At 40.4% G+C, this 55,771-nt stretch overlaps 1 protein-coding gene across 2 annotated transcripts; it reads right to left on the bottom strand.

Annotated features, from left to right (window-relative positions):
- Nucleotides 1-18,291: 18,291 nt before the first annotated feature.
- Nucleotides 18,292-55,496, bottom strand: klhl4 (kelch-like family member 4). Of its 2 annotated transcripts, none has more exons than XM_037261421.1 (11): nucleotides 54,723-55,496; nucleotides 35,183-35,350; nucleotides 34,390-34,526; nucleotides 33,757-33,953; nucleotides 27,147-27,359; nucleotides 26,400-26,586; nucleotides 26,098-26,322; nucleotides 24,272-24,434; nucleotides 21,580-21,792; nucleotides 19,718-19,889; nucleotides 18,292-19,463 (listed from the first exon to the last, which is right to left on the bottom strand). In XM_037261421.1, the coding sequence occupies exons 2-11, from the start codon at nucleotides 35,323-35,325 to the stop codon at nucleotides 19,404-19,406; spliced, it is 1,710 nt and encodes a 569-aa protein (XP_037117316.1). In that variant the 5' UTR covers nucleotides 35,326-35,350; nucleotides 54,723-55,496; the 3' UTR covers nucleotides 18,292-19,403. The 2 variants fall into 2 exon arrangements, with proteins under 2 accessions (XP_037117316.1, XP_037117315.1); XM_037261420.1 differs by lacking the exon at nucleotides 54,723-55,496 and adding an exon at nucleotides 43,285-44,127.
- Between the last annotated feature and the right edge of the window lie 275 nt (nucleotides 55,497-55,771).

The raw sequence follows: 55,771 nt of genomic DNA, 5'->3' as shown, positions 1-55,771 counted from the left end.
AGCATGTAAAATAAATTGAAATACATAAACTGCAATGTTAAGCACATCAATTTAAGTGTGTGTGTGTGTGTGTGTGTGTGTGCGTGTGTGCGTGCGTGCGTGCGTGCGTGCGCGTACGTGCAGGCCTATGTGTGTGTGCAAGGAGGGTTATTGAGGGTGTCTTAACAACAGTTGAGCAACTTTATGGCTTCTAATAGGCACCCTGTCAGATTGAATTGTAAATGTATGGTACCATTGTGCATTCAAAGGGTCCTATGTCTCTGCTTCATTTACCAGATGCGATTACATGACCAAAGCATTTATTACACAGTGCAATCCACTCTGAATATGAGAGGAGTGTCTCATGAGGAGAAGGGCTGCCATACCTTAGACCAGGGGTCCCCAAACTTTTTCCTGTGAGGGCCACATAACTTTTCCCTTCTCTGATGGGGGGGCCGGTGTCAGTTTGTAACAGAAAAAGTGTGACGATCGTAGGGGAGCTTAAAAAATTTATTGTTTTCCAGAAAGCCGCATATAACCAAATAACGGTTATTTAATAACCCTTTCCAGGTTCTTTACAGAAAAAAAGTCAGGAAACAAATAATAACACTATTAATGAAATAAATAATAACTAAATAACCCTCTCTGAGTTCTTCACAGAAAAAACAGGAAATAAATAATAACTAAATAACTCTCTCTGGGTTCCTCATAGAAAAAAAAGCCATGGAACATGAACTTTCTGTTGTGCCATGCACAATCTTAACAGATAAAAGTTCAGCTCAGTTGTCAGAGCAGAATCTCTCTGACACATATGAGCAGTCTCTTAAAGTTCTTGTGTTCCTTCCTTATAATCCTTTTGTAGGTTCCAGTAGGCTTGTAGACACCGCTGTCTTTTTTGTTAAAGTTTGCTAGTGCGTCATAGTCTGGAGTAAAATTTGTTGTGGCAATTCTTAGGTGAGATCCGAGGTGTTGGTCCGTTTACCTCGATCTGTGACGGTTTGATGTTGACGTTCATGTGGCTGAACGTCACGTCGCGTACGTCGAGCCAAATTGGCCACTCTCTTTTAAACGCTCGGCACTGTGTCCACCTTGCTTTTCCTTGGGCGACTCATTTTAATGGAAGGATTCCAGGGGAAGGTTTGTGGGTGGCTTTAGCGCAAAACTGCATCTGAAAGCTCAGCGCGCGAATTACAAGAATGCTGTCGTCACAGCCCACGCTCTAAATTCGGGACTGATACAAATAGAGCGCGAGTGCGCCATGTCCGTACTACTGAGTACGTACACGCACTTGTGAGTGTGCACCGAGCTTTCTGACACGGCTTCCGGTAGTAAATGCGCAGGCGAGCGCTTCCCCATCTACTGGGGAAACGCAGTCATTGCAGGCAAAATGACCAAAAAAAAAAGTTTAATAATACAATTTGTTCAGGGTTGGCGGGCCGGATTAAACGGTCCCGTGGGCCGTATCCGGCCCGCGGGCCGTAGTTTGGTGACCCCTGCCTTAGACCATGCTGCACACAAATCTCACAGTGACTTGAAAACTTTCCATGCATACAGCACATTACCATTTGATTTTCATCCAAATTTCTCAATTAAAATTATATGGGGCTTGCATTTCACTACCTGAGCCTGGGGCAATTTGCAGGTCATTAAGCCCCCTACCTGTATCTGGAGATGTTTTGGAGGTGAACATCTGGGGTTGAGGAGGCAGAGCATGAAATGAAATGCCCCTGGCTCACCGTTATGCCTTTTGTCCACAAGGGCTGAGAGTATTAGAGTGCCATGCATAGCAAAAGAGGGTTTGTGTGGGCCGCAACCAATTGCCTTGTGATCAGAATTGAAATAGAAAATCAACCATGTCCGTTGGATAGCAGGCACTGCTTGTATGGTACTTCACAGCAACACGACACTGGGGTTGTTTTCTTCCAAATGAATATTCTTTTCAGTCTAATGTGGAACTTATTGAAGAAAGCGACATATGTTCCGTTTCAAAACACCACGAAGGGCAAACAATTCATCGACATCTAAATCCTGGAAGACTTATGACTCATTCTCTATAAAACTCTGATTCCTACGCAATGCAATAATAAAGATACCGCAAAGGAATTACTCCCGTGAGAGCTTTAAGTAATTTGATCTCATTTCAAGATTGATTCATTTTTAAATAATTACAATTTTACCAAATAAACATCATGCGCGTTGGTGGGAAACTAAAGACTGCTGAGTCTCCGAATTGTAAACCATTTCACATGTGAGCAATTGCTTTTAAAGTCTGCCCATGGATCAATTCATAAAATTTGTATCATGTTTCAGGCACTGTAATGGTATTTAAATTACTTCATGGATATCAAAATAATATGTGTGATTATCAATATTGATCAGCCTGAAATGTAATTCATTATTTAAGTCATGTCTTCTTCAATTTTAATGGTATACTCTCACAACGCTACCATTTACATGAAAATCCCTGACAGAAGCGACGCTTTGTGTGAATAAATGCGCATCTAAATATTCAGAATAATTAGTGCATGCCAAAGGGTGCCAATCCCATTTACGGAAGGGTTCATACAAATGGATTAGTGCAAAAGGGTAAAAATCTCATTAATGGTTTCTCTAGATCTAATTTGTCATTACATTTGGAAGATTGCTGTCTCATGTAAAAACGGGCCCTTGTAATAAGTAATATCAATGCAAAGAAGTGTTTTATAAAAGGTTACCTCACTTCCTACTGCAAACGATCCTTCAGCCCGTATGCGGGAAAAGTGAACACACAAAAAAGCAACCTGATGAAAAATGCAGAGGAGAAATATGGCAAATCCTCACATTTAGAGAAGCAAAACTTTGGCGGGTCTCTTCTTTGCAAATAATAACATTTGGTAGTTGGGGATTATGCTTTGCCACGGGGTCCTCCCATAATGGCTTTCTGCTTGTCAACTAACTGCAGTGAATGTTTCGAAGATCACTTTCCATTGCAAGCTCTGACAGAGAAAGCTTTTCCTCTCTGTTATCATGCTGGCGCAGTGTTGGGATCTCACTGGAGATTTGCACGGTACAAGTTTTATTCGAGATGATATGCGGTAATCAGGCCCGTTGAGTCCTTCTGTCTGACTCTCCCCTGCTTTCTTTTCTCTGCCCTGACAAAAGCGGCTTGTGCTGGTGCACTCAAGTTATCCAGTGTTTAAGCGTTGCATCAGTCCGCGCAGCACACTGTTAAGCTTTGGGGGAACTGGGAAGACAGCACAGTCCTTCAGATTTGTCATTATAGCCAGCTCGATGTTTGCTATGCACTGATCAATCCCTTGTTGACCAGATGAGGACTCAGGCACATTTTCCCACCCTCTCTAAAACAAAATGTGAACAAGTAGCGAGTGGTCATCAAATATTCTCCTTTTTGTGTGTGTGTTTTTTTTTGTGTGTGTCGGCATCAGTAATGCGTATTTGTTCTGCAGAGGGCAGCCCCCCTCCGCCTCAGTTCACTTATATCTTATTCCATACAGGTACAATACGATGTCATGGCGACGCTTGGTTATGCGGCGGAATTTATTCTCTGCACTGCAGCAGATTACCATTGCTTAACATGCCACACATGAGAGTGTAAGAGGCAGTACCTTTCACAGCGTTGCATCTTCCTGGCAAATCTGTGGAAAATCTCGAGGCGTGCTGTAAAGCGCAGTCAAGGGTTCGTGCTCTGCGACACACTGTAGCCATGCCGCACCTCGGTTGGACGATACAATGAAGACAATAAACAGGGTGACATTCATGGCTTGGTTTTGTATGCCCTGGCTGTTTTACGCTACTCCATCCCCACAAATGCTTCAGCCAAATAGGATACACTGCAGAAACAGGTCAACTCGATCAATATTGGGGCTTCAGTCACTCATAATCATAGATGTATTCTTCCTCCAAACTCCATCCCTTGGTAAAACGCAGATTCCACCTAAATAATTCAATGCTGCAGCAAGTCCAACTGGGGTATCAGGCAGGCATGAGCCTCAGGATGAATTTGAAGGCAAGGCTTTTTTTTTTCCCAAGCTAAAGGCTGTGTAACAAAAGACATGGGTTTTCTTGCAGACACTTTGTAGTAAGACAAGAATTAATCTTTTGAAGTTGTTATCTGCATACACGGGTCCTCAGATTCTGGCACCAGGCTATAGGAGGAAGAGAAAGGTACGGATTTTGTCTACCATGGGCAATCCTTGTGGCAAAACGCAGTGTGGGTTTTCGCCCGTGTGATTCCGATTGCCCGGGGTTAAGCAAGAAGAAAAATGTTCAAAAAATTTATTAAATCAACCCTAGTGTGTCTCTGCTCTGATCTCATCTGTAGATAATTATAGGCTTGCCTACAGCAGAAATGCTGTGGCAGTAGGATTTCTGCAATAACACTTCACTGCACTTACGTATTGTAATACTTTGGAACTTAGACTTTCTTGTCACGTAGCTGTCAATTCATTGCACTTGTGTCATATCTGCACTGTCAAGGGAGAGGTTACTCCAAAGTAGCTCAACAAACCTTTCTTTTTCTTTCATTTTCTCTCTCTTGAAGGATTTGAAGCAATTTTAAAATATATGAAAAATGATAACTCCTGACATAATGGAAAGGAATCTCCTTATTTCTGCTGAGGTCCCACTGGTCTGTTGAGACTTTCCTTCAATTCTGACGTTGTTTCAATATGTTTGTTGTAAAAGTAGTTTTTTAGGGTGGATTCACACCAGAAAAGTCCACTGTTCCACGAGTTTGATCCGGCTTATCTTTAGATGGACAAAGCAACAAACCAAATCAAATTTATTTACTATATAGCCCTTAATCATAGAAATGTCTCAAAGAGCTTCATATTTCCACAGCTGACACATATAAACAACATTCCCTGATCTTTACCCGCCGGAGGGTAAGGAAAAAGTCAAAGAAATCCAAACTGGGGTAAAACTGAACAAACTTGAGAAGGGACCGCAGATGGTAGGAGGATCCCCCTCCCAGGATGACTATCCTCCAATGGCTGCAGAGTGGGCAATATTTAACACATAATGTAATACAAAACAACATGAGATAAAGTCACGTAAAATTCCATTCAATCAAATGAAGCGTCGCAAAACACCTTCGTTCATCATGGCAGCACCTGCGAGGAGGTGGTCCACCTCAGATCTTGTCCCATTCAGTTGAAGAATCCAGATGCCAACTTTCAGTTCGGTCGTCTCCTAGCCCCCTCTCCAGGCCACATCACTGAATCACCAACTGAAGTGCAGAAATGTGAAATCCCGGTCCAGAAAGTAAAAACCCTGCCCCAGTTTGTCTTTAGCCCCAGGTCCTTCTATTCAACAGAGTCACAAGTAACGGCACCCCCAAGCCTCCACCTATCATATTGTCATATAGCACTGTTGCAAACATTACTCGATTATTTGAATGCAGGACTGGTGTAAACCTATTTTGAATTTTATTGAATTTAACGACAATATGTAATATTAATTTCTAAATAAAATTTCATTTGTATTTGCCTCTGTAGCATAAAATTTGTTACTTGCAGATGTGTTAGTCACAATTTGTTGGTTTTGGATACTTTATAACCCCCCGCCCCGGAATTCCCCCCTCGGCTATTCTAACACATCTCAAAAAGGACTTTCCACTGATCACAAAGACAAATTAATTAATCCCTCTATTAAACCTCTGAGACTAAGTGGTCTCATACAGTTGTGAATGAACATTCACTTACTTTTTGCTGTCACCTCACAGGCTTCCACTGTGAAGCGTTGGTGTGTAATTTCACAAAAAGTCATTTTACTGACACAACACAACACAAACAGTTCAAGTGGTCTGACAAAACTGTCAAAACTATTCATGATGGAGGTCTTAAGTATTAGCGGATTGCTGCTATACTAAGTTGAACGCCTGAGATTCAATGCCCATTCCCTCTGTATTGAAAGCCATCGTTACCTCTGTAGAGTTTTTCAAAAGACTGCCTTTAAAATTAATTTACAGTCATGTATTTACAGCCGTCTGCTCCCAGCTTCACACAATGAACGCCACTTGAGTAGCACCGAACCGATCAGAGGACAGAAATGATGACAATCAACCCAGACGTGTTCTCGTAGGATCTGTACAGTCAAATCGGATTGGCTCACATTCTTAAATTTTTTTTTATTGTTTTGTTTCAATTATACAGCACCAGCAACCCTGTGTCTGAAGGCCTTGTGATGTTTACAGCGATTAGCAACACAGAAGCTGAAATCTGATTGGACACAAAACAATAATTAGAATATAGGGGTGTAACGATTCATCGATACACATCGATTAATCGATATAATGCTCTACGATTTATTGGCATCGATGCTAAACGGAAACATCGATTTATATCGCCGTGTTTGACCTCGGACATTAGACGCGACTTTATTTTGAAATCCAGTTCATTGTTGCTTGCTTCCTCTTTCCGGGAGCAGACGCGGCGTGTTGCGAGCAGAGCAGAGCAGAGCAGGCACGTGAAAGGGGAGCCGACAACTACGCGGCTCCTGGGCTGGTGCTATGGCTAGTGTCCAAGAAGACGAGGAAATTCGCTCCCCTTTGGGCTTCAAGTCATTCGTTTGGAAGCACTTTGGATTCCAAAGAAAAGATGGCTCAACGGAATTAAAATTATTGTAAATAAATAGTTCAGTAATGCACTTTAAAGTTAATGGTATTACAAAAAAAGAAAGAATATTCATTTTTCTTGAGAAAAAATATAGGAATTTGATAAAGTTCAGTGTTAAAATAAGCACTTTGTATACTACAATACTCTTGTAATTTCCTAAATAAAGAGTTTGCAGTACCTTGTTGATTTTGCGTATGAATTGTTATAAATCAGGATATTGTTCTATATTTTTTATTTAAAAAATATATATATATATATATCGATCGTGGAGCACTATATCGTGATGTATCGTGACTGAATCACAGCAGGCTTTAAGATATCGGCAAATATCGTATCGTGAGTCTTTGTATCGATATGATATCGAATTGTGACAAAACCCGCGATTTACACCCCTATTAGAATACATAATAACCCACAAACGACGAAGCTGCGCACCCAAGACAAATGCTATTAAATGAAGACAAAAGACTGTTGGAAATAAATGTATACAAAATTTTACACACTTTTTACACGTTTTGAATACAGGTCAGTGCTTTTAATAATTTTTAGGCCAGCACAGAAGGATTTTAAGGCCATGATGGCACACCATTGCCTTTTACCTCAACAATTCTCACCCTGAAAAGTAACACACATTTTCTATCGATCTTTCTTTGTTTGTGTGTCTTCCACGCGGTTAACTAGGAATCAAAATTAAACAAATGAATTCTACATTCTAAAATCTGAACGATTCTGGGAGAACTGGAATAAGGGTTCTGGTTCCACTCGATTCCGAGTTTTCAATGCCCGACCCAATCACCTCTAACCTTTTCTTTTCCCTTCAGATATCCGTTCCACCCTGCCTTCCAAGATTAAGCTATTCCATATGAATGCAAGTCTGTTCCAAGTCTGTTAAATAAGTCATTTCCTTAAATCTGTTTTTATTTTTCAAACACAATTATACAGTAATGCGTGAAATAGCTGGCTTTTTTTTAAACGAAGGCTTGAAAATGTTTCGTGTGGCCTAAAGAAAACATGAAAGCTGAGACCTTGTAAAACATTTTTCCTTGAAATACAAAAGCTGCGTACTTGTAAAAGAGGATGTTTCTTGGTATCCCTGTTAACATGAACATCAATGGTAAACATTAAGATGATACAAATGGAACCTTTCATCCTCATCATCCATCCTTTTCCTCCCTCCTCGCTCCACTATACTCCTCCCTTTCATCTATGTATCCCTGGATACGAATTACATGTATACGTCTTGTCCATAGATCTATTTGCACCCCTGCCGAACAGGTGACGTACAGTATTGTGACAATGCACAACGATGCCGTCTATGTTGGAGTTTGTCGATAACGTTGCTGTACAGCCTAAATATACATATAATTTTGGGTGCAATAAAAAGTATGTATAACCACTTCCCCCATGTGGCTCATACCTTCACAGATTCAATGAAATCGAGTGGTCCCCATAAACCTTTGGTCACATGCAATTTCTTTAATGGATTCTTAGCAACAAAGGGTGGGTCAACTTGCCCCTGTGCCCAATTGACCCTAGTAACCCCTATTTTCTTGAAATTGCTTTGAAAATCTAAGAAATCCTTTCAATACCTGAAATTCAAAGACTGAAAAAATACAGGACTATCCAGTGGAGCTTTAACAATTGAGTGTACCTTCGGATGACTTTTCTAAGCATCAAGCTGTTGCCAAGTCAATCTTTTGCTTTGTGTTGCATTTTAAAATTTGAGGTACGTGCTTTATCCTGCACGCAGCTCACCATTCAAGAAACAAGTAAACTGAGTAACGAGCAGAGTCACAGAAAATATTAAATTTGTAAGTCAAGGTCGAACTTATCGTTTGTTAGTACATAACATTTCCGTATTTTTTGGACTAAAGGTCGCTCCGGAATATAGGTCGCATTAGCCATAAAATGCACAATAACGTGAAAAAAAACATATATAAGTCGCTCCGGAGTGTAAGTCGCATTTTGGGGGAAATGTATTCGACAAAATCCAACACCAAGAACAGACATGAACGAGCAACAACAGGCTAAACGATAGGTTTGCTAACATGACATAAACACAAACGAAGAGCTGAGAACGGGCCTGACGTAACATTCAGAGTTATTCAAATAACTATTACATAAATAACACGTTTATAAAACCATCTGTGTCACTCCAATTCATTAAATCCATCGATCGTCCTTTATGTCAACAATGCCGGCCGGGTGCGCGCAGCTGACGGCGGTTGCACTTCAAAATATTCCACAGGCCCATATAACGATATGTAAATTATATATCAAATAACTATTATATAAGCAATAATATTATCAAACCATCTGTGTCACTCCAAATCATTAAATCCATCGATCAAATTCCTCGTCCTTTATCAACAACGCCGCGCGTGCGCCCTGACGTCAGCCTCGTCGTTATTCCACAGATCTAGTATGTAACTATATTGTAGCGTTAACAAAGCACAAGGAAAGACGTGGGTTTGGTAAACGGCTCTTTATTTAACAAAACAAACTTCCAGGCGTGTGGCGGCGTGGACTTCCAGCCACGGAGGTGGCACTTCCAGCCCCACGGAGGTGGAAGAGAGCTCCATAGAATAGGACCGGGCGTGCGTAAAAGCCATGTCCGAGCCCCATCCACCGTCCCCGGACAGCCACCGGGCCGAGCGCCGGCCCCCGACTTCCATCCACGGAGGTGAAAGAGAGCTCCGTAGAGTAGGACCGGGCGTGCGTAAAAGCCATAATAGTTTTTCAAACCTTCTGTGTCACTCCAAATCCTTAAATCCTTCAAACTCTTCGTCCTCCGTGTCACTTACAAACAAAGGCGCTAATGATGCCGGTAGTACGTGGGGCCCTTCGTCATCTTCGTCATCCCGTGATCGAATCTTTGTCCTTTATGTAAACAACCGCCGCGCCGCGCTGCTGACGTCACTTGAAATTCAAATTACAGTAATCCCTTGCTACATCGCGGTTCGTTTGTCGTGGTTTCACTTTTTTTTTTTTTTTTTAAATTTGTGAGAAAATTCACATATAAGTCGCTCCTCAGTATAAGTCGCCCCCCCACCCAAACTATGAAAAGAAAACGCGACTTATAGTCCGAAAAATACAGTATATCAGTAATGCCCAGATACGGTATACTTAAGGTCAATTCCATGATCACTGGATTTTTATTGCCTTTACAGTCGCTTTTAGTTGTCAAAAAGTTGTTTTGTCTTCTATTTGCAATTGATTGGGCTTGGAATAATACAAATATTGTTGTTCTTTATTTATATTTAGTTGATGACTACTTTTATTTAACGCAACAGCATGAGTGTAAATGTCCAAGAGGTTCAAGTAGATTGATTGGACAAATTTTCTGTACTGTACATGTGTTACAAATTGTTTTAATTTTGAGTGAGCAATAATGTAACCCTCCATCTATCAGACCACTCACAATGGAGCTAGCCTAATGCACATGCCGCAGTTAACATATACTTTAGCAGCATTTCTTCAATTCTGCCTGAAATGCAGACAGCGCAGTGTTCTCCTTTGTGCTGAAAAGCATGGCACCTAACTTTCCTTACAGCTGAAGGTAATGGTCCACACCTTTGATTATCGACGGCCGTTCATCTTCAACAATAGCAGGGTAGGGTGAGGGGAAAAAAAAAAAGCAGTCGTGCTTGACAAAAGAAACAGTTAAGTCCTGCAGGCAATCTATACACGTGTATTGCAGGGACAGCAGTAATGTGCTGAGAAGGATGACACAGGATGATAAGCATACAGCCAGTACAATTGTAACACAAAAGTATTTTTCACCTTTTCATTGCAAAGGTAAATCTGAAAAATACAGCCATTGAATGTTTATTGAGTGCCTTTCAAGGGTAAGGCTTTTATTAAACATACACTACCATTCAAAGGTTTGGGGTCACTTAAAAATGTCCTTATAAATCAAATAAAATTGATATTTTTCATTGAGGATAACATTAAACTAATCAGGAATGCACTCTATACATTGTTAATGTGGTAAATGATTATTCTAGCTGCAAACGTCTGTTTTTTAATGCAATATCTACATAAGTGTATAAAGGCCCATTTCCAGCAACCATCCCTCTAGTGTTCTAATGGTCCGTTGTGTTTGCTAATTGTGTTAGAAGGCTGATGGATTATTAAAAAACCCTTGTGCAATTATGTTACATTTCGTGGAAAACACTTAATTGTCTGGGTGACCCTAAACTTTTGAACGTTAGTGTAAGTGGACATGATGTTATCGTAATACTGGATAATAGAAAGTCATTTTGAGAAGAGAAATGAGGAAAATACAGAAAATGTAAACCTTTAGTGCAGTTGGACATTTTCTGCGTGCAGGTTTCTATTTTCTTATTGGTCCATATATATATATATGTCCAAACTGCCTTGAAAAGTGCACTTTTCTTAGAATTGCCAAGTCTTTCAAGGAAGCAGAACTGCTACATAAAATGATTGCCATTAATGGAGAAAAGAAAAAAAAGAAAGAAGTGATAGACAAGTCATGAAAGTACGTTCAGGCCCATTAAAATAAAAAAATTTGGATGCATGCAAAGGGATCTGTTACAGCCACAAAAGCATCCTAATTGCATTCGTTCCTCTGAGAGCTCCACAAATGTTGAACCTGGATTCTCAAGCATGTTGGCAGCAAGCTGTGAGAAAGCAGATGACTGGCTTCAAACAAGTAGCCGTGGAGATAGGATGTAAAATCTTGACAAACACCGAGAGAGCTACAATCCACATCCTTGTCGTCTCACCACTGACAGGCTTCCTCATGCATGAATTCAAAGCTGGTAAAACCATGACTGGATTCATTTTGATCTGACGTGTGTCATGTAGATGAGTGGAGTGGTTTCACTGTACTGTGTCCACCACAAGATGTTTAGGCAATTGGCCCGTGACATCCTGGGACCAAGCTGGCTTTTTTCTTGAAACACTTGCTTCTGAGTTTGGGTGCTAATTGTGTGAATTGAAATAGCAACACAAGTACCAACATTAAAATACTTCACTTAGTTTTGTCTTAATGTTGCGGAGAATGCAAATTAAAAACGATAAAAGGAAAGCAGCGGATGTGTTTATAGTGTGAGTGAGTCATGTTGAGGTTCTGCGTTTGCGGTGAAATTGCATCAGATTCTGTAATGTTCGCTGTCTGTGCAGTTTCTTTACCCTCAGGGAGAATTTGCAAATTGGAAAATTGGAAAAAATGCAGGAAGGGATTTTTTTTTCTTGTCTTCACTTGTAAGGAGGAAAGAGAAGCCTCTAAGCCTGTTGAGCAAGGTCCGTCGCACATAGGTTTGCAGTTGAAAACCACACCAAGACCTCCAACCTTTCATTGTCATGAATACACGTTAACATTCATTTCACCATAATTAACATCAGCATTCAATGTATTGAAAGACTAAAGCAATGGACAGTAGTGGTTAGGATGGTCATCTTATAGCAAGACGGTTGGAATCGCAGTCTCAAATGCATGTTCTTGCATGCTCGTGTGTCTTCTATCCAAGTATTCCAGCTTCCTCTCACAGTCCAATATTTATATAAACCTTTCAACAACCAACCATTTGCGGACTGAGAACACTAACAGTTTGACCACTAAATATATCCTCTGTGTAGTCAATTTCATTGAATATAAGTTGAAAAGGATTTTCAAATCATTCTATTTAGTTTTTATTTACATTTTACATAACGGCTCGACTTCAGTCAAAAGTACATACTATTTGTATTTTGAAAAGCCTGTTTACAATATAGTCCAAACACTGATCGGTTGAGATGATGTGAGGCATGTGCCCCCCCAAAATGGCATGTCTCTCATCGCTCCTTGGAATCAAACTGCATTTATACGGTACATTTCATACTGCGTTTTGACACAACAGTGAGATGGCGGAAAATAGTGTCAGTCCATAATTGAATGACAAGTCAAGATCAATTTTTATTGCTATTTGTCAAAAGATGTCTTAAAATGCTGTTCTGTCTGTACTGTGATATTGTGAAATGGTGACATCGGAGGAAAATGGTACTTTTGGTTAGAGAAATCTGAGGTAATAACAAATAAAGACAAATTATTATTATCCAGCTGCAAGTGCGAGACTTATTGACAGTAAAACATGCGTTACTTTGAATACGAGCTCTTTATTTACCCCATTTAGCAATGAGCAAAGCAAGCGAACAACGACACATGGCGAGTGCCTTGCTCGAGAGGATCTCTGTGATGGGGGATGCAGGCGTACCCGTATTCCTACGTCCAATGGTGCAATCAAGAACCAACCACTCTCCACCTTTGCCTCATGTGTTGCAACACTATTGATGCATGTCAAGAGCTCTTTAGACCACCCGCTGTTCAAAGGTTTTCTTTCACTGAGAGTGAGATAAACAAAAATGCAGTGATTTAGCGTCCCAGCCTGCTCATGGTACCAGCCTCTCCTTGTTACAGATGGGCTGTGTGCAGCATCTCCGTGTCGGCCCGTGTGACTCAAGCATGACGGCATGTGCGTGAAAGCGTTGGGCAGATGGGACGTGTCTGATATCGCTCACTCAATTTAATAAGATGAGAACGCGCTTCAGCAATCCCACGGCCCGTCTGATGGCAAGAGACATGGTGCCCACTCGTACGGGAGGGATCGCTCCCCTCTTCAAAGATAATGAGATGACAATGAATTCAACTATCATTAGATAGAGGCAGGCTTCCAAGGGGGAAGGATGGCGGGAGGAAAGTTCGACAGAACTCGTTTGCCGCCTTTGATCAGCCAAGAGTAGCAACTGTCATTCTTTGTATGTGGACTCATGAAAGCTCTGCTATCTACTTTATCGCCGCTAGTGTGGCTTAAAGGCTGGAGTTGCTTTTGTAGCTCTTGAACCCATTTCAGTGTAGATAGCAAAACAGGAGCATGCATTTCGAATGTCAGTGTAGTAGAAATCTATGAATGCAGTCACATTGCCCCCCCAAACACGCACAAATCGGGGGAATAGTATAAAATCAATTTGCCAACAGCCAAAAAGAAAGAGGCAAGCATACTGTATCTTTTTTGACATGGCTCCAGTGCTGCACGTCAAAAGTGCTGTGTTATTGGGCTTACTTTGGCTTGCATGACACTGATTTCTTTTAGCTTGACAATTTCTTGAAGAACTTGTACAAGGATCTACCTTGTCTTTTGTCCCTGCGGTGAAGATGATCCCCTGCATGCAGTTTATTTTCTGTGACATATAAACCCTTCTTCCCCACAGTCGTGTTTTTGTAGCTTTTAGATTTGGTAGAGGAAGCTGAACGAATGAACGGTCATCGTAAAGTGTTTCAAGACCCCCCTAAGTGACACAATTCAAATTAATAACAACATTTGACCCACTCCAAAAGTTAAATTCATAAATACATTTTATATACACACTGAAATGTGCGAAATTCACAATTAGTCAATTAAAAGCCAAAAAGAGGTAATTGTATCTGACAAGCAAATGTGTTGCAATTTGTACATGGCATTTGAATACTCCCAGCAGCCTGAGCTCCCTTTGCTCTGCTTCTGTTTGCTAGTTATATGCCTGTAGTTGGCAAACGAGTGATGGCTATTCCACCATAGTTTCCGTAAAACTTCTGCAGCCCTACATAACAGCTCAGCGTGAGGGTGGCAGTCAATGAATGACAGAGACTATGTGAAGCACAATTCAAATCAGACCCGCGGCCCTTGTTTGTATGTGGATCTGTATTGGGTATGTATGAGATGCATCTGCAGTATGAACACTCATAGCTATACATCATCAAAGCCCAAATGCGGGTAGGGCAGATTGCTTAGGAGACATACTACTTAAAATTTATCGTGAATCTGCAAGGTTGTTTTGAGTAACAGCGTTGACTTCGTATTTGACTTTAATTTAATATTACTTTTGACAATTGTGGTGACAGTCGTAATTCAGCATTTATTATACGCGACAATGAAGTCAATTTTTAGTAGACATCTCCATGAAAAACGAGAATATCAAAATGTGTCACCTCATTTCCCCCAAATATTTCCAATATTTTCACTTCCTTGTGCCTCCGTCGATCAGAGATGAGCCCCTACCTGCAGGAACATTTATACTTATGTCATTTTTTGTGTGTATCACTCTATCTTGTCTTTTGTACGCATGCATGTCACATCACAAACGTGTTCCGTTCACATTAAAAGTTGTTTTGGGATGTGGATGAGAACATAAAAAGATTGGATTTAACAGGAACAAAAAAAATCCTAATTTGGCATCACGCCCTGAAGTATGAATGCAGCAATAGTCAGGCATGCCTTCCTTCTGTCTCTGACTGGTAGTTTTCACAGGTGGGCAATATACAAAATTTTGAGATGTACCATCATTCGTCAACGGCCTGGGCACCCATCCATCATTGTCAGTCCGTCATTTCTTCAAACCGAACCAAACTGTAATCGTCAATCCGTCAGTCTTACATTTTATTTTCAATGCATTTTCATTTTTTTTAACCTTGCATGGAATAGCTTTATGTTCTGCATTCTTATTCCCTAATGGACCTGTTCTCAAATATATTCGAAGATGGGATGTCTGTTTATATGAATTTTCTAACCCCAAAGAAAAAACTTTATGTAAATATAACCCTTGTTCTTTACTGGAAAAAAAATAAGACACCACATAAGCGACTCCAGGGCGGAAAAGTATACGGGCACTCTGATGCATTGGTTTCTTGCGAATCAAATGGAAGGGGAAACATGAAGCCAGGCAGTTGATTTTTTTCCCACATAGCGTTTTACTAATGTACTAGTGTCAGGGACAAACCAACTGAAAGTTTTAACAAGTAGGACCAAAAAAAGTGTTGTTTGGAGGAACAAAATGAACGACTCCCCATTTAACTTCTTTTTACATTTGTTAAACAGTTAAAATCGTACCTAAAGCGAACAACGGTTCCAAGATGACCCTGGAAGAAATGATTTATATTTTCCATTCCAGTTTGTTTCCTATTCAACCACCGCCCCGAAATGGACTGTTTGACTGTGCTTTTCACAGTAGGTCATTAAAGGAAACCCATACTCAGTTTATTTTCCTCATTAATTATTCAAATAGACAAAACACAAGGTCCACTTTAGCAAATCTCCCACTATTAGCCGGCTGGCTAATTCTGCACTACAGGAATATTTAGTTTTTAATTTCTTCCAAGCTCAAAAATATGTTGTATAAATAAATAATCTTGCAAGACTCGCTATTGATATAAAACAGCTTCCGACTCGTGGTGTCTTGTTGCTTATTTCTCACACCTCGTTTCATCCCTGCAGCTCACTGTCACACAAAATAAATAAACTGAGAGGTAGACAAAAGAGTTATATATAAGAAGAAAAGTCTGGGAACAGAGCTCCAAAATAGCACGATCTGTCTGCTTTTGTCAAGCAATTACACACGACTGTTTCAAAGTCTGTGATATCACCATCCCTTTAAAAATTGACAAATCATCTCTAGAGTCGTTTTGCTTGTAGGCTTCTCCTTAAAACTGAGCAAGATGTTCATTTGAAAGAAGAGAGAGAAGACACCTCTGCTTCCAATTTCCTGTCATTTCATCATTTTAATATTTTTGCGGGGTGATTAACTCAAGTATTCGTCCTTGGCTTTCTTAATGTCACTTGACGGTAATAATCGCGGTGCTCTGGTGTGCGTCGTGGGCAAGCGTGACGCTGTCTGCGGTACAACAGCACCCTCTCTTGATCGTTTACAATATGGCAATGTCACCGTGCAGAAGCGTGCTCAATTAATGAGTGATCGTAGTCTAATGCTCCTTCATTGTAAATGTTGCAAGGCAGAACCCTCATGGGACGTTTGAGTTTAATGCATGCACTTTTTAATCATCACACTTCATAATGCATTACAGCTGGGGTGGTACAGTGCCTTGGGGGATGTTGTGCGACTGTGTGCCCGTGCGTGCGCACGCCCATATGTGCGTGTGACTGTGATTCTCCCCCCTCATAGTAATGATAAAACCAAATATCACATTGTGTGCGTGAGCGAGCGCGCGCGTGTACGCGTGCGTGTGTGGTGGGCTTTAAAGAAATTAAATAAAAATGAAATAAAAGTATAAAAAAACAAGAAAAGAAAAATGTTATTAATAAATTTCCCTTGTTTTGATAATCTCCCTTTAAAAAGTAGATTTTCTGCCACAGGTATTTTGCATGCGTTCTCATCTTCTTGAAGCTGAAATGCAAATTTCTCTCTAGATAGGCTGGTTTCCGTCCACAAAAGCGGCATGAACACACTGTACCAAAACACAATGTAGGCTGTGTTAGAGATTTTGAGCTTTATTTTTGGTTTGGTCATTGCAAGTTTCAGTAAAAATGTCAGCCCTCCTCAGCTTCACGCCAGTCTGTATGCTCAGAACACCATGTTATAGTAGTGTGTCAGGAATTTCAAGCATGCAAACTATCAATCTGTCTGGATATGTCCACTGACACTCTTTCAGTCAATATGTACTGTTTATCAGCTTGATGAAATTTCATGTGGTTCATCACACATTATTCTTTGAATTCTGCTAACTGTGTGTAGCAGTGCTTTCATGGGGTTCCTGTAGATCTAAGAACGTGTTATTCAGAATCTCATCGATATTGATAAATAATGAGCAAAGCTATTTTAAATGTTTTTATACCTAATGCAAACCGCAGTCTAACTGTGCGCATGGGTGGACTAATGTTTCTTTTGATATTTTCATAAACAAGTATAAAGGGTCGTTTGCGCCATTGTGGGAGTGAACACAGCCGGCTTACCGGCCATTGGAAGCGTCTCCTCTCATTCCCTTAAAACTTTTGTGCAAAAGAGATGCGCACAGTACGCAGTACTTTTATAAATAACAGCAAGGTGATATATAGTTGATAAGAATGTTCACATACTACCACTGTGAAGTGGGTATATGAAGCACTTTCTACAACAATAATTCAGGGGGTTCAATGCATGCTGTTATATTTGTGAATAGAATACGATGACATCCACCACACTTGTCTGCGGAACTCTGCGGAGCATCTGCCCGTGCCTCAATCAAATCCTCCAAATTTGTGTTAACACTATCGGCGCCATAACTTAGACCTGCTTTTAGATGGCTTAAGGTCTAGTCTATGCTCAGCAACCAAATTGTTAAGAAAATGCCCTCGGTGCATCGGAACGCCCACCGAGGTGCACAAATTTCCCAAAGACACTGAACTACAAAATTTCAAAGGCAAAACTGTCTTACCACTTTCAGTAGTGTCCAATTAGATTGACCTGATAGAATTTTCCTGATAGATGCCCTTAGAGACCATATTGAGAAGCTCGTGGATTGTACCATTATGCTCTGAGGTAATAATCAACTTTACAGTTCTTAATTTATGAAATAACCAAAAAGAAAATAGACAAACCAGTTTGACTATTAGTTTGTCATGGCTTGTAAGTTGTGACAATAATTTTTTTTGTCACGTTGATACTTTGTGTATTTAATAAGAACCACAAGTTCACAATTACATTTTCTTTCTTGACACTTAAAGTAGTATTTTGTATGCAAAGTCCATTTCCCCCAATCTTGAGGAGGTTGTTTGTAGCGGAGCTTTGAAAACTTTGGAACATAAAGGTAAAATTTGGAAGGTAAATAATGATTGAGGGAGAAGAGATAACCAGGAGGAGTTGGTTCTCAGTGTCTTGATGAGACACTCATACTTGGTTTATAAATTGCTGCACCAGGAACAGAACTGACATAATAGCTTCTGAGGCCGTTTGGGTAAGTATGTTTAATTTGTTCCCACAATAATCTTTCCACATCCACCTTGAAACATGGATTTGAACATGTAGTAAACTTAAACGATTGTATTCAGATGCTAACTTGCTGTACAAAATTATTAAAAACATAGTAACATTTGCTCTAGGAAGCATACTATAATAATAGAAATTCTTACTTTTATTTATTCTCGTGAGTGGGATATATAAAATACAGTAATAAAAACATCCCAGTTTTGGCAGTCAGGCCTTGGATATTGTATCATAAACTTGGACTTGGACAATAAGCGCTAACAATATGTGATCCTAAATGTCTCATACAGAACACAATAAACTTGATATTGATATTAATACTTTCGCCTTGTGCACACAAAAGAAATAAGAAATAACTGCAGTAATCTGAGCACACAGCTTTAAACAGGACTCATCAACACAACTGTAGCAATGTGAAATATCAATATGATATATTTTGTGTAATTCACAATTGTGTAAACTTTTATTCAATCCGCCAGACTTTGAAGGAGAAGCAGATGACTTTGATGTTCTGTAATGCTACAGGCTTGACAGGAAGCAACATATTTTAAAACATTAGCCACCAAAAAAACTAATACCATCCTTGTTTTTATTATTCACAGTGACGTGTTTGCTTGAATTGCTGTAAAGGGAAAAAGGTAGCCCAAAAATATATAGTCGAGACAAGAAACATAAGAAAATGTTCACGTATAAATCTGTAGTTCAGATGATGTGACCAAAATGTCGTCTTACACAGAGCTTTCTTTGCTTTTTTGTAAAACCAGAATAACAAAGCAATACATCAACTTCTTGGCAAGCTTTTACAGCTTGGCCAAGAATATGAAAAGTGTTGATCGGTTGAGAATGTCAAGAATGCACATTCCAGTTTGGGAGCGGGTCCTCCCGAGTGGGCCCACACATGCACCAATGATGGATGGGGGGGGTGTAGACTTGGTCATGTTTTTTATTTTCTCAAAAATCTGGAAAGCAGTAAGGATAAAAACAAGTGTCTCTCAGAGGACGTGTCTTTGTTGTTTTGGTGAGCCGCTCTTCTTCATTTGTTTATAGTATATCAAGCGGGCGTGGGACAAATAGCGCTCAAGGCAGTTTCACCACCACCACACAAGCACCTGCCCTGCCAATGTTTAGAGGGACCTCCTGCAGAACAAAAAAATAGGTTAACATGCAGTTTCTCATTTCAGGAATTCAAATAGTTCACTATGCCTCTAGCGTGATGAAAACAAGATTGGAAAAACACAGTTGATAATTAAAACAAGCCTACAACAAATAGTCATTCAATTTGCTTGGTATAAAGAAGTATGTGCATTTTTTACTTTTCTTTATGATTTCAGAATTATTGGTACCGAGCTTGTTATGGCTACAATGTAAATTCGTATAGTTCAGCATAGTACCTCGGTCCAGTCATTGTTCTGCGCATCGTATGACTCAACAGTGTTAAGGTACGCTTGCCCATCATATCCGCCCACAGCGTACAGCCTGTCACCCAGCAGGCAGACGCCCACTGCATCTCGAGGAACACTGAGAGAGGACACAGTTGTCCACGTGTCTGTCTTGGGGTCATACCTGTAATTAGACAAATGTTGTTGTTTTTTTAATTACGTTCTAAGCGTTGTGAAATATACTGAACACAGTTCCCAAAATTCTGGGAATTAAGTATACAAAATTGTAATGTTTTCAAATGTATCCTCTCTTTAATAGCTCAAGTTTCTTTGCAGTGATTTTCAAAGTGTGGAACGAGTATCATGTGGGTTCCCTCTTTTGGAGTACAAAAGAATAACTGAATGAATATTCAACTTGTGCATAATACTGTCATTCAGAGGATTTAACTTTTTTTAGTTCAGTATTTACATTTGTTTCTTACAGATCGGTTGTATAAGTACAATACATTTTGTTTAATAATAAACTATTTCTTTTCAGGATTATCAGCAAGATACTTTGTGTATCTACTGCTACAACGGAATACTTTTTATCATGTCAAGGGTTTCAGTGAGCTGAGCACCCTGGACTGGTCACCAGTCACTTGGTAGGTACACATCGAGACAATCAACCACTCACACTCATAGTGCAAATTGAATCTGCTCTGTCTGCACCCAAATCAGGGGACTATATTGCTTCACCATCATTGACTGGAAAGCATTATCTAAATTTTAATTAATCCCTTTGCCTTAATCGGCAAACAGCAAAACAAATGCGTAATTTGTTTTTTGCTTTTCTCTTAATCACAGAGGCCTTAGGATTCACTAATGGGTCTTTTCGCTCTCAAAAAAGTGAAACTCTTGGAACTAGCAGCTGGCAGACGATAGATCCAAAAAGAGTCAAATTAAATATGGGAGCATCATATTGACGGTTGTTTTTTTCCGGTCTAAAGTCCTCCCATGTGATGTGTCATTGATTTATGACTTGAACTACATTTAATGATTTTAACTTGTGAATTGGAGCAATGCAGTTTGCTTTGTTGTATATCTAGTGCTGCGTGTTCGCACTGTAAAATCTCATTTCACATATACATACATTATGGTACTTATTTTATTAATTAGTTAAAGTGACTCACGATGTTCGATCCATGAAACAGTTACTAGAAAAACCTCAGCTTTCAATTACTTTCCCAATCTGTGGAGATCACTCAAGCATTCCATTATAATTAATAATCAAGATGATAAATGGATTTTCAAAGTGCAAAGTCATAACATTTAAAAAGTGACAAAGAATAAATGCATACATGCCTAAAATATTTGTGTTTGGGCAAGCCAAATGGATAATTATAACAAAAATAACAATTTATAGCTGCCATTTGCCACTCAAACAAAACTGAAAATTTACTTTGAGTCTGTCAACACTTCATTTCATATAAACCATACAAGTCCTACTTGGAGAGACCCCAAAAGCAGGTAATATAATTCATATTTATTCACTACTTTAATGCATTATTACCATTATTTTAATAATATTGGATATATGAATATTATCATATATCATAAATAAGATTTTCATAAGAGGGGCTGAGCAAGGAACTACTACTACTGGTATAAGCTCACTTATATATCTATAGGGACCAACAGGTGGTGCTAGACACCAGGAAATATACGAACTGATGGAAACCATGACCTCAGCTGGGGAAACAAATCATCTTTTGTTCCAGTGAGAGAAAGTCATCAGTGTCCACACCCATGAGTGAATTCCTCGCGCAAAACCAAATTTTGTTCGTGTAACATTTCTCTGTGCATGTTCTCCGGAGGAAAATAATTTCTCCCACCTCTCAACACAGTCCGAGAGTCGGGAACAGTGGTTGGAGGCCGGGGCGTCGTGTCCGCCCACGGCATAGAGAAAATTATTGTAGGTGGCCACACCCACTCCCCCTCGCCTCTTGGTCATCGGGGCGCACATGCTCCACTTGTTGGTGTGAGGGTCGAAGCATTCCATAGATCTCAGACATGAGCTGCCATCCCGGCCACCCACTGCAAACAATCTGGGAATGTAAAAGCACAAATGTGTAATGATCTCAGTTACTGAAAGAGATAAAAAAATAAATAAAAATCAACAGCGCCTTATGTTTACAAAACTAACTATAATCAGAATGAAATTGTACTTTGGTTGTGTCTTTGTCATTTTGAATGTATTTTTATTTTTTTGGTACTGCTGTAGTACATCCGCATAGAAAGAGGATCAAACAGGTATTTGAAAATTCTAGTTTGATTGATTTTCTTTTTATCTTGCACTCAACAAATATTCCATGTATATTCCATGTATATAACATATTAAAACTAATTCTAAAACTAATAAAAACTCAAACAAATGAAGCATTTTTACAAAAATAAAAACTAACAAACTTTCTCTAAAATGGGTATCACCACCAGGTAGCCCTCAAGGTTCGCATGAGTAGCCCACGGGCTGTTACAAAAATAGCCTACCAATGATGGGGCATTGTGATTTTTTTAGGATTGTTGTAGAAGTGTTCATTTGAAAATGTAAACAATGGAAGAGGTTTATGGAAATAAACCTTTTCATACTGGTATTTATCTGGTTACTAATTACTTTAAGAGTATTTGGCGAGTGCAAGATAAAAAGAAAACTCACTATGAATTGTGTAATAATGTAAACCGCAATTCAGAAACGACTGGTTGACCTTCCTTCTGTATAAACATACATCAATACAAAAAATACATTATTGGATAAATCTTGATTTTGAACTGGTCCAAATAATCCATGAGACACATTTGTGTCCAATTATGTGGTATTTTTGGATCGTACTGATGGCTTCTATTATGGAAACATTAGTAGGAATACAGTATTGAGACACGGACTAAGTTGGTAAGACCCCACTGAGGGCCCCGGTACCAAATGCAAGTCCCACCACTGATATTAAGAAAAGTAGCGGAATGATTCAAGTCTACCGTCCCACTGCCAAGAAGCAGAGTTTGTCGGCTATGTTTCCAGCCAGAATCATCACGAGTGCTTTAAGAGCCGGGAGCCCACAGGCCCAACAGCAATAGAGACTTGGAAAACAGTTTCCTTGTTGTCTTTTTTGACCTACATTTCAAAATAACTCTGCATTTGCTCCAACAGAACATCTTAGCATAGAAGCCTCGTTTCTTTCTGTCTTTGTTTTTTTGGTTTTCAGCACCAATATATTTAAAGTCACATGAGAGCTTTATTGTTACAGTCCTTTTCACAGACTGGGGCTGAATTGTCAGACAAAGTACTGATTTGGATTAAATGTGTCATTAAAGTCACGCATCTAATATGTATACTGCTGCATCATTTCCAGTATTTCACATAAAATTGTGCAAATACTGCATACTCGCATTCCTGAAAGTAGACTACAATCTAAACCAGCGCAGTCAACCGATGTGGTACAGTCCTTGTTTACTTTTGTAACGGTTTAATATCTGATAATGATTGTTATTGACTGACTAGATTTTGGTAATCTGGCTAGAGCAGGGGTGTCAAACTCATTTTTTTCACGGGCCCCATTGGAGGGCCCTTTCGGAGGGCCATTATGACTGTCAACCCAAACAAATGTATGAGCATCTCATATTATATACAGTAAAAGCTACAAAACAAACTGACAAATAACTCATTTTCAAATCAGACGAGTAAAAACTGGTCAAATATTTAAAAAAAAAGCTATTATTAAAAGTGAAGACAATTAGCAATTCTAGTAATGACACACGAATTTGATGCACAATTTGTCTTCGCGGGCCACATAAAATGATGTGGCAGGCCGTATCTGGGCCCCGGGCCTTGAGTTTGACACCTGTGGGCTAGAGCATCACAAATTAGGCTTTCTGCTCACACAACACATGCAGAACATACAACAGTCACTTTACGTGAAGCACTTTCAGGGGCCTCTGAGTGCTACATAGAAAAACATTACTCGGACCTACATACAGACATACAGTGGATATAAAAAGCCACCTGAAGAAAATCAGCCTTGCTCCCTCACTCACTCACTCACTCACTCACTCACTCACTCACTCACTCACTCACTCACTCACTCACTCACTCACTCACTCAGTTAATTGATCATTTACTCCTAATAATGCATCATTTTATTTGACACTATCAGAGAGCTTTTTATTTTTCACAATATGTCAATGAATGTAATGTAGGAATTAGATTAAAATCCTTGTCTTTGTAAGGACACGATATTTATTACAGCTCTTGAAACTAAGTAGTAGCTTCTTAAGCCGCACTACGTATTAATAATTTACAAGTGCTGTTCGAGTCCTCTGAATGTGGTATGTTTTGGGGGGTTTTAGCCCCCCACCCCACACACACACACACCTCCCAGTTGTTTTTTCCCACCTCACATTTCCATCAATTTTGTCCCAAGGCTCGAAACAAAGCAGCAGATGGTCAGGAAGTTTTTCCTTACATATTGCATAAATCAGCATTTTGCCCTGCACAGGCTGTCGGCAAGGGTCAGAAAAGGCCAAACAACGTACTTCCCATTGAGTGCGGTGACTCCCATGGTGCTCCGTGGTGTCGACATACTGGCAACATAGTTCCATTGTCGGGCCTGCGGGTCCCAACGCTCCACTGTGTTGAGATAGCTCCAACCATCATGACCGCCTACAGCATACATGGGGCCCTCCAGCACAGCAATACCTGCACATATTGAGCCAAGACAGATGCTGTGCCTAATAAACTGAGAGCTGTGCATGATAACATGCATGTACCTCATACTTGCAAAACTTCCACTGCAATGGCAAGCTACTTCTTCAATTACTACTACTATTACAAATATAATCATAACATTTTATTTAGTAGTGGCACCTATCTGCAGTGACGCTTGCTTGGCATCCTAAGTCAACCATAAATCACAGAGGAAATCTAAACAATTGTGAGCTGCAACTGGGCAAACCTTTTCAAACAGGAAGATAATGAAACCGCCTTGTTTTTCTTTGGTCTCAAATCACAGCGGAAGACTGTTTTACAATAGCGCACAACATATTTCTAAGTGGTGAAAGTTTAATTATTTTGTGGGAGGAACCGAAGGACAATGTTGCACTAAGAGAGGTCTGAATTAAATCAACACTGTCATCAAGAAGCAATTCTGAAGGGTGAAGCTCTCTTTTAGTGTGGTTTGAGAAATTAAGATGAATTGTTTTTTCTTGTCTTCCCCTGTAAGCTGTGGGGACACTGGGAAACGTACAGCGCAAATATATTTCCACTGAAAATAAGCATGGCACAATCAGAGCAGGCAGATATTTGGGCTGAACGAAACATCAAAGAAACACCTAGGTGATGTGTAAAGTGTGCTCGGGTTTACTGAAACCCCAGGCCCCACGAAGCTTTGACAAGATCTCGATGTTCTGTTACCCAGACCTCTTTCAACCATGAATCAAAACGCTTCTGATCTGAGATTTGTCGGGCAGGGAGGATTGAGGAAGATCCGGGACAGCACTGCCCACATTGCTTTGATCGGGCAAATAGAATATATCAAAGGTGTATCTCTAAAGATATGTTTAATTTCAAATTCACAGCATGTTAGCAGGTACCGGTTGGAGCATACATCCAGAAAATGTCCTGTATCCCTCTCAAACTTTGTTGACTGAACAAAAACATGACATGAAAAAAGGTGTGTTTTTAGTTTTTCTATCTATCTATCTATCTATCTATCTATCTATCTATCTATCTATCTATCTATCTATCTATCTATCTATCTATCTATCTATCTATCTATCTATCTATCTATCTATCTATCTATCTATCTATCTATCTATCTATCTATCTATCTATCCCAATGAAGATGGCTCACTGTGTAAAATGTAAAAACAAAATATAATGGTATAACTGAATACAATAGCAAGGCCGATGAACATTATTTTTATTTAATTTTTTTTGCAAATACTTTTGAATTATTTTGAATTTGATGACTGCAACACGTTCCCAAAAATGGACGCTAAATAAAGGACTTAAGTTGATAAATGCTAAATAAATTTATGAAATTAATTAAACTAAAATTATTTTTTGGAACATTGAACAGGTAAATTGAAAACAGGGGAGTGCCATGATTGGGTTCCTTAAAGGCTCATCTAAAATGGACTGCCACAAAGTGGACAAGTGTGACCCAGAAGTGGTCTGGTGAGCCCACATTTCAAATTGTTTTTGGGAAATCACAGACAACGAGTCAATTGAGACAAGTTCATTGATTTCATTTCATACTTTTTTTCTAATGTAGAATGAGTGTCTTGGACCAATAACGGTTGTAAAACACTTTGACCGAGCGACCAACCAACCAGACCCAACCAGACAGACGTCCACTCACCTAGTCCATGTCGGTGTGTTGACATGGGGGGCATGGTTGACCACACTTTGTTGACTGGATTGTAACACTCCACCATGTTGGAGGTCTTGAGCCCATCTCTTCCACCAACTACATACAGCTTGTTTTCTATAACAGCCACACCAAACTGCAGCCGGCGTCCGTTCATAACTCCAAGTGGGACCCAAGTGTTGGTGCGCAGGTCATACTTCTCGATGGTGGTTGAACCTAAAAGACACAAATCTCATTGTAGATCGACTGCTTTGCTATGTGTGAATATCTGGTGTAAATGGGTCATACTGTACCCTTGGTAGCATCCATCCCACCAACGGCATAAAGTGCCCCCACTGTGGACTTTCTGGGTTTGGTTCTTGGGCTCTGAAACATGGGACGGCGCTCAGGCAGAAGATGATACTTCATGGCCTCCATCAACAGTTTTTGGCATTCCAGATCATCAGAGAACATCTTGTTGTTTTCCAGATCAGCAATAAGCTGCATTTAAAAACAACAACCCATAAGTGCACTAAATCGGACAAAATATCTATTAATCTCGGTGCGCAGCAGAAGTCACAATTTGGTGGCAGAAAGTCCATCTGAAGGATTTAATCTGATGCCCAAAATAATGTGCGCAGTGTGGTTAAAAAAGATCAATGACAACTGATCAATTTAAGTGGCCACAACTGAAAACATTGAATATTAAATATTTAAAAAGCATGAACATGTTGATTTAATCCTGTTTATTCAAGAAATAAACTGATCCAATCGGGCCAGTGTCCCTGAACTTCAGGTGGCTCGATATAGTCGCCACCCGGACATTGTTAATGCAGAACACAGTGCCTGAACTCGCTAGACCGATGTGACGTTTTCATAAATCTATGAACAGCCGTCATCAAACCCTCTACATAATTGCAATACACACATATCATGCAAATGATCGGTGGTAGGGGATAGTCTCCAAATTAGTCCTAATGTTGCAGTGATGATAAAGCGGAAAAGAAAAAATATCCACAGTATTTTCACATAACTTCAAGTAAGAAGACATGATGTGTCACCTGTGCAGGAAGAAGAGGCAGGCGAATGTAAGACAGAAGGACTCCGAGGTCCTGTTGTCGATGCTGGACGTCGTATCTCACCCACATCATCAAGGCCTGGAAGATGGTCTCCTCATCAGGCACGTTGATGTCATCACTGGACAGCAGCTTAACTATCTCAGTTGTGGGTAGCAGAAGAAACTCCTGGTTCTGAATGACCTCCAGAAAGTTTTCCTGGTTTTAGAGATCCCAAAGGGACAGATAACCATCAGTCATTAGACCAGAACTTCGCCTGATGCATGGGTCTGTGTGTCTATTTTTATTACTGCAGCAAGGAGAGCAACGGCATGAAAGCACAGAGAGGAGAGTTCAGGCTTCCACAGTCTTCTCATAGCCGATAACAGCGATGACTTATGCTCCGTTGCTTCAAATTCCAAAGGCGTAGATATAACTGTCACTTATAAAATAAAATGATGGCGGCAGCAAGCAGGCCCAGCTGAAAAAAATTCCCTTGAAAACCTTCATCAGCTTACAAAGCATTTTTGCCGCTGATCATACATGACACCATTAAGTCTTTTTATAAGCTTTTTTAACGAGCAACAGAAAAGCCCTGCATTATCATCACGGCGCTGCAACTTTTGATGTGGAAGCTCATCGCCATTGCCCTCCTAAAGATTGATCTTCATTTTCTGGCCTGCAGCCAGGGCCATGTTACAACACTGTGCGGCAACCTTTTCAAGGGCACTATCGCAGGGCACTTCCATTAGAGATGATGTGATATAAAACGCCGCGCGTGCACGCCCCTGTATTATCTTAGCACCATGCCTCAGTCCAACCGGGAGAACCGAACATATTTTCTTTGGAAACAAAGCATTCATTGTTAAGATGCCTTAGTGGTTGCTCAACAGTTATCTAAAACAAGCCCACTATTGATCATTAACGTCCAGATTACAGTGTTTCGCTCGGCTCCATTACCAGAGCAGGATCTGAGAGCTCTATACCACAAGCTTTAATGAAAAGAAGGATGTGCATTGATCAGCTGTGGTTACACTTGATGGAGAGACTCTTTGACGTTGCTTTAGGACCAGTAGGTTCTAATTACCAGGCTGACAAGACGATTGAAAGCTAAACAGTGTTTGTTTCATAATCATTTTAAAGGATGTGATTTCATTGGCTTGCAAACTCACTGGTGGGTAAAACAAGAGTAGCGGGAGAGGATATGCATCGATTAAAGCCCTGCAAAAGAGGAATGGAGAAATAAGCTTTACTTTCTATGACAAGTCAATTGAATTAGAATTTGTGTTGTTTTTCCATTTAGCTGGTTGACTGCACCGTAGACATTACTGTGTAAAAGTAATGGATACTGTATCACCATTTGCTTTTTTGTCGCAAGACTTCTTACCATATCAGTCATTTTGATATATAGTAAACAGAAGTGGGGGGGTACACCAAAGAAGATGCTTAATTGTCCCGAGCCTAATTATGCTATCTACTGGAGATTGCCTTCAGATGTAGGCTTTGACTGGTGTCAATGTTGTTCTTCTTCTTACCAATTTGAAAGAATTCAATCAACAGTGCCTATGATATTTGCAGTTAAGTGGGTGCCTCAGTTACTCCAAGACTGATTATTTAACAATCAATTTCATGTTTAGGGATAGAATTGAGTACATGTATTTAGAATTTAGCTATTCCAATTTCATTATCAATACTGCGTTTCAACACAATTATTGATTCTTGTCTATTTTCATTGGGTGAAGGAATGAAATAATACAAAAATATTTGTTTGCTTTAACTCTTTAATATCTTCTGCTTTGGACAAAAGATACAACATAGCCAGTGCACTAATCATAACTTGTAATGTATCCTTTAGGTGAAAAGAAGAACAAGTAGGCGACTTGCTTCTCAATCAAGAGGCATAAGTTACAGGTAAATACAATAAGTTTCATGCTGATTTTGCATACCTTAACAGATATCAGAGCGCTTAGGAAATTGTCTAATTACACTCGAGAGAAAAATTAAATATTGTATTTAAACAACCAACTGATGTAGTAACGTCACCATTCACCATTGACACAGAGCTAGGCTTTCTTTTTTGCCCCCGTATTAGATAAGTTTTCCAATATATGAAATTTTGGCTTCAAATATTTGGCAATATTTGGAGTGCTTCTTTAAAAATCGAATTGTTCCAGACTCATTCGGACATGAAACAAATAATTGCTGCTAAGAAGAACATATTTGACTTTGTTTTGCAAATAGCATCCACACCATTACTATAGAAACCCAAACAGAGAGATTGGGGCTTCTCCTCAGAGCACAATTGAGAGGTGAGAATCAGAGCAACCTCACCAGGCCAAGCTGTAGTCAGTCATGAGGCTAGCAAGCCACAATTTGTAGGAATCAAATTACCGCCTCTAATCACGCTGTTTATGAATACATTAAAAGTAGTAACAACAGCAAATTCTAAGGTTAGAAATTAATTGATGAGTTTAGATTTCATGAACAACATGTATTTCAGTGTTTCTTTTCTACTTGGATACTGATTTAGGATGCCTAAATGAAGTGAGAGCGACACTGCATTGCCTTTATCTCGTCTGGCACAGCCTACTAAGTAACTTTTAGTTTTGATAACGCACTTTGTATCACTTACTATTCTTTGTAATAATGTGAATAAGGCTTATAAGTGTGACTTGTTACACCATAATGCTATTCCACTGTTTTATTTACTGTTTTAATAGCATTTTTATCGGCGGAGTTTAAAAGTGGTTTTCACTCTCCAATTGGTCGGACCACTCACAAACTGTTAATTATTGTCATGTATTTTATGTCTTCGACATGCCGATAAATACCTGCTCTTGAGTAAATCGCCTTTTAGATTATAATAAAGTTAAGGTGCATGAATTAAGGCACAATTAAAAGAGCATTTCTAAAATGAGATACAAACTTTATCGGTCAGGAAAAAACAAGCTTATTAAAACAAAACTATCTTCACTGCTAAAGTAGGATACAGACTTCCAGGAAGTCCACAGATTTTTCTCCTCATTACCAAAGCAATTGAACAGGAAGTTCAGCCATCCTGTGCAGTTTGATGATTAGATTAACCTCCTGATCCCGGAAGCCAGCTTTGTAAACAGGCTGAGCAGATGTCCTTTAGGAGATAACAAATACCCAGCTGTGTCACTCCTGCATGGCCAGCCAAGACCTTATCTGACAAGCATGTGTATGAATCTTAATCGAATGCAAATATTTCTTTCTAAAATGTAACAGGAATTCCATTTCCAGGTTGAGCTGGTTGCACTAATCAAACGTGCAGCTACATGGTATCTCTTACTGGCAGCTGCTGAAATAAATTAGATCAACTGAAGGCATCAAACCTTTCATTTCTATTCATATGTGCATGTCAACCAATTCTCTTCACAAAACAATAGATGATAAACATAACTGAGACATCTTCATTTCATTTCTTTACAGGTTATGAAAGGTTATTTGAATGCAACTAGTCTCAAAATAGGGGATGGTAACAAAGAGGATGAGTGCTCGACTCCAAAGGAATTTGCAGCATTGCATGACATCCAACCATCTTCTGTACCGCTTGTCCCCACGGGGATCGCGTGGGCATTCCATGACATTTATTTCAAAAAGTAATTGTTATGAAAAGACTATGGAATTGACAGTAGTATTTTGGGGGGTAGACTGAAAACAATATATGGTAATTTATCAAATATCCCAACTCAACTTCTAGTACACTTTAGCAACATTCACAGTTGTAATGAAGTGCTGCATATAAAACATAAATCTCAATTATTAAAATTAAAATATAATTCAATAATACATGAATAAAATGCACTTATTTTATGTTGCAATTTAGCATTCCGGAGGTACACTTTTATTGTTTCCTTGTTGCAGAGTCTACGTACTGTGTGAAACCGCGATTATATAATATAAGACATTTATCTTATAATATAAGACATGTATCTACTTAATCTACTATGAAGTAAATGTATTTTTTTTTCATCTAATTAGTACCGTAATTTTCGGACTATAAGTCGCGTTTTTTTTTCATAGTTTGGGTGGGGGGGCGACTTATACTCAGGAGCGATTTATATACATATATATGGTTTTTTTTCACTTTTTTGGGCATTTTATGGCTGGTGCGACTTATACTCCGGTGCGACTTATAGTCCGAAAATTACGGTAATTGGGGAATATTTGCACATTATTTTCTATGTTTTTAACATCGGATGTATATAGTACAGGAATGCTGTTTAGTCTAGACAAACTTCTTTGTGTTTTTTATACGTTAATATATTCTTATCATACCTCGTTTAGATAATATCCGTTGTATACGCAGTTCTATTTAAATCTGATTTCACCCCTATGTATGATTTATGAGAGTCTAGCTAAATCACCTGTCAGCTGCAACTATTTTTGCCCCAATGCATTCAACCAATTTGGCCTGTCTTTGCCTCTGATGTTTCCTCACCTTGATATTTGTCCTTAGCCTCTCTGTCTCCATGGCCAACCTGCAAGGATGCCAAAGGAGCTGCTTGACACTGAGCTGTCAAATGGAGACTGTGGCAGAATTACAGTGGGGAAGAAAATAGAGTGTCAACTACTAACTCTCACTGGGAAGGACTGTTAGGTGGAAAGGAGGTATGGTTCCATGTGTATGTTACTATTTATCAAGTACTTAATAAATTTGTCGTAGAAATGGAAAATTGATTGGATTACATTTCATTTATATAAAGAGCCATTACTTGAGTTCACCATTATTTTAAGAGTTTGAATTGCATATTTTCATAAGCACTATGAAATGTCATTATAACTATACATTTTATTTTGATATGTTGTCTTTAAGATCCTCCAATACTTCACGTCTGACAGTCCCAAAATCCAAACTCAAATCCTTCGGTGACAGAGCCTTTTCCTGCACATCACCCCAACTCTGGAACTCTCTCCCCCAGTCTGTCTGTGACTCACCCACACTCCCCATATTTAAGTCCCGTCTAAAAACTTACCTCTTCTCCCAAGCTCATGACCTCCCCTACCCATAACTGGTTTCCTCTTCTTAAGTTTACCCGATTGTTTCCTCCCCGTCCCCCTCCCCTCATGTATGTCTTTGCCTTGTTCCCTGTAAGCGTCTTTGGGTGTTTGAAAAGCGCTATACAAATTTAATAAATTATTATTATTATTATTATTAAGCATGCATGCACTATTTTTTACAATTGTATTGAAGCACAGGATGTACGATTCACTCAAGCAATGCAGAGGGTCTCATGAAACGCTCACTTGTCGTCATTCATACGCAACACCAAATTGACATTATATTATTACTGTGACTGAAATAACGTAAAATGAAACGTGTGGTGTTTAAAATGCTATTATGCTCCATTTAAAAATATATTCACCACACCTGCTTTTTTAGATCAATTCGAGTATTTGTGGTTAAGTATTCATTCATACCGTACACTCGCCAATATTTGGTATCATTGGTAGTTCTGGATCCGTTTTACGGAGGTGGTCAGCATGTGGCTTGCGGTTTTTCCGTAGGCACATTCAACCTGCTTCTCAGTCACATTCGTTAACGTTACCACAACACAAAAAGCAAACCAGCAACAGTAGCCTAAAGAACATTGATTTATAGACGCACATGTTGTGAATATCTCTCCATTGATTTTTGTCTATAGGTAAAATGAAGAGAAAATAGGTATAGGACAACATTTCTGCACCATAAAGATGAATAACAATCAGACAGACAGTAAGACAGAGCCAGATGAGATGATGATGTTGCGAGAGCTGGAAGAAGCAAGTTGAGAGCACCACACAGAGAGCCAGAGGACTTGGGCGACACTAGTTGGACACAGAGCAGGACAGACAGACAGATGAAGATCCTGAGTGAGAAGGCTGAATGAGACATAAGCAGAGTGTACAATCAATATACCACCAGGTTTGAGAAATTTGAAAAATAAATGTGCCTGCTAAATGTATGATTTTGACTCTTATATTTTATGAATTAAAATTAATAATAAATTAAAATGCTATTTTAAAAATGGGGAAATGTGATGCATAAATATGTCTATCATTGGCTAATTTGTAGTCTTAGTCCCTGGTCAAGCTTCAGAATATAGTGAAATAATGTACTGAATAATAGAATAATAGTATAAATAAATAGCATGAATAAATACACTGAATCATTTTAGACAATTGTGCATGTATGTCTCTTCATTTTGAACCACAGACCAAAAAGCAATGGAGAGGAAGACAACATTTGCATTTCAGCTGTATATAAATAACGTTTATTGAAATTGGCCACGGTCTCGAAAGGTATTCATTTGACAATGTTTCTTGTTGTAGTTGTAATTTAAAATGGTTTAGTACCTCACTATTTCATACTGAGAGCTGCTTCTAACAAGTTGTCGCCCGATAACTATTGGGGTGTGCATTATTAGACACACCTCTGCAAACTCTAATCACAATAGTAAACATTCTACCTATCAAAACCTGTCAATCAAAACTGAGCATTATTTTTAGCATTGGTATGGCAAAGGCAATGCGTATTTTGCAGTATATATATAAAGCATTTTGAGTTGAGAGCCTGTGCATTTCATTTTTTTATTTTTCCGTGTTTCCCTACCATGGTGTAGTTGTGAGCCACGTTAAGAAGGTCCATGCAGCCCTGCGCGTCGGCAAAGGAGCGTATACCCAGGCAGTTGGAGGGATGGAGCTGCTTCATCAGGAAGTTGCAGCAAACCTGGATGACTTGTGAGAGCTGCAAGAGGCAAGCTGCCGCCAATAAACTCTCAATGGTCTCCTCTTTCAACTCAAGGACACCTGCAATGTCAGAGTGTACAAGCTACGTTTTTTATGTGACAACTAAATGTAGCTGCGCCGACAAAAAACTGTCAAGGCGATATAGTTCACTCGTAATTTCTGCCATGCTACCACGGAATAGATAAAAATGAGCGTAATTCCTTTTCCTGGGTGATAACATTCATTGACGTAATAAACGCCAAACTGTTTTTTAAACCCCATCATATAAGTTGAACAAATCATCATAATAATATTCTGTTTTTATTTTTTAATACTACTTAAAATACAGTCAAAAAGTATGCTTAGTTACATACGGAAGAAGAGTTGTGCTCATAAAGTAACATGAAGTAATGAGGATGGCCAGTAATTGAGTGAGAGGTCCATTTTAATCACTGTCACGTTCCAGGGATCTCATAGTGACTTGCAAGAGCCTGTGAATGTCTTTATGAGCACTCACCAGTGTAGGCAAATTGAACTAGGGAGGTGAGGGCATCCGGATCCACCCCCTCCATCTTGATCTCCTCCTGTTTGGCCTCCCTCACATCGCTTGTGAACATTGCAGCAAAGTAGTCAGAGACGGCGCTCAGAACCAGTCTGGTGCAAAGAAAATTCAAGGAAGGCTCAAAGGCAGCAGGTCAGCAGGCATGTATTGTGTACTTAAGGGTGAATATTGGTTATGCATTGAAGCACAAGTTGGAGTACGATTACACCATGTACTATGTGGTTTTGAAGTGATGTTAGTTTACTATGATAAATTAAAAACCTGAACTATATGCAAAGGTGATTAAGACGGCAACTAGTTGGTTTTAGATGTGCAGATGAGACTTGTGGAAGCGGTTTGCAGAAATGGACAGCCAATACTATATATGGCATTCAAAATACATAAAGTAGCACAATGATTCATCATGAGTTTCAAATTGTGGCGCATTCAGCCAGTCAACCGAGGGCAAGATGTCCACATATTGACACGCCTGTGCTTTCGATCCCTGTGTGCGTCTGCGTCTCAAATATAACACGTCAATGTGAAAGGGCAGAGGTGTAATTAGATCACAGCAGTGGGTTTTATTTGCGCACTGGTGAACAATGTGTTTGCTCATCTATTGGCTCAACTGTCTCCTAAGGATTATTTGATTAGTCCTCAACAAGGCTGGCCGGTAAGCCGAACATTCACACTGGAAATCTTAATGAAGTTTGTGCATTTCACATCAAATGTAACAGAATAGTACATCAAAGCCGGTAGGAGCGCCGACCTGTGAGCTGGTATCTTGTGATCGCCTGCTATTAGGAGCACATCACAGAGTTGCTTATGCTGCAGGTAGCTCTCCATCTTGCGGAAGGTCTGCTCGGCGTGATTTGTGGCCTGGAAGAATTCGTCAGAGGAGTTGGTGTTCATTCTGGTGAAGGTACTCAGAGCTAACCTGGAGAAGACAAGATGAGAATGATCTGGGATTATGGAGTCTGATCCTCATTAGTGTTCTTTCAGTCCTTTTGTTCCCTTATTAAAGTTACAGTAGCCCTCTATTGTTAGAAAAAGAATTCCACTTTAAATCACATGGATGTGATTTTTTATAGTCCTTGTCCTAATTTGTCTCAACGATGATCTTGAGCCTGTCCCAGATGACTTCAGGCCACCTTGATCTGTTTCTACTATATAGACGAAACAACCGATTCCTTTCATATTCACACTAATGATCATTTGGAATCATCAATCAACCCGACACGCTCAAGTTCAGGGAATATATAGTAAATGTAAACTTCACACTGAAAGGCCCAAGATGAGATTCAAACCCAAATCGAAACCTCAGCAGACATGTTATCCGCGAGTCCTCGGTGATAACCACTGAGCTGAATGTCAGTTTCAAATATTGAGTTCCCCTCTCCTATCCAAGACACAAAGAGGCAACCATAGGAATGATGGCAGAGGGGAACAATAGGGCTTATTTGGACATGTGGCACTCATAAATTAGCTGTCCTTTGTGGTGCTTTTGCATCTTTCCAAGCAGAAATCAAAACTGTTGTGGGCTAAACTCCGTGAATAAGTGGATAACTAAGTAGCCCAGTCCAGTGAGACACACAGTGAGCCTTCCCTTTAGAACAGCCCATGTTTATCTGTGTTCACACAAATGTGTGCCAATCACAGGGAGAACTCAACAAACGTAGACGCCTGTTCATCGCTGCATTGTGAGAAAGCACATTGGCGTCTCCGCGGGCTGCAAGATTACACGCTGCTTCACCAGTAATCCCTATGATGCGTGCCGAACAATGCAACCCGATCACTTGGTACCCTTCACAGAGCTGGTCCATTCTGACATTTGGGCTTGTTTATTTCCTTGCACAAAAAGAACCACATCATGTCACAGAAGGATTTTGCTGTCATCAGGAACACGCTTCTGCTGTGTAAAGAGAGATAATGCTTGAGAAAAACAAAATTGTTGCTATTTAACTTTATAACTATTACAGAGCGTAACCATTGCCATCAGAAAACATTACTAACTGTAGTACCGTTTGAACCCTGAGGTATTGTAACAATCAGTCTGATAATATCCACACAAAGAACATGCACACTCCACACAGGAAAGCCAGCTCAAACCCTGCACTTCAGAACTGTGAGGTGGCATGTTAACTGGTGTTGCACTGTGCCACGCATTTAAATATTTAATTAGTTTAATTAAAAACAATCTATAGAAGTAGTTGGTTTGAAATGCACAACCCAACCAACACCAGTCACAGACCAAGTCCTCTGTCCACTAAAAGCTGGTCAGCAGCGCTTTAAATAGTTAATACTGTACTGAACCTTATTTCCATACAGCTTGTTCACTTGATTTGCCTGATTAATATTTATTATGCTGCCACAAGACCAACATAATTTAGACAAGTTACAGATTTGTTCCAATAAATGACCAATGACTCCCATTTTGGTTGGCAGCACAAAATATTGACATAGAAAAATTGATTATGCAAGGAGAATGGAGAGGGCGGTCGATTAAACATTGTGATCAACACCCAATTATAAAGTTAAGCCTAGTGTTTGACTTTTGTCTCTGAATTGTTTGTTAAAGTCGTGAAAATCTCTTTGCTGAGCTTTTTAACATTGCTCAAACGTCTCTTCGGGTCAGTCTTTATTGTCTATATGTTATGGTGAAGTGCAAAGCATAATACATAGGGCTGTCATAATAATTCCCTAATGACTGCTTCATCTTGGATAGAAACACCAAACAAGCCGGAACAACAATAGAGCCATAAAAGCATTCCCTTTGTATCGGCTCTAAGGCCTGCTAAAAAGGGTTTTTCATGCATGCTCATCTCTCCGACACTAATTGCTTTGGCATCGCATTCCAGAGGACGGTAAATTTCTCAGAGGTGTACATTTCCCTTGCAGGAGTGGGTGGAATCATCAAAGGTATACAGCCCAATTTTATTGAGGCACTAAAGCATCACTGCACCCGACTCAGGGAAATTACTGTGGCCCACTGCAATGTATCGCATATAACAAACCAATTCACTCAGTCACAAATGATATCGGGGCCCGGCGAGGTCTTTTGTGGTCTCTAAGAAAAGCCATGATTTGCTTGCAGCACTGTAAAGTTGTCTAATTAGGCAAAATGTTTCAAAAGTCTTCAAGATCTTTGAGAGCACTGCTTTATTTTACAGCCAAAGAAAGCTGATATAAGCAAATAATCTAGGACAAAATATTTTTCATGAACAATCACCACCATTTTCCACTTTTAGAATGCGGGAAAAAGTATGTACATTTATGCTAGCTATTCGTTTTCACATTGGTGTGGTTATGTTGTTTAGCTCCATGTGGGGGGTTGCATTATTAGAAACCTACCTCAGTATAATGGAGTTTAGTTCTTGGCTAATGCAAAAAAAAAAGTTACCCTGGAAGTGGTTTATATGGCTTTTAACCACCTTTTCATTTTCTCTCTTGACTTCATATCAAACCTCTTCTTAGCCTTCATGCATTTGGCATGAGGTCTGTTTAAAGCTTTCTCAGCAGATAACGCACAGTGATATCTAATCTATAGAGAGCAGATTTAAATACCCACATCACATGTCCTTCCTATGCTGCATCAGTGACTGTTCCCCAGATAAGACCTGCTGGGTAAAAAAAATTGAGTCAGTCATGTTACTGGGGATCTCAGTGAAGCATCAGATGCTTTCCAGGCAGCAAAGTCAAGCCATGATTATTTGCCACTGAGGGCTAGACAGAGATTGGTTTGAGCTTACGAAAGCCTCATGCACTTTTATACTGTATATATTTCATGAGCTCCTTCCACCTCGGTGCACTAGCAGTCATGCATGTTGGAGTTGGGTGCATGTGGAGTTGGGTGAGTGAGAAAAAAACAATACATACATAAATACAGTGTATTTTTATTAATGAGATCCAAACTGGGAGGCTGCAATGACGAAAGTGGTCTTTTCTGTCTGTAATCTCTTGATTTTTCAGTGGTTATAATTGCACTGGACGTTTTAAACCCTTCTCACTTGGTGGTGAACATGAAAAATATCCATCCATCTTCTGTACCGCTTGTCCGCTCAGGGGTCGCGGGCGTGCTGGAGCCTATCCCAGCAGTCATCGGGCAGTAGGCAGGGGACACCCTGAACTGGTTGCCAGCCAATAGCAGGGCACACGAACAACCATCCGCACTCGCACCTACGTGCAATTTGAACGGCTGAAATTCTGAACTTTTGTCCCGTTTTCATCGTTTGATCTGAAACACAAATGTCTTCAGCAGACAACAAAAACAAAGGAATTGACGTTGCTGTTGTATTACTTTTAGTGGGGATTAACTACGATTGCATACTTTGCTGCCTGTTCCTAATGTGCTATGCCATCATGAGAAATGTATGTCTTTAGGCAGATGTTAATCATTGGGGCTATTTTAGTTACAAACCAGCATTTAAAAATAAGTTTAAAAAAATTATTATAAGAATCTTGCTTAAATATGTGCGATAAATTAAATTACAAGTCTTCAATATATTCATTTATTTTCTTTACAGTTTATTACAGTTATCTATGACAGTGATTTTTAATACAAATGGCTGGAAATGAGTGCCTCGGGATACTGCGGAACAGAGTCATGGTGTTTCCTAATAGCAGCAAAAAGTAAAAGAAAGGCTGTGTAAGGGATTATTTTCTTTGAATTAGCTCAATGTGCAAGGTTGGAAAAAGAGCAGATGCTGATTTGCACGGAAAGGGAATGTGACCAGCATATAATTTCTCATATGTACGTATGTGTGTGTGGGGGGGGGGAGTATTTCGCAGAATGCGATCGATCCTTCTTTCTGAGAATCTACAAAGTGCTACTTAACGCATCCACAAACATGTCATGTCTGAGAGGACACCTCTGTATGTGCCATACATAGTGATGCGTGTGGTGTTATTAGGCATCCAAATATCTGACTTACTGCTTTTGACATGGGAATGGTGGTGGGATTTCTTCTCCAAGGTGGCGGAGAGGGAATTGAGATATCATTCAAACTAACAACTGCTGACTCCAACCTCTGTTAGTGTTTATGTGCAAGAGGTAAGGGTTTATTTGTGTGTGTGTGTGTGTGTGTGTGTGTGTGTGTGTGTGTGTGTGTGTGTGTGTGTGTGTGTGTGTGTGTGTGTGTGTGTGTGTGTGTGTGTGTGTGTGTGTGTGCGCGTGTGTACACACACATATATATACGTATATTCTATATATTCTATATACTATATTTACTATATATATATATATATATATATTCCTTTCAGGTTAATATGGGCTATATATTCTGTGCCATCTATGGAGCCTGTTTGGACAGGGACAGAACAAATACTGTATATATGTGGCTGCATTTGACACAAGGGTGGGAGAAAGGGAGATTGGTTGTGACTTAACTGTTCTCCCCAAGTTTGATTGAGCATACACATACCGCAGGACAGCAGGCCTATAATTATTCAAAGTCATTATGTACCTAATAGAGCATAAATAGAATGAAATAGGTGATTCACAATCACAACTTGTTTGAAAATCAGTGCATTAAACTATGGCTGGACAATATGTGAAAAATAAAATCTTAACACTAATGTGATACTTTCCAAGAAGAGAGAGGAGGTGAATGCTATTTTACTTTTTCCACATCCGACATAAGTCATTTGTCGATTTAACCTGAAGATTTGTGACAAATTATGTGTCAAGGACTTATGATGCGAGACGTAATAGGGGCATCAGGCTGGTGTAGTAAATGAATGTGCACATCTCAGTGACATCTGCCTCGCTCTCCTTGTGTCACACAGTCACTGGCCTACTTAGCCTCGTAACTCTCCTCACGGACGCCCCATTCAGATGTCAGTTCCAGCTATTCCTGTGTAACTTTAAATTGTTGAGGGGTTGCATTTGTTCTTTTTTTATTAACACGAGGCTTGTTTGAGAGATGCTTGTCAGTGTTCTGATTTGGTGCTTCATCTAAGTGGGTGATGCTTAAGCTCTATGGACTGAGCAATTGACATCCAGTTACAGATAAGTGAAAAAAGTATGAATTCTTGGTAAAAAGCAGAATTTATGGTGCCATCAATCACAATAAATTATTTATGGCCTGAAGTAGCAAAGCAGCCCAAGACCATCTCACTACCACCATCATGTTTGGCTGTTTAGTACTTTTTTTCACATAGTGTCATAGCTTTGAATAATTTTGTTTTCCTTAATAAATCAAATCACATTTTAAGAACCATTTGATATTTATTTAGGCTATATTTGGCTGATGGTTCGATTTTTTTTTTATCATCTTAAACATTAACGTAAAGTATGCAAAAGATTACGTTTACAAAATGGCAATTTTTTTCATGGCATTGTCAAGTGCATGTACCAATTTTAACATCTCTACCAATGTTTAAAACATGATTACACACAACACTTGACAGGGAGAAAAAAACACAACCTACACAGTAAACCACATGCACACGCAACGGACTCCATCAACTTCAGTCTCCTTCCTTAAACCAGATGTATACCATAGTATCATGAATGACTGACCTGGAAGAGGTAGCAAGGTGCCACAGAGCATCCAGAAAGAAGATGAAGAAGAAGTAAAAAATAATACAATGCATTAGAAGAAAAAACTGAAACTGAAAACTAACTGTTAACTTGTCTGGGAACTACCTGTACATTGCACACAACCAGTTCCTCCTACATTAGTGTCTGGCCCGAGAACAAGCTTTGGGCTCCTTCTCTCGTTCCTGATTTTTTTGTTTGTATTTATTTACTCATTTATCATCATTGTAGGTTGACAGAAAAGTACCAATGCTGTTTTCTGTCAGAGCCCAATTAATTTGTTAGGGCTTTTCTGTTTGTTTGCGGTGTAAAAAAAGAGCCTGATATATGTTCATCAAATTCATCATCCGTTTGTTTGTAAGATTACAGCTAAAACACTTTTCATAGAACATAAGGCATTTAATACAGAACAAATCTAGGTAAAGGTGCGGCTCCTCCAGTTTTCATTGTTCATTCAGTCAATCATTCATTTCTACAAGAAAGTATATGTACAAGAACTTAAATTTTCATCCAGATGCGGACATTTGGGGTATTGGAAAAGGTCTGCACACTGCTGAGGGTCGTTCTAGTTTACGTTGAACTCATAATAGTGAAAAATCAGTGTTGACGTTTAGCAATTTAATGTGTGCAGAGGAAGGCGTTCTCATTAAATTGACTGTATATATCAGATTACTTTGCTCGGTTATGAAGTCCATAAATGCATGTCACTAAAACCAGGCAAGAAGGCCAAGGGCATGTTTTATGATCCCATGGAGTGCAGCCCTTTTAATATTTCACCATCGTTGTCAAATATGATGGTGTGTGTGTGTTACATGACCAACATGAACTCACGGTCCCCCTGAGAGCAAGTGAGTAGCACACATTTTTTCCCCACTGTGGACACATCTCTTATGCATGCACTCTTCACACATAGGGACCCCCCCCACCGCCACACACCAAATATGGATATCTGCCAATTATGAAGAGCAGAATGTTGAACTGATTCCAAAACTGCATGCTAATTTGGAATAATTCCCAGTCCATCCTGTTATCCCTGACTTTCAGTGAACCCCGCTTGACACGTAGTATGCATTCAGTTTGACCCTATTATAAAATAAAGCAACTGCCGTCAATTTTTTAATCCTCACCAGGTACATGAAGCAAACATAGTGCCAGGCTCCTCAGAAAGTCACAGCCAAAATTAATTATATTTCATCTTTGAAATGAAGGTCCTTGCCTTTTAGCATGCAGCCAGAAAGCACACAAGCAGACAAACAGATTTGATAGTTTAACAGCCAAACTCTCATACAACATTAAATTATTTAAAAAAAAAAAAAAAAAAGACTAATATGAACATGTGGACATTTGAAACCATGGTTTGGAAAACACTTTTCATTATGATAAATCAAACCATGAGCTGCAGCCACTTGCTGTGATGGCATTTGCCTTGTCAGGTGACTTTAATGGGCATCGGGGTAATTCATGTGATAGCGGTGCTTTCTGTTTAAAAGGCCCACTGACAGTTAAGTGATGTCACGCCTTTTTCTCGCCTAATACATTAACCCCATGAAAGTTGGACACCGTCGGTGTAAAGACATGACATATTGGAAGATAGCAAATCTGGGCTCAAAAGGGAATGAACTTGAGGCTTTATGTCTACTGAATAATTAAAACAATATGTCAATGATTTACCCTGTCCAACAAGCTGTGGAGCATGAAAGTGAGTCCCGAGGTCAGTGGCGTCTCCTTGCCTTATTCATTAGACGTACTTTGCCAAACACTTCAAAGCAAAGCTAACATGCACAGCATACACTCTTCAGTTAATCAAAGTTCCCCAAAGGCCCTTTTTGGATACATTGATGCTTCGACTTAATCAGCACAGTTCAGAAAAGCATTTTCATTTACAGTACAATATTTTGCCATACGTAGGGTAGCTTGTGGAGGGATGTCAAAATGAAGAGGCTGCATTACTCAAGGGGGGTCTCACAAAGTAAACTGGCCGCCCTCCACCAACCAGTCTAATTTCCATATTTTTCTATCCACACCAGATCTTGAACCTGTGACTCCAAACAAACAGGCTTACTGTACCACTTGTGTTTGTGTTTGACCGTGGTTGTAGAGAGAGAAAATATTAGAATTAGCTTTCATTGTAAGACAGTGCACTTCTATCTACACCGCTCCACGCAACAACCACAATAAGAAACATGTTTCTGAATCTCAGTAATGTCAGATGTTTTTAACTGCGCTTTTTTAACCAAAATGCATTAGATTGTGCAGGTGTTGTGGAGTGAGCGTATGTAAGTGACTCAAGTTGCACCACATGAACACATGGGCTGTGAGGTCAACAATGGTACCTCTCTCTGGCCTCCATCTCTGCAGGTTCTTCCTTGCTGCTCTTTACATCTTCTTTGCCCGTGTTGGGGTCCTCCTTCCTGGTGGTGCTGGGTGAGGAAGCCCTCTTGGATGTGTCCTCATTGACTTGAAGGCCCGGCACGGTGTGTTGCTGTTGTTGCTGCCATGAATGCTGACCCGCTCTGACACTGATGGGAGTGGGTCCCGGCGTCGGCGCCAGGATACTGTGGGCCGGGCTGCTTGACTTCCTAAGTCCTCCTCCACCCCTTTCCCGGGAATGGCTCTTGAGCCGGCCCTGGACCGGGGTCCCCCTGTGGTCGGTGCCATCCTGCTGAATGTAACCTCCTATCCCGCCGACACCACCGCTTCCTGCCGAACCTTGGGACGAGTGGCTGAACCAGCGCCAGCGGAGCCTGAGGATCTGCTTCACATCAAATTCCTTCTTCCCCGACATTCTCCCCTGGCTTTGGAGACGAGGGCAATGGTACGGTGGGTGCCCAAAAACATGGAGAGCAGACAAGACAGGAGCCTCGGTTTCAGTCCTCACTGACTAAAGGATGCCTCTTCTACTCCGTTATTGTCTCACTCCACTCATGGCCACCCCCCAGCTCCCTCCTCTCTTACACCTCTATTGTTCTTTTAGTGATGTGCAGCAGTCCTCTGCAGCTTTTATTCTAAGCAGCCTCCCTCCAACTCTCCGCCTATGCCTTCCTCTCTCTCGTTGCCTCCTGTGCTGCTGCTGCTGCTGGTGCTGCTGCTGCTGCTGCGGCTGCTGCTGCTGCTGCGCCGCTGGAGCTGAGTTAATGCACATGCATGATCCATACTCCCTCCCCTTTACCACCCATGTTTCTCTCTCTACCCCCTTTCTCTCTCCTTCTCTCTCTCTGCATGTCTGTTTGACACACACACACGCACGTAATTACCGTATTTTTCGGACTATAAATCTCGTTTTTTTTTCATAGTTTGGGTGGGGGGGCGACTTATACTCAGGAGCGACTTATATTTGTAATTATTCACAAATGTTTACTTGATCATTAACACATTACTGACTTACTAGTATAGTTGATCACTTCACATGTTATTTTCACTTTAAACCGCATGAGGGCGCACTATGGCTGTGGAATAATTGAAGCCTCACTGAGTTCCATTCACTGACTTCCGGAGTCAGGAAGTGATTCGTTCACTCTTGTTCACTGAAATGAGTCGTTCTTTTGAACGAATCGTTCACTCACGAGCCAACTCACGAGCCAACACTACCGTCTATGTGCCCAGCAGCTTGGCCATCGGTGCTTCGAAATAACTTCGTTCTATGACTCCGCATGTCCTCAGCACTGCAAACTTTTGTGCCGGTACACCACATGAAGTAAATGACGGGATTTTTTTTTACCTCATCTAATATGTATCAAGCATACGAGCTGGTGTTTTAGAACAGCCTAGATGAGTAAATAAGAAAAAAGAAAAAAAAATGGCTAATCTTCTAAAAAGGTACTGCCTTACTTTTTTCTCTGTTGAGAGAAGTGCGCAATGCAAAGCGGATAGTGCTGCGAGGAAAAGTTTGACAAGCGTTAGTACATTCATGCTTAGCACATTTCGCAGGGGTGGGAAGTCGAACCCTAAATCCGAGGAGTTCCAGCGCAGCGACGGAGCCACTCGTGGCCAAACGTGGCGAGCTCGGCGATAACTCTGCTTTCACTTCGAGTCATTCTTATCCGTTCAGTATTTCGTTCCGCCCGCGTTGAGTAAATGGCTGGTGTCATCACAGACATTTTTAACATCTCGCTGGACCAAGCCAAAGTGCCAGTATGCTTCAAGGCTGACTCCATCATTCCGGTGCCGAAGAAACCTCAAATCACCTCATTGAATGACTACAGACCTGTGGCACTGACTCCCATCATGATGAAGTGCTTCGAAAGGCTGCTCAAAGAACACATAGTCTCCAGACTCCCCCCAACATTCGATCCGTTCCAGTTTGCCTACCGGCAGAACCGCTCTAGTGAGGATGCCATCTCCTCCGTTCTTCACCTGAGCCTGGCTCACCTGGAGGAGAGGAACACCCACGTGCGGTTGCTGTTCCTGGACTTCAGCTCAGCGTTTAACACCATCATTCCACAACATCTGGTGGAAAAACTGGAACACCTGGGCTTCAGCACCCCCCTTCGAAACTGGCTGCTAGACTTCCTCACCAACAGACCTCAGTCAGTCCGGGTCGGACAGAACACCTCAGATGTCATCACCCTCAGCACAGGCTCCCCTCAGGGCTGCGTCCTGAGCCCCCTGCTGTTCACCCTGATGACACACGACTGCGCCCCCAGGTACACCACCAATCACATCGTGAAGTTTGCAGACGACACAACGGTGGTGGGCCTCATCAGGGACAACAACGACCTGGACTACAGAGAGGAGGTGGAGCAGTTGGTGGGCTGGTGCAGAGAAAATAGCCTGATCCTGAATGTGGAGAAGACGAAGGAGATCATCGTCGACTTCAGGAAGAACCAGCCTCACCACGCTCCACTGATCATCAACAGCTCAGCTGTGGAGGTGGTCAGCAGCACTAAATTCCTGGGAGTCCACATCACAGACGACCTCACCTGGACTGTGAACACCACAACACTGGTCAAGAGGGCACAGAAGCGCTTGTACTTTCTGCGGAGGATGAGGAGAGCCCACCTGCCCCCACCCATCATGAGGACGTTCTACCGAAGCACCATAGAGAGCATTCTGACAAGCTGTCTCTCGGTGTGGTGTGGAGGTTGCAGCGCCTCCGATTGGAAGAACCTGAGGAGAGTGGTGAGGACAGCAGAGAGGATCATCGGGGCTCCTCTTCCCTCCATTCAGGACTTGTCATCCCAGCGCTGCGTGTCCCGAGCCCGTAATATTATCAGTGACCCATCACACCCCCACCATGGACTGTTCTCCCTGCTGCCCTCTGGGAAGAGGTTTCGCAGCATCCGCTGCAGGTCCACCAGGTTCTGCAATAGTTTTTTCCCTGCTGTCGTCAGACTGTTGAACATTCAAACGTAGCATTCCTCTGCACACTTGTAAATACTGCTTTTGTCTCCTGCACTGTTTACATACTTTATCACTGCTGCACTTTGTACTTTATAATTATCTTATTTCATATTTTTATATAGAATGTCACTTTTTAACCAGCCGAAATACCACTACATTGTTGAAAGCCGTATGCAACGAAATTTCGTTTTGTGTACACCTAGTGTTGACAAAATGACAATAAAGTTTGTCTAAGTCTAAGTCTAAGTCTAAATACAAGTGTTGGCTCGAGAGTGAACGATTCCTTCAAAAGAACAATTTTTTTTCAGTGAACGAGTGTTTTTTCAGTTCATATGACTTCAACCAGTAGGTGTCGGTAATGCGCATTGAAGCTGGTGCCACCTCGCCGTAAAACAAAACGAAGAAGGAAATTACGTAACTTCCCGTTCACGAACGAGTCGTGAATTGCATTTCCCGTTCCCAACCGAGTCAGTGAGTGAGTGATTTGCATATCCAGTTTATCTCGAGAACGGATCAGTGCGGGAACGAATCCTGACTTTCCCGTTCGCGAACGAGTTAATCGGTGAACTGCCTTCTCCTGCATCAACGGATCAGTCAGTGAACGTATTGCGTCTCCTGGCGTGAACTATGTAAGCCAGAATGTAGATTTACGATTTGCCAAGGAGAGAAAGAACCACTCACTGAAACACCACTTGTTTTATGCACGTTTTCTCCAAGCTAACGGCTAACTTTATTGCATGAAGGGATGCACCGTTATGTAACAACGGGGAGATTATGCTTCTCTATGGGTAATCTTGATTTTATAACACTTATAGTAGTTTTTAAATAACGTGTATGCATATATACGCTTAAATATTGTTATCCAATATATCTACTGCAATTTCACATTAGATTGCTGGTTTGAAATTTACTTTTATTATTATTATTATTATTTTAATAAACATTAAAACCTGTTAAAACTTGTCTGGTGTTTTATTCCTTGTTTTTATTTTTTGGGCATGAAAACAAAAATCTGACATTTGGTTAACTGCTTTATATGACAATACGTGTTTTACGTTGTGTAATATGTGTTGGTGTCCCCCAAAATAAAGAGCAAGTAGTCAAATACACATTTCTTGACACGTACAAAAAATGCATAAAGTTATTAGTTACACCTGAAAATGGTGGTGTACCTAATGGAGTGTCCGAATGACGTCACAGATCAAACAGCCAATCAGAAAGTGGGGATGAGGGCGGGTGTGGCACTTTTCACTTTCACTTAAGCTTTTTCCCTAATGAAGTGGCCTGTGATTAGGTACACCTCATGGACACTTCAATAGGTACACTACACGAAGTAAAAAAAAAAAAAAAAGGAATAAATAAATAAATAAATAAATAAGAAAGTGTAGCGAACGATTCGGTGAACGATTCTTTTGAACAAATCTTTTGAGTGAACCGATTCTAAAGATTCAGTTCACTTATAATTGGACTGCACATCACTAGTACAAAAGAGTGCAGACGACAAGGGCTGCCAGTTCGAAATAGCCGACTGGTTAGTGACACGGGCTCTTGCTTGGTAAGAACCCGGTTTGATCCCAGGTGTGCGCATATGCCAAAATGAGCTTTTAGAATCGCTTTGTATGCGTATGCATATGCAAACAATTGCAAGTATTTATGTGTAAATTCATAAGGTGGCCCCACCCCCAAGTGAAAAGTGCCACACCCGCCCTCACCCCCACTTTCTGATTGGGTGGTTGATCTGTGACGTCACTTGGACACTCCATTAGGTACACCGCCATTTTCAAGTGTACCTAATAACAGGCCACTTTATTAGGGAAATATCATGGTCAAAGGTCACAGGTGTCAAGCTGTAGTCCTCGGGGCCGCATTCCAACATGTTTTCCAAGATTCCCTCGTTAAGCGCACCTGCGTGAAAAGTTTTAGCTCCTGCAGAACGTGAAAATGACCAAAATCTTTTCACGCAGGTGTGTTTAACGAGGGTAACTTGGAAAACATATTGGAACGCGGCTCCGAGGACTAGAGCTTAACACCTGTGACCTTTGACCATGATATTTCCCTAATAAAGTGGCCTGTTATTAGGTACACTTGAAAATGGCGGTGTACCTAATGGCGTGTCCGTGTGATTCCCTCGTTAAGCGCACCTGCGTGAAAAGTTTTAGCTCCTGCAGAACGTGAAAATGACCAAAATCTTTTCACGCAGGTGTGTTTAACGAGGGTAACTTGGAAAACATATTGGAACGCGGCACCGAGGACTAGACACCTGTGACCTTTGACCATGATATTTCCCTAATAAAGTGGCCTGTTATTAGGTACACTTGAAAATGGCGGTGTACCTAATGGCGTGTCCAAGTGACGTCACAGATCAACCAGCCAATCAGAAAGTGGGGGTGAGGGAGGGTGCGGCACTTTTAACTTGGGGGTGGGGCCACCTCATGTATTTACTCATAAATACTTGCATTTGTTTGCAAATACGTACACATACAAAGCGAGGTTCCAATTCTAAAAGCTCATTTAGGCATATGCTCCCACCTGGGATCGAACCAGGTACTTATCGAGCAAGAGCCCGTGTCACTAACCAGTCGGCTATTTCGACCTGGCAGCCCTTGTCGTCTGCACTCTTTTGTACTAGAGATGCGCAGTCCAGTTCTCTTAAGAACTGAATCTTTAGAATCGGCTCACTAACTGATGACGAGTCCGACGTCAGCGGCGCGCTGCACACACGGCGTTGTTTACAGAAAGGACGAAGAATTCGATCGATGGATTCATTGATTTGGAGTGACACAGATGGTTTTAATGTTACGTCGGCCCATGCTCAGCTCCTCGTTTGTGTTTATGTCACGTTAGCATACTGTATCGTTTAGCCAGTTTTTGCTGGTTCATGTCTGTACTTGGTGTTGGATTTTGCCAAATAAATTTCCCCCAAAATGCTACTTAAATTCCGGTGCGACTTATATATGTTTTTTTCCCCTTTATTGTGCATTTTATGGCTGATGCGACTTGTACTCCGGAGCGACTTTTAGTCCGAAAAATACGGTACACACTTGTAGACCGTGCGTTTGAGAAAATGTCACCCCTGACTCTGCTCAGTGTGTGTGTGTGTGTGTGTGTGTGTGTGTGTGTGTGTGTGTGTGTGTGTGTGTGTGTGTGTGCGCGTGAGAGAGAGAGAGAGAGAGAGAGAGAGAGAGAGAGAGAGAGAGAGAGAGAGAGAGAGAGAGAGAGAGATAACAAGGCTTTCCGCTCCAGGATGATGAGGCCACACCTGAACACAGTAAGGTGTTTCCTGCTTTAACTGCTTACTACATGGCTGCTTATGGTAATAGCAGCATCCTTTGTAGAGTTTGTCATGCTTAGCAGGGGTCACCAACGTGGTGCCCACGTGCTACCTAGTGCCCATGGATGCTACATTGATAACCCCTGCTATACAACCCGCAAGAGTAGTCTGCGGGGCTGTTCTAAAAAATAGCTCACCAGTGGTAGGACATTGTGATTTTCTAGGAATGTTTTAGAATCATTTAAAATGTGAACACTACCAGAGATTTATGAAAATAATGTTGCATATATGTTTCTGTTTCCTAAATATTGTGAGAACTCATTTACATGACCAGTGTCTTCACAAAGATGAATATCAGTATTAACAATAGCACATATTGTTAAGTCAGGGGTTTTCAACTGGTTTTGTCCAAGGGACCACCATTATAACCAAGAAGCAACTTGGGGACCACTATTTGAAGGGCTTTTCTATAACAGAAGTGCACCAGTTTTGTTCATGTGTGTTGTGTATACACAACGCAACAAACCAAAATGCATCATGCATCTGTGCACATCTGCTGTGACTCTCACATCAAACACAGTCCCATGAGGGAGTGTCAGTGGTGTCGCTGTGGAGAAAGTGAGGTTTGGGGTTTTCTCCGTGAATGTGACCATGCAGATAAATATTCCCCTCCACTGACTTGGAAGCCCCCTTTGAGAACAGCAAAAATAAATAAATAAATTGATGAACACTCAAGGTCATTGAGCTGCCTGTCAAAGCTTCAGAGCAATCATTTACATTTCATGAACCGACCACTCTTGTGAATAAACCACTTCAATAGGGTCATATAAAGGTAAGTTGGAGGACCATGAAATTCATGAAAACAAACAAGTTTGTGAAAGCATTCTGTTGGGACGATCAGGTTCAAGTGTACTGTATACTATGTATGTGTGAGAAATGTCCCATTTCAACTAGAAAGAGCAGCCATTAGGGCCTAAGAATGAATGTAGGCATTCTTTTTGTCATCCCACTCGCTACATTAGTAGGAAGCTGGATTTCCTAGTAGAAAGCAGCCTTAACTGCCATTTCACCCTCAAGTTGGTAAACTGTCAAAGGACTAGCGCTAACAGATGACAGTGATACACAAACCCTCATTATGGGGGACAAAAGAAATGCATATGATGACGCTTTTAAGTTAAAGGCAGTCGATTTGGCTCCTAATGAAGGAAATAGAGCTGTTCATGTACTATAGAGGTTTCCTCCTGCCACTAGAGGGCACTGGGCTATTGTTGATAACATCTTGTTGCGTCACCCTTTTCAGTATTTATTTCCCGGTCATGTCTTCTCCGGAGCTATACGTGTAGCTCGTATCGCATTGCCAACTTTACCCCTGTACGTGATCCCGTTTTATTTATTATTAGTTCTGTGTTACTAGTGTTCCCTGCACATTAAATTTATTATGGTCGTGTTGGTTGAGATTTATACGTTTGTATGTTTGCAGAGCTCCTTCATCTCTGTCAATAAACATTATGTTAATAAAAGGTATGCGTCTCTTTCCTGACAATCTTCTTTGTGTACATTCTCTTACAAATGGTAATTAAACATTAAAACACCTGCGGCTTATAGTTCGGTGCGACTTATATATGGACAAAACATGATTCTCCCTTAATTTTAGCTGGTGCGGCTTATAATTAGGTGCAACAATATATCCATCCATCCATTTTCTGTAGCACTTGTCCCCATGGGGGTCGCGGGTGTGCTGGAGCCTATTCCAGCAGTCATTGGGAAGTAGGCAGGGGACACCCTGAACTGGTTGCCAGCCAATAGCAGGGCACACAGAGACAAACAACCATCTTCACTCGCACTCACACCTACGGGCAATTTGGAGTGCTCAATCAGCCTACTATGCATGTTTTTGGGATGTGGGAGGAAACCAGAGTGCCCGGATAAAACCCACACAGGCACGAGCAGAACATGCAGACTCCACACAGGGAGGGCCGGACGTGGAATCAAACCGGCACCCTCTGAACTTCGAGGCGGACGTGCTAACCAGCTATATACATATACGTATATATATATAGATAGATATGTATGGGTTTTTTTTTTTAACAAGTCAATGTTTAAAAATTTGCTCCATGCCTTATATATAGCCCTCAAAACAGCCTCAAGTATGTCAAATTTAAACTGGGAATAGTGTTGAGAATAAACTGCATACTTGAGCTCCTCTAAATGCAGAATTAAGGTAGCGAGAACTCTCTCGGACTGCATTTCACTTGTGTAAGAGCCTATTTCTACATTTTCTGCTCCTGACGTCCCTATCGACATCATTATGTTTATGTTTTATGGTGAGGTGCAGGTTACTTAATGTAAATCATGAAAATGGAAACAGTCTTTTCTGTTGTGAACTATAAAAACAGGCTCCAGTTGCAGAGATGAAAGGGCAAACTTGTACTCAAACGGCTTCAATTTGCCACCTCGAAAGCTCTCGTCCGCCTCCGCTCCGCCGCCTCCCACCTTACGTTGGGAAGAGTGTGTGGGCATTAGCAACGAAAAGGTTATTTGTAACCAACTCCTGTGTCCACTGGCATCGGATTAAGCCCCCATGCCAAGGTAATTTAATGGGGTAATTATACAAACATTGACAATATCTATAAATCATATTCTGTTCACAGTCTGTGGATTGCATCTATTTCCTGATTACAAATAACCTCCTTAAAAAACAGCATTCATATGACAAAAATAAGTAGAAGAACAGAAATGTTGGTGCATACCCAGTGCCCGTGCTCTCCGCCACCTCCCCACCACCTTTCCTCCAGTCAACGTAAATGTACTAATTCCACGTGATCGGCGGATCAATTACAGATAAATGTGCCATGCCAGACAGACGAAAAACCACTTCCATTCATCCTTAGACCGTCCATTTGTTTAACTTTTTCTTCTCGTCGTTTACTTGCAAATTGGCTGTCCATGACGGACAGACGGACCATTCCGTCACTGGGACGGAACGCCCAGCTCTGCATCATAGCTTATCATAGCAGTCTATAGATACCACACAACTATGCTCCCTAATGGTTTTGTGCTGTAAAGAGGGTGATTTAATGTGATGCTTGCTTGCTATTGTTACAAATTTCAGGCCAAATCTATTTCATGTATTAATCTTTGGAGAGGTCTAATAATTCTTGGACCAAGAAAAAGGTTCCTGTAAAGCTATACTTTTTTGTTCTAATACGTTTTCAAATAGAAATGCTATCACAAAACCCTACAGTAAGACGAAAAGTATGCATGGTTGACTGTCACAGCACAAAATAAAACAGTTTTATTTTTTTCCCCTGAAAAATACCTTGCAAATATACAATACGTATAAACAAAAACAAAATGCTAAGTAAATTATTCACAGAGTAGAATAATTTAAATAAGTGCGTGTAATACAGTCTTCATAGTAGCCAGTAAAATGTTTGTGCCCGGGGTAAAAACAAATTTTTTATATGCAGTCAAAGGTCAAAACAATAAATTATTAATTTGTGCAATATCTACCCATGAAAACAGATTTTATGGCTTGTAGTGTTATGTTATTTTGGAGCCCAAAGGGGACCACATACACAATCTGTTCCCAATTGAGTCCTGGTAATTGAAAGTGTTGAAATGCATGACAGGGTGTGAGTATCCCAGGTATGCTTAAATCCCTGCAGGGTTTTTACTCTTTCCTTTTACCAGACACAAGATTTTTTTTTTCACTGTGCAAGTGGAACTCACCTTACCTTCTTTACCTTTTGATCTTGACTGTTTTGCAATAAAATACGCCAGTGACATGAAAACAACACAGGCTAAAATGAGTACTTTTTATTATTATTATTCTTACAGTTATGAATTATGTGATGCAATGCGGTGCCATGCTCATTAAGTGTAATTAATGGCAGAAGAATAAATAATGAGGATTAAGGAATCTTTCAAAAACAATTAAATCACAGCCATAAAAATGTAATTAACTTGGTTTTAGTACCCAAAGTAATGACTTTGTCCATCTTGACTACGTTTTATTGTGCTTGCACTAAAGTCAAGGCACATTGTGTCAGCAACTTTGGCAATTTCAGTCAGATCGCCTATGTGTTTTATTACTTGTTTTGAAGTATATAACTAGAATAGAGCACAGACCTCTGCTAAGGTTGAGCCGATAACAAAGAGCTTGTTAGACCACATTGTGGTAAGTAGCATTTTCTGCAACCAGAGGGAAAGGCTCTCTGATAAGAAAACATGATTCAATAAAAGGGTAGGGTATATTGTCAATCTATTTGTGATAAGCAGAAAAATTACATGATACAGACCGAACCAACAAACTGTAATCTCATTGCCAGAGACAATGCATGGGCACAACTGTATATGCAACAAAATGGCCCTATTCCTTTAGAACAATGTCAACTTGTCCAATAAATGTATTCACATTGTCATACTCATAACAAATAAACTATTTTGTCTCATTATATTCTGACAACAGAAGTCTATTTGAATGAAATACGACCTCATATATAGAAGCGAGTCATAACATTGGGTCACATCTTCAATGCACGCAGGAGTCAAGGACACCATCTGGCTGCACTCCACAAGACACACGATGTCACATGTAACACTTATGTGCTAAAACCCATTGCCATACACTATCTTCCTCCCACGGGAAAACATAGTACTAATACGCTTTGTCGGATAGTTGCTAAAGTGATCTGAGATCTAATTACTACTTACTACTTACATATTACTATTTCGTGCTTCACCTACGCTAACAAAACATGGAATGCATAAAAGTCAATGTTATTGGCACCACAACTCCATAGCTATTGATTTAAGAACGCTATTTAGAAAACTATGGAAAACGATGAGTAAAGTCTTATGAGCTAGTTTTCTTGTCATTGTCACCTACCTTGCAACATTTAAAGTGAACAGAAAAGTCATGAAACAAAGGTGGCCTAACATTTTTTTTTTTATGACCGAAGATGGTATGGGTCATAGTACAGTTGATAGGCTAGTCATTATAGTAGTACCAATAATTAGAATTCACTTTTTCAATCTGTGAAAAGATAAAGGTACATAACCACACACAGTAACAATGTTTGGCCCAGCAGTGATGACAGAAATGCTCCATATGTTCTGTCAACTCTGAAGTTATTATCGAGTAATATATTATCTTACCTGAAAATGGATTCAACGTTTGAAACAAACTTTTAGATGCAATACCATCACAACTGCGCGGTACTCTGTCTTCTCTTACAGCACACAAATGCTTGCCTCTCCACAAAGGAAAGGGGGGCACTTTCCTCTTTCAAAGGAAGCAGTTCCTTCCTTTCTCTGTATAGAGTCACAAGAATCATGCAAGGATTGTCTTGTATTTGAGGTCTAATGCTTCTTTCACTGAACACGCAGCTAAACGCAATTTAACTTTATTCACCGAACACTAAAACAACCATCGCAGCATAGAAAGTACTGCACAGAAAAATCTAACTTGAAAACAAAGATAGATAAAACAATAAATTAATAAAGACAATAAAACAATACAATGCTGAGGTGATAGCCAACGAATATATAAATGTGTTTTGAGACAAGAGACAGACAGCGAAGGGGCTTGCTTTCCTAACGTTTAGCAGGAGGTCATTAAGGGAGGCACCAGCAATGGAAAAGGTTCAACCCCTCTGAGCCTCTGTTTATATCTCCAGTAGTGTCTGGTACACTGACCTGAGCCATTAATCCAATGACTTCTGGCTTGATGATACAGAGTACATCTCCAAGCAGCAAGTGTATGAGGCAGCTTCACAAATCGCTTCACATTGCCTGCATCAATAGCTACAGCTGTGGAAACTACATACTCAAGGTGGGGTCATCTATTTACTGTATATGTCAGTGGTTCTTAACCTTGTTGGAGGTCCCGAACCCCACCAGTTTCATATGCGAATTCACCGAACCCCTCGTTAGTGATTTTTTTTCTTTTTAATTCAAGACATAGATGTTTCTTACTGGCGCACAAAATGAGCCATGCATGAACATCACCTTGTTCAAAGAACAAAACCAACACAATGCATGAACTCACAACAAAATACATACTGTCAAATCAGAATTTACACGATAAATCAGGTTTGTTTGGACCGCCTCAGTGGAGGCTCTGTCGAAACCCTGAGACCGACTCACCAAACCCTAAGAACCACTGGTATATGTACTGTAAATGTCTATGGAAATACGTACTTGCC

Source organism: Syngnathus acus, chromosome 10 (genome assembly GCF_901709675.1).
Source record: "Syngnathus acus chromosome 10, fSynAcu1.2, whole genome shotgun sequence".
NCBI lineage: Eukaryota > Metazoa > Chordata > Actinopteri > Syngnathiformes > Syngnathidae > Syngnathus > Syngnathus acus.
Note: the sequence above shows the minus strand (reverse complement) of the source record. Positions and strands in the feature narration are given on the sequence as shown.

Excerpts from the sequence above, each read along its gene's own strand:
- klhl4 (XM_037261420.1), bottom strand. The coding sequence starts at position 43,736 with ATGTCGGGGAAGAAGGAATTTGATGTGAAGCAGATCCTCAGGCTCCGC. Across the intron at positions 33,954-34,389 it reads AGTTCAATTTGCCTACACTG|GTGTCCTTGAGTTGAAAGAG; the intron begins GTGAGTGCTCAT and ends CTGACATTGCAG. Across the intron at positions 26,587-27,146 it reads TGCCTCTTCTTCCTGCACAG|CTTATTGCTGATCTGGAAAA; the intron begins GTGACACATCAT and ends TTTTAAATGCAG.